The following is a 72,089-nucleotide window of genomic DNA, read 5'->3' as shown; positions in this document are numbered from 1 at the left end:
GCTCCTCTTCGCAAAGAAGCAGAATGGTCTTTTCATTAGAAAGCATAGATGATCACTCAAGTCCCTTCCAACTCCAACAGAAGGGATTCTAGGGAGGTTTTACTTTTCAGCAGATTGCTGGAGTTTTGGGTAAATACCACCAGATATATGATTTTAAATCCAGAAAACTTCTTAGAAATTTCATAACTAAGAGGTAACTTTTCTTTGAATAAGGTATCTGACGTGAAGAGATTGAAAACCTTATATTAGGAATGTGAATATGTGCACCCATCATATTATACACAAACTCAAAGAATTACATTGCTACTTACAACTAAAAATAAAAATCTTACATTTGAAAGGCCAGAGTTAAGGAGCATAACCTTTCGCATTTTACTACAATAGCAGTCTTTTTTTTTTTCAAAAAAATATCCAAAATCACAGCTTGTTTGAACACATATCGTTGATTTCATTTTTCACAATGTTTGCTTAAAGGTAAAGAAATTCAGGTTGAGCCGAGTCCAAAAGGATAATCCAAATTTGTTTTTCACTCAAAAATACAAGAATGATTTTCCATATTAGTCAAGAAGTTTTCCATATTAGTCAATGATCCCTCTCCAACTCTTTTCTTAGAATTAAATGACAAGGAAGCATTGAATTTGTGAATTTTAAATAAATAATTTCACCATTAAATATGTGTATGTATATACGTGTGTGTGAGTGTGTAAGCACATGCATATGAACACACACACAGAGGTTTTTGTTGTTTTGTTTATTTGTTTTGCTTTTTGGTTTGGACAATGTTAGGCCATAGGATGTTTTTCCAAGAAATGTGTTTTTAACCACAAATGCATATCTGTCTCAAGGAACTATCAGATCTGCCTTAGTAGTACCCCAGTGCTGTCATATTGTAATCTGAGGCACACTCAGACTGAAATACGTTTATGGAAGTAATTTTATATGTAACTTGAGGGAAAGGGTGTAGTCCTGTGTAATAAATGTAACATTTTAAAAATTAGTACGGTTTCTACTCTGTCTTTCTAAGTACGTTGCCTAAAGCATTTGGTTTTTTGTTGTGGGGTGGGAGAGAAGGTACGGATAGTGATTAGAAATGCAAAGAGAACAGGCAAATTCTGACATTCAGACTAGGATTAGGCAGCAAGATCTAGCTATTGTGTTGAGAGATGGTTTTCTAAATAATTTAATTCCAACCTTCTTCGACAAACCAGTCACCAATTCAAGAAGAGTGAATCCCCACAGATTTTCTAAAGGTTAGAGAGAATAACCCTGTCCTCCACTAAGTCTTGGCTAGAATGAAGAGGGAAAATAAGATGTAAGGAAACTAAAAGTAAGATACTCCCCTTCCAGGCCCAGTAATGGTAGAAAGAAGAAAGTGAGGGGAAAGTGGGAGAATAAAATGGCATAATGTGGATCCTGATATTCCCCTTTGGTGATTTGTCCCAGCTTCATATCATTGACGGTAAACAGAGGTTAGAAACAGGCTATTGTCCCTACTCCCTATAAGAATTCAGGTAAGAACAGACCTGTTCCAACATCTATCTGGTGTGTGGCCACTTCAGTTTGTTGGGAAAATGTAGACAAGTGGAGATGGAATGAATTGAGAATTAGCCCTTCCTGAATCACCCTTGGTGCACAGATGGCTCATGGAGAATTTGTTGAGAGTCTGGGTTGAAGGGATTGGGAGGTGCTTGTCAGCAGACTTATCACAAAGGACTCTACAGAAAGAGCTACGAAGCAGACCCCCAAAGTCAAGACTAAATGCGATATCCCATCAGACCTGAGAGAGTACTCTTGCTCCAGAAGTGCCTAGGTAACACCAAGCCAGCTTCACCGCTGAAGTGGTAGGATCTCAACTTAAATTGAGAGTTACACTAGCCACAAACTTTAGCTGTGTATGACAACAGCCAAGCAACATTAGGTCAACAAGGAACATCTCATTTGAGGACCCAGATCCTCCCCACCTCCACAAGGCCACATAAGTTACATCCCTTCTCCATATACCTTAAGAAACAAAACAGGGAAAGAGGGAAGCTACTGAACAGCTGGGCATTTTTATCCAAGAAAGAAAAACTATTTTCTAAATGGATTATTTAAATTACCAGATCCAATTAAGCTTTAAACCACATAAGGCATTTACATTTTTTTCTTGCTAATTAGTAAATAGGGATTTTGGAGGAAGGCCAATTAGTTATGGACGTAATAAAGAAATTGCATTTTTTTTATACATTCTAATTGTGAGATGAATTGTATTTGTGAATCTGTTACTCCTGGTTCTGCCCACTCACAAAAATCTTAATTCAAATCGTCTGCTAGTTCCATCCTTACAATCGTTTTTTTGTTTTTGTTTTTGTTTTTTGTCCTGGGATTTTGAGGTTACAACATAAAAGGATTACTGAGGCAGCAAAATGACGTCTGCCAGCAGGGTCGTTCAGGTAGTCAAGCCACATACTCCATTAATAAGGTTCCCTGACAGAAGAGACAATCCGAAGCCCAATGTATCAGAAGTTTTGAGATCAACAGGACTACCATCTCACTCTTCTTCAATTTCACAGCATTCTAAGGGAAGTAAATCACCAGATTGGCTGATGCATCAGGGTCCACCAGACACTGCAGAAATAATAAAAACATTACCTCAGAAATACAGAAGGAAACTTATATCTCAAGAAGAAATTGAATTTATCCAACGTGGAGGTCCAGCATAATGACTGACAATGTAGCTGCTGTTTGTCATCAGACAAAAGAATAGTCTTTACAATAAAGGACTTCCAAAATGACAAATGAGAAATTGTACATTAAACAACTTTAATAAATATTCTGTAAAAGAAAAAAAAAGAAATATAGAAAATTTAAAAATAAATAAATAAATACATAAAATAAAAGGATTACTGAAAAACAGTGAATCCATACACTGCAAAAAGAACCAGAGTAACCTTAGGTATAAATCTATAGAAACATCTAGAAAGATACAAATTCAGGTTTTCATGCTTCATTTTCTCCTCCAAAAGAAGTGGGGAGAACCCTTAGTTGTAGATCGTAGGCTTGTCTCCATTCTGATCTAGTCTTCATATGTTGTCTAAGCTTCTCCTCTGCATATCCCAGGTTTTCTTGTCTCATGTCTTAGATGCTGCTTTCTTTTATCAGGGCCTTTCGTTATTATCTAGGCTAACATACTTGCTCTAAGTCCCCATAGGTGCACTGGATTTAATGACTGCACAGAAACTGGCTTCCTTAAATATGCATTACTACACTGTGCCTTCCTGCTTTATAATCCTAGGCTTGCCTTGTGTCACCCTGAAGTTCTCTATCTAGCAATAATACTCTCTGTCCTACCGTGGACATGAGGTCCACATCTTCAAGACTTACTGAAAAGTGCTCTCCCGGAGTTCAGCACAAGGATGCTATGAGAGGTCCTATGTAACCTCATTAAATATACCACACTGCACACCCAGTAGTGTGTAGGCTTTACCATTAAAAAGGGATCTTAGACATTGTAAACTTCCTGCACATTTTCCTCTAGATTGATGCCTACAATTACATTTTTGACAGTAGTAGTTTTGCATTTATTGCTTGCTCCTTTGGATGAATTGCTTGGGTTTTTAATATTTTTTATTACTCTTCTTCTGAATGTCTTAAACTTTTGTAGTTACATGAGTACATTGCCTTTACTTTGTTACATTAGAGTTTAGAACTTAAAGAAGTTATATTTAATGAGATTGTAGGAAAATTTTGCTTGGGAACATTTCACGGTCTAATAATTAAGATTTTTATTCCTCTGTGAAATCAAATGATAACATCTCTCTGATGCAGTGAAATTTTCATAAAAACTAAAAGGAGAAGAGTCTTTTCTGTTCTTATATAAACACATTTTTTAAATACCAAGAATTAAATGCAGAATAGGGAGATAAATGTTTCATTTCCATGAGATGGACACTTAAACCAATAAACAACACATTATGGAGACCAAAAGTAACTCCTATCTTGGTGGCTTCCTTTTATCAGGGCCCCTGTTGGGAAGCCTCTGGCCAGCTGAACCCAGACACAGGAGAAAAAGAGCCGAGAACTTCCATCTCTGTACAGTGTCTGTCACCTCTGGCATCTGAGGTGAAAGAAAGACATGCAGGCTGAGAGGATGCACTTTGCCGATGGACTGCATACTCCCTAAGATACTATAAACATGCACTCAAGAAATAATCTCCTATTTTTCACCAGGGACTGACTCCTACACTCTAGAGTAAATACACAGACTCCTACACTCTAGAGAAAAGTTTCCACCATCCAGGTGCTCACAGACTGGTAGGGGAGATAAGATGGCCACAGATTATCCTAGTAATAAGGAAAGGAGAATGGGGGTAACAAATACAGTACCAACAATAACACCAGAGAGGATCAAAGAAGAAAAAGAAGACTTCCAGCTCAGTGTTTGGGAAAGAGTTCAACTAGAAGATGGTTTTCCTTGAAGGATGCGTGTGATTTCCCAAAGTAGACATGAGGATTGTGGCTTTTACAAGTGTAAAATAAAAATACATGGAAAGAAAACCAATAAGTCTGGTCACAGCATAGAGGTGACAAAAATTCAGAAATAGGGACAGGAGAGCAGTGGAAAGTGCAGCAACAGAGAAGGAAGAGAAGGTGCTGCATACGAGGGGGAAAGGCAAGAGATTCTTGGTCTTCTGCTGCAGTTCTGCTCTAGACTCCCAAGGCACTGTCAGGAAATCAGAACCATTTTCAAACGCTGGACAACTAAGGCAGATAGGCTTGTTCAACAAACAATAATGGAGGCTATTTAAGAACATGTTCCCCTGAAACAGGAAGAGCTGACTGTGTTAAGGTACACTGCACTTCTGCTGTATTAGTTTGAGTTGGTGGATTTAAGAATCTGTGCTTTGTTAGAACTAAAAATGTAAACAAGATCAAGCAAAATTTACATAAAATGTTTTATTCAGCTGAGTTTTCCCTGAAATTCAAACAGGCTGGATAAAAACAAAAACAGTGGAAGACTTTTAACAAAGTCAGGTTTCTGTAAAAATGACTATATATTGCAGCCATGATTTTGCAGAAAGGCTGTCAGCTAGAATAAGGGGCCATTTGCTTATATTTCATCAAAACTATTCCATTGTCTAGAACAAAGATCTTCTGTGACCAATAAGACTTCTAAAAGAAATATTCCAAGAAATTTGAAGAATTCTTTAAATTATCATTTAGAAAAAGTTTGTGATTAATGTGAAAGCAAAAGAAAATTTTCGGCAAAAGTAAAGGAATGATATAGATATTTTTTGTCTTTCAAGAGTGCACACAACACTACTATTCTCTTTTATGTCTCTGAAAGCATAACTGCCATAGAGACAACTAAGGGCCACAGGCACACGATTTCAAACTGTCCAATGAACACTGTGTGCCACAGTGATTTATGTCCTTTACTCACTAACAAGTGATTTGTTGATGTGCCCTTTTAATTTGGGGGAAAATTCAAGCACCCTCACAACTCTGGCATCGTTACCATGTAACGTCTACACATGGTTTTCAATAGAAGACTATCTACGGAGACCACTTACTCCAAACAAGTTAATCATGTATTGCCCTAGTTCAACAATAACGTGGTATCCAAACAGAAAGGTCAGAATCAAAGACACCAAAGGGGAGTAAAGGGCACCATAACGCAGCTAGGCTTTGTAAATTTTCCTCATTGTTCTGTGCTATATGGCTTAATATGAGGCTGAAACATCCACTTGCATCAATAAATCTAGTTCAAATGGCTATTTAAAAAGAAAAACAAGTCCAATGCACATTAAAGAGATGACTTAATTTTTTTTCCTAATGATTCAACAAATGTTTGACTAGAAACATGGGGGAAAAAAGACTTTAAGGGACAAAATGAAGTAGATTATCATCCTTCAGCAAATTTGCACTCTGAGGGAAAATATCCATCTTATTTTCTATAACATGCTTAGTCAAATACAAACTTACTATAAAGTTAACCTAAGTATAGATTAGGAAAATGAATATTTTTACATTATTATGCCAATTAAAAAGAAACTCCACATCTCTGCCAGCCTTTAGAAAATTTAAGAAAAGAAAAAACTTATTTTAAATGTGTTCTCACCATTAAGCACAGGTCAGCATGGAATGACAGATCTAGAAGAATAATGAATCTCTTATATGTGACTTTAAGCAAGGATAGTACCATAAAATGTGAAGTTCTCTAATTACTCTACTGCCAAACAATTGCAAATTTGGGGCCTGGAGAATCTGCTTTTTTAAAGAACAATATACATAATCAGTCAAGTCAGCCACCAATTCTTGAGGTGTTTACTGAAAAGTTATTACTTCCCAGCCATTGTTTGGAACATGTGGAGTCTGGTGACACAAAATTAAGACACAGTCTCAATCCTTAAGAAGCTCACCAACTGGAAGTGAGGGGAAGGAGTCAGGACAGCTAAACTAAAAAATAAAAATACAAAATGGTAAGTGTTATAAAAAAAAGAAAGAAAGAAAGAAAGATTGTGGAGTAAGTGCTGATAAAGTCTGGATTTCGGGAAACCTAGTTCTGCTTCTTTTTTTTTCCCTCCTTAAATCAAAATCTTAAAAAGAAAAAATTTCTCTCATCCATCATACTGCAAGGTAGACATAAATGTTATCGTGGATACACTGAAGAATATCAACCAACATGAGAAGCAAATATTTCTATTTAAAAGAAGGAAGCTACCGACACAGGAAAGATGGTGTTTGCCCACTGTCTGCACATGAGAAGAGCTCAACACAGGGACAATGGTGGCAGTCCTTCCAGCCCTCACCTGGAAGCCACACAACCCAGTCTCTCCCTGTACGTTTCTCTACCAGAACATAGAGTTTAGAAAATATGATTCGTAGAACATAGAAACATAGAAAAAATGATTCGTGGTAAGCGGTGGTGCCTTTGGGTGTTCTTTGAGATGCTGTTGCTCTATGTGCCCTAAGAAACAAACTTTCTGTGTTTGGAGGATATGATGGACATACTTATTTGAACACTGTTGAGTCATATCATGAAAGATGAATGGAAATAGGAAGTTCCTGTTAACATTGGAAGAGATGGTGTATGTGTTGTGGTGGTGAAGCTCCCATAAAGCTATCTTTATCAAAGGAAAGAAAGCTGGATAACTTTAAGAAATGGAGTAGGAAGAAGAAACATGTTCTTTCCTTCAATAACTAACCAAACATGAAAATTATTCTGTCATTTTAATATGTAGTTATAATTCCTCTGATTTGTGAAGCCAAAACAAGTTTTTAAACATGAATTACATACGGGTGTTAAGTATATATGTTGTTACAGCTGGTACTATAAATGGAAATCCACTAGCCTAGGTTTAGCCTCATTGCTTTAAAACATTTAAAGGAAATTGATAGTGGCCAAGGTATAAGAGATTATAAAAGCATTGTTAATTTTTAAGTTAAGAGTCTGAGAAGTTAAAAACATTTCTATTTAAAAAAAACTATTTACGGGCCAGCCCAGTGGCTCAGGCGGTTAGAGCTCCATGCTCCTAACTCCAAAGGCTGCCGGTTCGATTCCCACATGGGCCAGTGGGCTCTCAACCACAAGGTTGCTGATTCCAACTCCTTGAGTCCCATAAGGGATGATGGGCTCCACGCCCTGACACTAAGATTGAACCCGGCACCTTGAGCTGAGCTGCCGCTGAGCTCCTGAATGGCTCAGTTGGTTGGAGCGTGTCCCCTCAACCACAAGATTGCCAGTTCGATTCCTCAACTCCCGCAAGCGCCCCCTGCAACTAGTGATGGCAACTGGACCTGGAGCTGAGCTGCACCCTCCACAACTAAGATTGAAAGGACAACAACTTGACTTGGAAAAAGTCCTGGAAGTACACACTGTTCCCCAATAAAAAGTCCTGTTCGCCTCCCCCAATAAAATCTTTAAATATATATATTTACTCTATTATCTGTAACATTAATATAAAACAGAACTTCTAAAGCTTAAAATAAAAAATCTGATTTTTTCAGTAAAACAGCATTCTCTTATTCAAACTATGTCCCAAATAGCTAAATAATACCTCACATTTACCAAGAGGAAAGCTTCTACTGTGTTGGGAAAAAAAAATAAAAAATCATTGACATAATTTGTTATGATGATCACAGAATGTTGAAATTTTCACAAACTTACTCTGTTCAGTACCATCTTCCACAGCACACATATCAATTTGGTATTTCTTAGCATGTTGTCTTTTTAGATTAGTCACCAGTAAAATATTATTATAATTTCATCTACACAATCTATACAACAAAATAGTGAATACTTATCATATTGATAAAAACTGTGACCTCAGCTTTAAACTCCCTATACAAGGGCCTCACTTATATAGAAAGTAATATTCTCCCCAAACATTTCTGGGAACTCTATCAACATTAAGTTTAGCAAGTTTTTTTCAAAAACAATTTTTAAAGTACAGTAAAACTAAGAAGATGCTCTACAATATTAACACTTGCTAATGTATAGTGATGGGACAGGCGGGGTAATGAATGCCATTAGATTTTGAGCATATATCTTGCTTCAAGCATAGTAACTTGAATGCTACATTTTCAAAATTAGGTTTTATTTTTAAATGTACCAATTTCTCAAGCAATTGCTTTATTTCACCATAGTTATTATTCTTTTAAATTAATGAATAATTTTCTTTTTAAGCAGTTATTGTAAAGTTTAACAATGAAAAGATAGACCATAGCTGCAAGATAACACAGTAATGACATTGATAACACACCATATCCAGGAAGAATAGAAGGAGATGAATTTGAGGGGAAGGTTTTCAAATGAGGAGGGTTTGTTGCAACACAGACTTCAAGATTTTGGTCGGGGTCAGATAAGCACAAGTGCCTTGGAAGATGGGTTTCAGACTGATGAAGTCTTTCAATTAGACGAGCATCTTCACGTGAAAAACTTAAGTATACATTAGAAAAACATTATGAAGAAAATCTAGCCCTTCCAAAACAGTGCCATAACCTTGCTGATCTACTGGCCCACATTTTGGAACTGAGAAAAGGGTGACAGAATTTTGTTGTTCAGGTTTCTATGGTTTGAACACATCTGGCTCTTAACAGCTTTTAGCAATTCCTTTTCAAAAATCTGCTTGTGATTACAATATGATGTACATTTAACCTACAGTTTCCAAACACTTTTTGGCAGCCTGCTATCTCTACTGCTTTCTTCTTACTCCTTCTAATTGTGGGAATGCCCTTCCCATCTGCCCTCTCTGCCTATTTCAATTATACACATCCATTAAGACTTATTCAAATGCCATATTCTCCATGGAACTTCCTCAGTGCCTTCAGTTGTGATTTCTTTTCCTTAGAGATACTGCGGGTTTGGTTCCAGACCACTGCAATAAAGCGGATATCGCAATAAAACATGTCACACAAATTTTTTGGTTTCCTAGCACATATAAAAGTTGTATTTACACTATACTGTAGTCTACAAAGTATGCAATAGCATTATGTCTAAAAAATGAGTATATCAGGGGTGGCTCAGTTGGTTAGAGGATGTATTAATAACACCAAGGTTGCCAGTTCGATCCTTGCATAGGCAACTATTAGCTGTGCCCTCTTTAAAAAAAAAATGAGTATACCTTAATTAGTAAAACATTTTATTGATAAAAAATGGTAACCATCTTCTGAGCCTGTTGGAGAAATGTTGCCAATAGATTTGCTCAACACAGGGTTGCCACAAACCTTCAATTTGTAAAAAAAAAAAAAAAAAAGGAAAGAAAGAAATATCTGAGAAACACAAAAAAATGAACTGCAATAAAACTAGGAAACTAGGTATGCCTGGATTTTTATGACATTTGATTTCTATCTTGGTTGCACCTACCTACACTCTAGGAAGAAATGCAACCCATATCTACCTTTTCTGGACATAAGCTCTTTAAGTTTCAGGATTCTGACTTCCACATCTTTGTACACAGTGCACTGCGCTTTACGAGTATTGAAAAACTCCTCTGAAATGAGAGAGAATAAATGAAGGCTGCATAGCTTAAAGTTACGATGTGTGCTATTTATGACTGCATAGCAAGAGTGATAGCACATACTGTGCTGGCCAAATAGCCATGTCTTTTTGGAAATCCGCCTTCATTCACTTTCAGTAACACCACAGAAGCCTCAAGAAACTATTGAACCGTAATCCAACTCCTGCACGTCCAGATGACCTACATTTTAAACTTAAGATCAGTGAACCAATTCACAAATTGGATTGGCAAAGCTATTTTAAAAACATGCTCCTGGATGCAGACTCCCTTAAAAGAAAATTTGTTGGGTGCACTCTGGATTGTGGGACTTATCACTGCATTTGCAGCTCCTTTTACCAGAAGTTAGCATTTGAGAGGAAAGTAAGAATGCACGTGACCTTTTCCTCCCTGCTTCACCTCTGCACCTCATGTCACTTTGTCATTGATGTTTCCCTCACTACACTGGCTACTACGGTACACAGCATACTCCACTTTTCCTGTCTTACCTTTTTCCTTTGTCTTAAAGAAACTTTCTAAAGTAGTATATCCTTTATTTATCGATGATGTGTATTCTTTATTGTATGTGTTCCTTGCTAGAACGTAAGCTAGAAGTATTTTTTGTTTACTAATTTACTGATGTATCCAAAGAATCAACAACAATGTCTTGTGCACAGTAGGTCCTCAATAAATTTGTTGAAGAAATGAATAAATCAGTGATTCAAGGAGTGCTCTTTTAGAAAATATATCTCTGCTGATGAGATAGGCGAAGGGCCAGAAGTAGAACTGCTGAAGATATAACATAGGAAGATTAAAGAAATTTAACATGCAAAGAAAAAAAAAGTATATATAATTATGTTTACATATGGCATTTCAGTTAGGTACAAAATAGGAAGGAGGACCTAATGTTAAACCTCAGCTATGCTTACAATGTCTGGGAGGGCTTATAGGTATTACCAGAAAGAAAACAATCTACCGTTAGCTAATAGTGCATATATGCAGAGGGTGCTGCAAAACATAACTTTTCCCATCAAGTTTCTTTTCAGTTGGTTTAGAGAAGGTTTCTCAGCCACAGCACCACTGACATTTTGGGCTTGATGAAACTCTGTTGTGGGGCCTGTCCTATAGACCATGGGATGGTTAGCAGCATTCCTCGCTTTACTCACTAGACACCAGGATCACCTAACCCCAAGTTGTAGCAGCCAAATATGAGTCGAGAAATGAAAATCACTTGTTTAGAGACTGTCCAGGTTTGAGCACCTAACAGTCCTTCCCTCACTGGCCTCCCTTCCTCTTCTTTCCTCCCTTCTTATTCCACATCTCTATTTTCAACCCTCCGCCCTCCCCACAAAGTCCATGCTCCAGCCTGAAGGCTTCCCAAGTTTACAATGACCACCATTCCTGACTTTGTCCTGAAAACCTGGTGTGTGATATTTACTGGCCATTGCGTGAGTAAGTTTAGTTCAGTCAGGTTCTTCAAAACAGAGCACCTACAAAAAAAGAGGAAGAAAAAGAAAAAGAAGAAGAAGGAGAAGGAGAAGAGAAAAAGAAAAGAAAATGGAAATAGAGGAAACACGTTATTTTGTTAATATTGATCACTTTTCATAGCATAATTTCTAAGCAGTATGAGACAAAGTTTATGCCTTTATACCTTCACCTGAAGCAATAGAAGGAAAGACAAGGAGAAACAGAGAACCTCCTTTGCTGCATAACTTTTGTACCCTGTTTATCTCAGAAGTGGGAAAATCAGGCTCCTCAATAAAGAGCACCCAAAAATGGTACAATCCTTTCAATAATAGATTTAAATCAGACCGCTTTCACATCTGATACATTTGAGAAAGAAACTAAAATCTATACCCTCAGCTAGTGATAGGGGAGTGAGATGCTGTATTTTATTTGTTCTGATGGTTTTTTCTACTAATTGTTAAGCATCAAAATCCTTGTCAGAGTCTAGCAGAGGCAAAGGATTGGTAGACAGAGTTATTAAGGAATAGAGCAGCCTTCAATCTTGATTCTTACCTAAAACAATTTTTTTTAAAAGTCTGCTTTAGCCTTTAAATATCTTTGCAAGTCACATTTTATGACAACACCGTCTAGAAAAATGCACTGTGAGCCCAAGGCACCAGTACAGAATCAAAGCGCCCACTATAAATATCATGGTGAATCAGATTGCACCAAGGAGCAAGTTTGAGATTTTCCAGGAAGCCTGGGTTCTTTCAGGGTATTATAGGGATCATTTCACGGGCAAACATTTAGGAGATCTCTGAACACACAGCTACACAGGCTCTCACCCACAGCAAATTTAGATTGGGAACTCATTTTCCTGAATTCACAGCAAAGATCTAAACAGCAGAGACAAGAGGTTGATCTACATTGAATACTGTTCCCTCCTGCCTTTAAAAATTTGTACTTTTTTCTCCCTTTACAACCAGCGTATTTACTCACAGATTTTTTTTTGCCTTGAATGTACTATAAGTAAAAAGATACGAGCCTTCCTTATGCTGCACCTGACGACCAGATGAAGTTGCTTTCAATTGCAATCAGCCCTGAAAATGCTGGGCTTAAACTCCACTACAACTTCTGCTTTCAGACTCTGGTGGCCCAAAAGAAAGAAGGTAGAGGAACCAGAATGAGAACTGGAGAAAAATCAAAAACATTTTTGACATCAGCATTTCAGAGCATTCACTGGGTGCTATGAAGTGAAAAGGGAAAATGCTTATCTATGGAGAAAATAAAACAAGCAAATTAGACACAGTAACTTTCTTTTTAAATGAGTGTATGCTAAACATAAACATACTAAAAATATTTATCAAAAGACTGATGAGATGTCAAGTAGAATAAGTTTATAATAAGGGAGTCAGACATTTTCTTACAGGAAAGTGAATTTGAGTTTGATTTAAAAGGTAATTAAAGATGCAGCCTATGAAAAAGAATGAGAGAGAATAGTGTTAAAATAATTGTCTTTATAATAGAGCATAGAAAATGTATCATATCAATTATACTAAAATTGTGCTCTGGTTCCCATCCTGCCAATAACCAATCTCTGTGACCTTATAAAAATTTCTCTTCCCTATATCTCTGTTTCCTGGCTTTTTAAGGCAATTAGACTGGATTATATTTTAAAGTTGACTAAAATAAATAGACAAAATCTGAGTAGCCTCTAGGAGTCTTCCAGTCCTAAAGATTTATATGGAATATATGTGAAGGTAATATTTTTCCTTTATTGTTTATTTTGAAAACTCTCAAATTGCTTAAATTATAGTTGCTTTAAAATGTATTAAAGAAAAACATATCCATAAAATGAATTCTAGGTATTTGTGAAGTAGGCAATTATTGAAAAAATGTGTAATAAATGGTTTGTAAAGGCCCTCCCTAGTTGTCTGTTGAAATGTTTTAATTTTCAACTTTTTTAACTAAACTAAGATATTGTATTACCCAAGAGAGATAAAAATATAAGCAATCTAATGTATTAACAAGAATTACAGACTATCTGATTTGTAGTGGCTACCCATTCTTTCCTAAAAATAAGAGCACTTAGGGACTGGAACTAAGCCAGTAGATTTTGAAAGTGGGATGAAGGAAATGGGAAAGGCCTAGACCCTGAGGCACTGCAGGAGAGGGCTAATGCATCTTATAATAAGGAAGCCAGGGCTTTTAGGTTAAGTATCTCCAAACGCAAAGAGTAGCTGTGTAGTCAGGGTAAGAACGAGTAAACTGTGTTCAGGATGAGTAGAGAAAAAGGCTACAGGGTCACTAAAGATAAAATTCACCGACTTTATGGTTTTACCAAGGACTCGCCTTGTTCAGATACAAAATATTTGTTTAAGAATGTTGTCATATACAAAGAATGACTGGCCAGATCTCTTTATCCCAAAATGAACATGTGCCAACCAATAGTATTGGCAAACTCTTCCACATCTTATGGACTTCAAGGTACATGTGAGACCAGTTGTGCTATGTCAGACCAAAGCTCCCCTGCTGGGGTAGGAGACAAAGTCCAAGGAAACTGACCTACTTTTACCAATTCAACTTGTAATTATCAAATGCTGGATTTCTCCCAGAAATAAGGCAATTTGGTGACTTAGTGGCTGAGTCAACTAGTCCTGTTAAACAGTCAATCATTGATTTTCTTTTCTTTTAACTTTTAATGTTTTTAAATGACAATTCTAGTGTATAAGAGAATGAATGTGTCAACTTAATCAGTATCATGCTGCCTTAATTATCATAGCCCATTCATAAGCTCTGGAACTGAATAAAATGTAATGTATGAAAGGAGACACCCTTCTTTTTCTCTTTGTCCTCCATATTTCACTTTATAGAATCCCATTAAAATACAATTTCTCCCTTTTTCCAGATATAAAGGGGTTGACCATAAGATGAGACTATAGGAGATTTTCCTTAACCCTGAATCAGCAAAACAAAAATTAGAATGTGTTGCATTCCTAGTACAAAGGTCAGGACTTCTGAACAGGAACTCAAGCCAACCTTTCCTTCTACAGGGGCTGACTGCAATAATTCTTTGAAGAATGTAATCTAAAGAAGCTTCTATCCCATGAAAAATCTCCATCTGAGGAAGTTTATTTTTTAGAGGGTAGATATACAAAGGCTAATTCATCTTCTAAGATACATATTTTATAAGCAATACATAATCTAAAATGTTTTTGAGAGGAAAAATGATCATGAGACTAATAATCACGCAGATCTGTAAAATTCCTGATGTGCTGCTGTAAAAGGAAAGAAAGAAAGAAAGAAAGAAAGGAAGGAAGGAAGGAAGGAAGGAAGGAAGGAAGGAAGGAAGGAAGGAAGGAAGGAAGGAAGGAAGGAAGGAAGGAAGGAAGAAAGGAAGAAAGAAAGGAAGGAAGAAAGATAGATTAAAGTTTAGGTGATTATCCTGGTCCATACACATCCCCAGTTCCAGAAAAATGCTGAGCTATGAGCCCTATGTTCTGAAAATATGTGGATATACAAATCAATTCAGAACAAGCTTTTCCTAATAAGGAGTTCTAATTCTTTGTCTACATGTTTTTCTGGTGTTTCCAAAAAGGTCACAATTGGCCCACCATTGAAGAGATATGTGCTTGCTCCATTTTCCCGACAGAAAACATTTGTCATATATTTGTGTTGAGCAACTTTATTTTTTTTTTCCTGGTTCCTTGATGTAAAATGGTTGGCTTGGATTAAGAACTAGCCTTCTATAGTCACTAGCCACTTGATTCATGGCCTCCAAAGACCATCACACTTCATGCCAATTGATGACCCATTTTGATATACTTGACAGATCTTATTTACATGCACAAAACACCTCCATGCACAATGGCATGCATACTAAAAATATCTCTCCTATTGGAGGAAGACCCTATACAGGGAAAACAGCAACTGTCCTGCCAGTCCTTGAGCAAAAGCCACACAACTCAGTCTTTCACCGTATGTCTCTGACATCCTTGGAGTCACTGTCCCTCCGCCAGAGCCCACAGTGAGTGCCTGCAAGTGGTGAGTCTCTGTGCAGGCCCTTTAAAAGGACATCTGGGTTACCCAGAGCTTTCCATCCCACGCCGATGATTGGAATCCCATTTTTCACAGGCAGATGTTGTGGGTACTCCTCTTTCTGGCACCAGTATTCTGTGCTGGGGAGCCTGGTGTGGGGCTGGGGTCCCTCACTCCTCTGGGAGGAGCCTCTGTGGCTGAAATATCCCTTCTGATTTTCAACTGCCACATGGCAGTTTGGGGATGGCTAGATTCGTGTTTCTGCCCCTTCCACCATTCTCCACATGGTTTCTTCTTTATATCCTTAATTATAAAACTTCTGTTCAGCTAGACTTCAGGTGGTTCTCTAGGTTGATTATTCTATATTTTCATTGTAATTTTAATGTGTTCAAGGGATGAGGTAAGAACAGTGTTGATGTGCTCCGCCGTCACGGATCTACAGTCCACCCATTTCAGTGATAATTAATCTCATGGTTAAAGTTTCAGTTTTTAACATAAATCATCTATTTTCCTAAGTCAGTAAGAATACAGGATCACACAATAATGTGCACCTGAGACAACTTAAGAAAAAAATTTGTCTTAATAAAATCACATGAGTTCCATATGAAATAGAAATTATTTGTATAATTTTTAGTCTGGCATTACAATTTGTAAAGAGAGACACTGATTGTCATTATCTTTCACCTGAGTGGAGAGTTAGAAGGCAAATATGACCAGGCACTTGTGATTGGACAAAGTAACAGCTATTTGAATGTGAATTTAGCAGATTGCTGTTACTATTTTGGGACTGGAAACAATAGAGCCAGGACTAAAGTGAGGTAAATAACACAACTGAGGCACAGAGCTGAAGTGCACTCCCATGACTCTGAAAGTATCTGCCTCCTTATGGATTTCCTCCAGTCGCAGTCCTGGAGATAAAAATTAACTATATGAGTTGTCTACTCTATATGTTGAAGATTGAATGTTAGAGATCTAAAAACTAAAACAAAGCATAGCCTTGAACATTATAATCAATTATTCTACATTATCGTTGTCCACCGTGTAAAAAAATCTCAGGTTAAATAAATCTTATATTTAAGAAAAATAAAATAATGCTGTTTGGGGAGGGTTGATGCAGAACCAATGGTAGAAAAATTACTTTATGATATGGCTATTTAAATTTTCTTCCAAATGATTATTTTTGCTAGCATTTCCCTAATGGCCGCATGTTGTAGGTAACAGCAAGTTGATTTCAAGTCACACTTCTATAGGTAGAAATCTTATTTTAATCTGCTTTGTGAATTCTTACCATAATAGTATAAGCAAGTCAGTTGCTTAAGAAATAATTTTTGAAGTGATTGAAAATATCTTTCTTAATGTCATACAATGTTACAATACAAATTCATCAAGGATCTTCTCAATGTCCTTCCAGTGGTCTAAGAAGAAAAAAGTCAGATATGGATTAGTTAATAGTGAAAAGGTGATGGAAAACCTTTGAGAATCTTCTGAAAATGAAAAAATGTTTTCCTGCAAGTGGTTAATTTTGCAGTCACCAATTACGCTCACAGTTATATATGCCAGACCTATACTGGCACAAATGACTCACTTCCATAAATTCTCTTTTATCAGCACAAGTGCCACAACTGTCCCTGAAGAATAAAAGATGCAGGCCCAAGTTTACAGATGCTCTCAACATTTTTCTTTCGCTTCCAATATTTTCTCTTTGGGCAGGTACACTGAGCATTAAACAAGGATTCTCTACTTTTCTTTGAAGCAGCAAGGATGTTTGCTATGTTTTTTCTTTTTTAAAATTTTAGCTTCTGTTCGGTTAGAATAGTTATTTCTGATGGTACTTTCTTAAAATAAATAATAAATTGGTAATTGAAAAAATTTTAAAGAAAAAAATCTCTCCTTACTCCCATTCATAAAGAATTGTAATATAATGGTTATAAACAAGAAAAATTTTGAATCTGAGTTAATTTATTTTTTAAAAAATTAAAACATTCACAAAATGTAATAGTTTATATTTTGTAACAAATATTTTTGATGTACCCTTACAACAGAATAGGATGTTCCACTGGGTCATGGCAGCATATAAATAAATAATTCTTAACAAATTATTGTGACTCAAGGACAAAAATAAAATAAATATATTTCAGTAAAGAAAACTATAGTTTGTCAAAAAGCTGTGAATTCACATAAGGAGCTTTCTCTGATTATTTTACTCTGGAGTGGAAAAACTCCCCCGAAGCAAAAGAATTTTCCACTAGAATATAGCCTTTGTCTTGTTTAAGGCATGTCAGCTGAATCAGGACTACATCCTTCTCTACACCGAGTAAGATGAAAGAGCTCAGAAATACTTCAAGGTAGGAATTTAAATTGTGGGACAAAATGGCTAACATTTAAGTGATAATCAATTTCTTCCCTTATGTGGCTGGCAAGACCCCTCAGAACCTGATCTTTACCTCCATCCTTTCCAATTTCATTCCCCAACACCATTCATTCACCCACTTTCCATCGGCAACCTCCTTCCATCAGTGTTATACACTCCAGTTATTCTGACCATCTTCCCTCGCAACTAGTCACACCTAGAGTAACACTATTCAAATCCTGGCTGTACCACTTACTACCTATGTAACTTGAGGCAAGTTTCTAAGCTATCTGTGTCCCAAAATTCTCATCCTTATTCCTAAATTGGAAACAATAGCACCCAATTCATAGGGTCATTGTAAAGATCAAATGAATTGTTCATATAGTAAGTGCCCACTAAATATTGGTTGGTGTTAATAGTATTAAACCCCTCTGCCTACAATGTTCATTCTATGCCTCACCCCCTTTTTATATATCTAGGTGCTACATATCTTTCACATATCCACTTAAACAGGAAAACTTCCCAAAATAACCCCATCCCTAACGATGTTAATACGACTTCCATTTGTATTTTTATAAGACCTTACAAAAGGTCTTAACATCACCTGATGTTATTTCATATATATTGTTTGTATTCTCCCACTAAACTGTAAGCTCCATGAAGACAAGTGCTACAACTACACTACTCTTCACTTTATCACCATCCCTCATCAAGCACTTGGTATATATTATACCCTCAAAACGTATTTGTTGAAAGAATAAAAGAATTAACAAATGAAAGTTGACTGTCAAGGAAAAGTTACTTCTGACTGAATTTAGATTTTGTTTTTGGTTGTATTTTAACATACTTATGGTTTCTTCTACAAAATGTTTAACTAGCTAACCATTGGCATCACTTCTCTTCCACTCTCCAAAACTACTGTTGCTGATAAAAGAGAGAGAATTAGAGTACTTGTTTAATTTGGAACAAGTTGAAAAATTATTTAAAATGGAAGTTACTAGAATTATAAACCCTTCCTTGAACTTTTTCCTTTGTATGCCTCAGCAAATAAGGCTGCTAATTCTGTACCTCAGAATCTGGACTGCACATTTTGTAGCTTCCTATTCTGACCAACTTGCTATTTGCTTTACCAAAGTATATTTTTCAGTTTTACTTTTTTAAAAAAAAAGGAAAATTAACTAATTAATATATACCCAAAGTATTATAAAACACATTTATTAACATTTTATTTAAAATTTACTATATTTAAAAGTTAACTAAAACCCCGTTTCTACTAAATTCTTTTTCTCATGCTAAGACTAAACATGAGCTCTAACATTTTGCAAAATTTTAGGTTACCAATTCATACTACAAAATACAGAAGCATTTTCATCAGTTAATTATGAAAATAAGACAAAGAACTAGATTAAGTTAATTTATGGAAATTCTAATGCCACATTATAAATTATGTTTGCAATTATCTCGTTTTTTAATACCCATTAAGGTTGTGTCTGAAGTGCTTTTCTGTTCATTGTAGGAAGTTTACATGAATACATAGTAAGCAATTACAGGTATAATGCTCACAATTGTAATGATGAAAAATGATATTCATTAAATCCTAGGGATTCATGTATTTATTCAGCCAGTATTTATTAAACACCTATTAGGTGTCAGACACTGTGCTAAGCAATGATCATATAACTGTAAACAGCACAAACACGGACCTGGCCTCTTCGAACAGAATGTAAACATTGAATAAACAAACTTCAAATAATTATATAATTATAAATTATGATAAAATCTATAAAGACACTAAGAGAGTTAATAACAGAGGGAATGTAATTTAGGTCGAGCTGTTAGGCATGTCTTCTCCAAGGATATGATACTTAAAATGAAACAAAAGGAATTAACACCAATTCTACACAAACTCTTACTGAAAATACAGGAGTAAGCACTACATAAATCATTTAATAAGGCAAATATTACCCTGATATCCAAACCAGACAGAGATATTACAGGAAAGAAGAAAGAAAACTCCAGGAAATATCCCTCATGAAATAAAAGCAAAAGCCCTCAGCAAAACTGGCAAAGTAAATCTAAAATATAAAAATGATAATACCGTGTCTCCCTGAAAATAAGACCTAGCCAGACAATCAACTCTGTTGCATCTTTTGGAGCAAAAATTAATATAAGACCCAGTATTATATTCTATTCTATTATATTATACCCTGTCTTATATTAATTTTTGCTCCTAAAGATGCATTACAGCTGATTGTCCGGCTAGGTCTTATTTTCAGGGAAACAACGTATATCAAAGGGAAATGTAAGATCTGTTCAACATTCTAAAATCAATAGATATAATTTACTGTATCAACAGTTTAAAGCAGAAAACCATATAACAATCTCAAAAAGTGTAGAAAACATATTTGACAAAATTTAACATCCTTTCATGATAAAACCTCTTAACAAACAGTAAATAGTAGAGAATATCCTTAGCGTGATAGAAAGCATCACTAAAACACCTACAGCTTACCTCATTGTTAATGATGAAAAACTGAATGCTCCCCTCTGAAAGTGGGAATAAGGTAAGAATGTCCTCCAACAGCACTTATTCAACATCATACTTGAGGTTCTTGTCAGTGCAATAAAGGCAGAAAAATTAAAGTAAATGCATACAGATTTGAATGAATGGAATAAAACCATCTTTGTTAGTAGACAGCATGATTTTCTGTGGAAAAATTCCAAAATAATTAGTTTAAAAGTTAGTAGAACTAATAAGTGAGTTTAGCAAGAATGAAGGAGACAGGTCATTTTTTTTTTTTTTTTGTCGTATTTCTGTATTTCTATATAGTATTTCTGCATGGCAGTACTAAGTTCTAGAAAGGATATGACACATCTGAAACACATACATTGCTGGTGGGAATTGACTTTTGGGAAACATTTTGGCAGTTTCCTACAAAGTTAAACATACATTTACCATATGACTCAGCAATTCCACTGCTGGGTATTCAAAAATAAAAAAAAGTGACAATGTATGTTCATACACAAATCTGTAAGCAAATATATCTACTGGGTTTATTAACAATCACTAAAAACTGGAAACAATCCAAATGTCCTTTAACTGGCAAATGGATAAACAAACTATGTTACATTTGTGTAATGGAAATAAAAAGGAATGAACTACTGATACAATAACTTGGATGATTACACTAAGTGAAAGAAATGAGACTCAAAAGTCTACATCCTGTGTGATCTCATTTGTATAACATTCTGGCAGAGGTCATTGTTTGCCAAAGGTGGGGACTGAGGCAAGAGATTGATTACAAATACACAAAAGGTAATATGCTGTAATGATAGAACTATTGTACATATGGATGGCAGTGGTGATGGTTACATGACTACATGCATCATTCAAAATTCTTAGAACTCTACACTAAAAAGATGGATATTAATATATTGAAAGTATATCTCAATAAGCCTATTCCATTAATAGTTACCACTTAGTACACTTTTAAAAATTTCAAATCTTCATATAAATACAAAATATCTACTATTCTTCCTTTTTTAAGACAAAGTGACAAAGATATGGAATACTGTTGCCCTATATTTCTTAAGGTGAGCCCTGACTGCAAGCCACATATAACATTTAAAATTTTCTAATAGCCATGTGTTTAAATATCATTTTAAAAAGTAGGTGAAATTAATTTTCGTAATATATTTTATTTAACCAAATATATCAAAATCTTACCCTTTCAACATGTAACCAATAAAAACAATTTACTAATAAGCTACTTTACATTCTTTATATTCAATTAAGTCTTTAAAATCTGTTGTGTATTTTATACAATATCAATTTGAACTAGTCACATTTTAAAGAGTTCTGTAGCAATGTGTGTAGTGGCTATGAAATTGGACAGAGCAGACCAAGAACTTTCCCAAAACTGCATCTGAATCCGTGATCTCACTTATAGTCAATAATAACACCCATTAACATTTGATGTACTGAATTGCATTTAATTGAATATTCTGTGAGCTATATTAAAGTTACAATTTTGTACTGGTTATAAAGAGGGAAATTTGGGAGACATCATCAAAATGGTGGCATGAGGTGAGCCTCTGTAAAGCTCCCCTGGGATTTACAACTAATCGAACAACAATAACTCCACAAAAGACTCCTGCACAGCACACAGGCAAGAAGAAGAGGCCCACTACTGAATTCACCTAAAGATGGGAGAATCACGCGAGTGGAGTAGGAGGGAAGGGAGAAATGGGAGACGGAGCCGCGTGGGCACAGGACGCAGACCTAGCTCAGTGCTCCAAGCTCGCTGCATCCCAGAACTACCGCAGCTACAGGACAGGGAAGAACTCGGACTGCTAGGGCTCCGCTTATGGCCCACATGGCTGAGGGGGCAGCATATAACACGGCTGAACCGAACGCTCATGGAAGAGACCTCGGAGAAAAGACTAAAGAAAGAAGGCTGAAAACGGTTTAAGCCCTCACTGCCGAGCAGAGAACGGAAGCCTTAGGCACTGAGACTAGCCGCCACCTCCCTGGCCTCCCAGAGCTCGCCCCGCCCCCACCTGCCCGGTGCTAGAAGCGGAACAGCAGCAGTGTCAGATCAAAGGACAGGATATTTGCTGATCTGAGAACTGTGGAACGCAGACACAGACTCACAGCCCAACTAGTTCCGGCAAAGGGGAGGGAACTGTGGAAGCAGGACCGGCTTTGGTGGTGGTCACCGCCATTGCTCTGGGCCACCTCTCACAACTCATCCTGCCCCTGGCACCACCTATCTGGGCGGATCCCTGCAGAAGTAAACAACTGCTGAAACATACGGGCTCTGAATCTGGTGCAGAAAGAGCTTTGGAAATTCAAAAGCTATCCACATACCCACACAGACACTGTGCCCTGTGACCCAGGCGAACTATTAACAGAGGAGAAACCGTCTCCCAGGGAATCCCCCCATTGTGTGAGAAGCTGGAATACTGCAGAGAAAACATAGTACTACCGTGGGAGAGAGGGAAAAAAAAAGACTGCAGTCAGAGAGAAAATAAAACATTCTACCAACAAGTACTGGAAAACAAAAGAAAGACCTCTTTCTATCAACCTGTTGCAGAAGCTACTCCTGTAGATGTCTAGGAAGAGAAACAATAAATAATTAATTGCCATGAATAACCAAGGCAACAAGACAGCTCAGAAAGAAAGTGAAAAGTCTCCAGAAAAGGAACTTAAAGATATGGAAATATGTGACTTAAATGACAGAGAACTCAAGATTGCAGTTCTGAAAAAAACAAAATGAGATGTAAGAAAACACAGACAGGCAGTTTAATGAACTCAGAGACACAATCAAAGAACAACATGAGCATTTTACAAAAGAGATTCAAATTTTTAAAAAGAACCAAATGGAATTTCTGGAGATTAAGAACTCAATTGAAGAAATTAAGAATGAAATAACCAGCTTAGGTAGTAGAGTTGATCAGATGGAGGAAAGAATCAGTGACATCGAAGATAGAAACCTGAAAATTACACAGATGGAAGAAAGAGACTTGAGACTTAAAAGAAATGAAAGAACTCTACAAGAACTTTCTGACTCCATCAGAAAGAGCAATATAAGAATAATGGGCATACCAGAAGGAGAAGAAAGAGAGAAGGGCACAGAGAATATATTCAAACAAATTGTTGATGAGAACTTCCCAAACTTGTGGACAGAACTGGATCCTCGAATACAAAAAGCAAATAGAACATCTAATTACCTCAATCCCAACAGGCCTTCTCCAAGGCACATTGTATTGAAGCCGTCTAAAATTAACGCCAAAGAAAGAATCCTCAAGGCAGCCAGGAAAAAGAAGATGGTAACCTGCAAAGGAAAGCCCATTAGATTATCATCAGATTTTTCAGCAGAAACTCTACAAGCCAGGAGGGAATGGAACCAAATATTCAAACTTTTGAAAGAGAGAAATTATGAGCCAAGAATAATATATCCAGCAAAGTTATCCTTTAGATATGAAGGAGGAATAAACACCTTTCCAGACATCCAGAAGCTGAGGGAATTTTCTAATACACGACCTGCACTACAAGAAATATTAAAGGAGGCTATTTAACCACCATCAACAGGGACAATGTATGGCAACCAAAACATAAAAAGGGGGAGCGTAAAGGCCTGAACCGGAATATGGGAATGGAGAAAGTAAGCGTGCTGAAGAAAATGGAATACTCTAAATATCAAACTTTCTTTTACATAAACTTAAGGGTAGCCACTCAAAAAAAAATTCCAGAACAGAAATATACACTGTAATAAAAGAAGAAACAGAGGGAAACATCATAGAATACCACCACACAGAAATAACAGACAACAAAACGGCAAAGAAACAATGGAGACACAGCCTTATCAGAAAACTAAAGATAGAATCACAGGAAATCCTCACATATCAATAACCACCCTAAATGTAAATGGACTGAACTCACCAATAAAAAGGCAGAGTAGCAGATTGGATCAAAAAACTAAACCCACCCCTATGCTGTCTCCAAGAGACACATCTCAGCTACAAGGACAAGCATAGACTCAAAGTGAAAGGGTGGAAATTGACACTCCAAGCAAATGGTACCCAGAGAAAATCAGGTGTAGCCATAATGATATCAGACGAAACAGTCTTCAGGGTGAAAAAGATAACAAGAGACAAAGATGGACATTTCATAATGGTAAAGGGGACTATACCACAAAAAGACATAACAGTCATCAATATGTATGCCTCCAATCAGGGAGCACCAAAATATACCAAGCAACTACTAACAGAACTAAAGGGAGAAATTGACCAAAACACAATTATACTAGGGGACTTAAATTCATCATTGACAGCTATGGATAGATCATCCAAACAGAAGATAAATAACGAAATAGCAGACCTAAATGACACATTAGATGAAATGGACATAATTGACATATACAGAGCACTTCATCCTTAAACATCAGACTATACATTCTTTTCTACTGTACATGGAACACTCTCAAGGATAGACCATATATTGGGACATAAAATCAGCCTCAGCAAATTTAAGATTGAAATCATACCAAGCATATTCTCTGATCACAAGGTTTTGAAATTGGATATCAACTGCAAAAAGAAAACAGAAAAAAACACAAATACATGGAGATTAAACAACACACTTTTAAAGAATGACTGGGTCAAAGAAGAAATTAGAAGGAGAGATCAAAAGATACGTAGAAATAAATGACAATGAAAATACATCCTACCAAAATTTTTGGGATGCAGCAAAAGCAAATTTAAGAGGGAAATTTATATCATTACAGGCCTATCTCAAGAAACAAGAAAAATCCCCAATAAATAGCCTCATGTTACACTTAACGAACTAGGAAAAAAAGAACAAGTGAAACACAAGGTCTGCAGAAGAAAGGAAATAACGAAAATCAGAGCAGAATTAAATGAAATAGAGAACAAAAGAGACAATAGAAAAAATTAATGTGACAAAGAGATGGTTTTTTGAAAAGATTAACAAAATTGACAAACCCTTGGCTAGACTCACTAAGATAAAAAAAGAAAAGACACTAATTAACAAAATCAGAAATGAAAAAGGGGAAGTTATCACGGGCACCACAGAAATACAAAGGATCATCCCAGAATACTGTGAAGGACTCTATGCCACTAAATTCAATAATCTAGAAGAAACGGACAAGTTCATAGAAACATATAGCCTTCCAAGGCTGAACCATGAAGAACTGGAAAATCTAAACAGACCGATCACCAGTAACGAAATTGAATCAGTCATCCAAAACCTTACCAAAAGCAAAAGTCCAGGACCAGATGGCTTCACTAGTGAATTCTACCAAACCTTCAAAGAGGATCTAATACCAATCCTGCTCAAACTCTTCCAAAAAATTGAAGAAGAGACAGTACTCCCTAACTCATTTTCTGAGGCCAACATTACCCTGATACCAAAATCTGGTAAGGACAACACAAAAAAAGAAAACTACAGACCAATATCTTTGATGAATACAGATGCAAAAATCCTAAACAAAATTCTAGCAAATCGAATCCAACAATGCATTAAAAAGATTATTCATGGGCCAGCCCGGTGGCTCAGGCGGTTAGAGCTCCGTTATCCTAACTCCAAAGGCTGCCGGTTCGATTCCCACATGGGCCAGTGGGCTCTCAACCACAAGGTTACCAGTTCAATTTCCTTGAGTCCCTCAAGGGATGGTGGGCTCCGTCCCCTGCAACTAAGATTGATCACAGCATCTTGAGCTGAGCTGCCGCTGAGCTCCCAGATGGCTCAGTTGGTTGGAGCGCATCCTCTCAACCACAAGGTTGCCGGTTCGATTCCTCAACTCCCTCAACGGATGGTGGGCTGCGCCCCCTGCAACTAGCAACGGCAACTGGACCTGGAGCTGATCTGCACCCTCCACAACTAAGACTGAAAGAACAACAACTAGTAGCTGAACAGCACCCTCCACAACTAAGATTGAAGGATAACAACTTGACTTGGAAAAAAGTCCTGGAAATACACACTGTTCCCCAATAAAGTCCTGTTCCCCTTCCCCAATAAAATCTTTAAAAAAAAAAATTATTCATCACAACCAAGTGGGGTTCATCCCTGGAGCACAAGGATGGTTCAACATCCGCAAATCCATCAACGTGATACATCACATAAACAAAATAAAGGACAAAAATCATATGATTATATCAATTGATGCAGAGAAAGCATTTGAAAAGATATGACATCCATTTATGATTAAAACACTTAATAAAATAGGGATAGAAGCAAAATACCTTAACATAATAAAGACCATCTATGACAAGCCCTCAGCTAATCTCATAACTAATGGTAAAAACTGAAGCCCTTTGCTCTACATTCAGGAACACGACAGGGCTGTCCCCTATCACCTCTGCTTTTCAACATAGTGTTGGAAATCCAGAGCAATCAGGCAAGACAAAGAAATAAAAGGCATCCAAATTGGGAATGAAGAAGTTAAATTATCACTCTTTGCAGATGACATGATGCTATATATAGAAAACCCTAAAGACTCCACCAAAAAGCTATTAGAAACAATCAACGAACACAGTAAAGTTGCTGGCTACAAAATCAACATATAAAAGTCCATTGCATTCCTATATACTAACAATGAAATATCAGAAAAAGAAATACAAAAAAACAATTCCTTTTGCAATTGCAGCAAAAAAGAATAAAATACCTAGGAATAAACTTAACCAAGGATGTGAAGGACCTATATGCTGAAAACTGTAAGACATTTTTGAAAGAAATTGAAGAAGACACAAAGAAATGGAAAGACATTCCACGCTCATAGATTGGAAGAATCAACATAGTTAAAATGGCCATATTACCCAAAGCAATATACAGACTTAATGCAATTCCCATCAAAATCCCAATGGCATTTTTTAAAGAAATAGAACAAAAAATTATCAGATTTGTTTGGAACCACAAAAGACCCCGAATAGCCAAAGCAATCTTAAGCAAAAAGAACAATGCTGGAGGTATCACACTCCCTGACTTTAGCTTTTACTACAGGGCTACAATACTCAAAACAGCATGGTATTGGCAGAAAAACAGACACATAGACCAATGGAATAGAATTGAGAACCCCAAATGTAGGAATCAGGAAGAATGTGACATATATCTAATTTTTCCTGAGAATTATGATTAATACTTTCCATTTATAGTTTTTCTTTTTTAAAAATTAGGATAACATCTTTCCTACCTAGAATGAGAAAAATTACAACTCCTAACAAATAGGCTTCTAGAGCATATTAAAACTACATAAAAAGGCATAGTGGATGCTTACAACATTTATGATGTGAGTGAACAAATTTTGGAGAGACTGTGAGGAAACAGGAATTCTTATACTTTATTGGTAGGTGCCCAAAACTGTACAACCCTATGAGGATAATTTATCCAAACTGTTCAGAACTATACTTTGCATATTTATTCTTTGCTCCACAATCCCCTCCTCTGAGAATTTATCTTATAGGTTTACTTTCTCAGACTTAAATGACTTATGAATAAGATTATCCATTACAGCATTGTATGTAATTGCAAAAATCTGTAAATAATGAAAATGTCCCTCTATATGGTACTGGTTAAATGAAGCTCTATAAAACAGAACACTATATAACTGGAGAGAAAGAGAGAGCGAGAGCGAGAGCGAGAGCGAGAGAGAGAGAAAGAGGCTATATATTCATATGGAAAAAGAAAAAAAAAGGAATGAAATAGGAATATATGTTAGTAGGTGCTCTTAGTTCCATAAGGAAGTTCTAGAAAAATACATAAAAACTAATAAAAGTGGTTACCTCTGGGAGTAGAAAAGTGTGCAAAGAATTGCTTGAATGAGTCAGCAGCAGGAATTTGATCTTCCTTTTCATAATTTTTTAACTGGCTATTTGTTTGTAAATTCAAAGACAATTCTACTCTATTAACTTTATCACTTTATTTCACTTTGAGTTTTTTGGGCCTGTTTCAGTAACATTTCTTCTGGATTACTCCAGATAAAAGAGTAAGAATTAAAATTAATTTTTATAGTTATACTATTAGATTTCACCTACATAACTGCCTACAAGGGTTATAGTACCCTTTTTATGTTTATATCTAAACAGCTCCCTGATTTAGAAAGTACAAAAATATTCCTGACGTATGGATTTTTTGTAGTAACTACTTAAATAGAGAACACATTAAAAACACTTTTTAAGAAGTACTTTATATATAGATTTCTTTGTAGACAACACTATTGCAATCATGGACAAATTTAAAACTGGACTACATTTGGAACTCTTAAGTTGGATATAAATGCTAAAAGTGGAGATTATAAGAAAGCTACTTTAAGATTTATCAATTGAATTTTTAAAACTAAATAGCTTTTCATGAAAATAGAGCTGCCCCTCTCAAAATCAAAGCCAAAACAGGTTGTGAAGGCAATGAAAGCAGTACTGAAAGGTGTCCACAACCACACACACACACAGACACACACACAATCCACATGTCACCCATCTTTTGAAGGCCCAAGACACTGTCGCTTGGAAGGCAGCACAAATATCCTCAGATGAGCACCCCCCAGGAGAAACAAGATTGACCACTATGCCATCGGCAAGTTCCCCTAACTACTGACAACAAGCACCAAAGCAAACAGCCTGTGAAGAAGCTCCACGACATTGACATAGCCAAGGTCAACACCCTGATTAGGTCTGATGGAGAGAAAAAGCATATGTTGTACTGGCTCCTGACTATGAAGCTTTGGATGTTGCCAACAAAATTGGAATCATCTAAACTGAGTCCAGCTTGCTAATTCTAAATATAAAAAAATTTTGAGAGAAGGTTCAAGATGGCAGGCTAGATAAACATTGTGCCTGCTTCCTTTCATGAACACTTTAAAATTACAGCTAAATTACATAACAATCAACCTGGAGAACCATCTGAAGTCTAGTTGAACAGAAGTTTTATAACTAGGGATATAAGAGACTGGTAGGAGGGGCAAAGATGAAAAATGGGCTGGCCCCAAACCTTCATGTAGTGGTTGAGAATGAGGAGGGATATCTCAGCCATGGAGGTTCACCCAGAAGAGTGAGGGGCCCCAGCCCCCCACACCAGGCTCCCCAGTCCTTCTCTTACTGGTGCCAGGAAGAGAAGCCCCCACCATCATCCAGGTGGGATGGTAGGCTTTGGGAAACCCAGATGTCCTCTTAAAGGGATCGTACACAGACTCACTTGCTGACAGGCACTCAGCTTGGGCTCCAGCAGAAGGATGGTGACTGGTGAGGTGTTAGAGCATATGGGGGACAGACAGAGGTGTGTGGCCTCGGGGAGGACAGAAAGACAGTCAGTATTTTCCCTGTGTGTGGTCCTGCTCCCATGCAGCTGGCAGTTGGGTGCCATCTTTTTGTGTTGAGCCTACCCCACCAATCTGAATCTGATTGGCTTGGTGAGCTCCGCAGCTGCACCCTGCTGACTGACCTGGGACCCGGCCCCACCCAACTCCCCCAATTCAGGAGGCACTTTCTCCATGACCAACCAACCCTCCCCACACTGCACTCGTTCTTGGAAAACTATCAGAGTCTGGCAAGAGCCTGGTGGGCTGCAACTAGCCTCAGTGTCTCTGAGACGTTTGCTAAGTAGCTCCAGGCTCAGCACTGGCAACAAACCTGAATTTACATCAACATGGTGACCACAACTCTTCCCACTCTAGTGACTCCCTAAAGCCCTGCCTCACCCAACTTGCATACCACACGAGGCTCTATCAGCTGCTGAACCTTAAGGAAGCTGGCAGGTGGCAGAAGACCTCAGGATGTCCTGGATTTTGGCAGAGCTACCCCAGCCCCAGTACTGGTGACAAGTGTCCCAAGTTTGCAGTGTGGCCTTTCCCACATGCCTCCAAGTTTAGCACAAACAGCAACAACCACGGATCACTTTATAGCTTTTACCAGTAGTCCCTGGCCAGTCACAGGCAGTGGCTGACCTGGGCCTGCACTGGTCCCCTCCCAAGAGGCCCCAGAACCACAGACTTGGAGACTGCCTGGCTGCAGACCACCTCCCAACTGGTCCCACAAGAAGCACACACAAAGGGCTGTCCCAACAGGCACTAGAGCCCACTGGAGTGAATCCCAATCAGTAGGGTAAGCACCCCCGCCACAGCATCCCATAAACTATGCATGTGACCAAACCCCCCAGCCAGTCAGCCTAAGGGTCAATCCCACTTACTAACGTGCTAATAGCAACTAAGGTTCAACTATAACAGGAGGGCACACAGAACCCACACAAGGGACACTTCTGGAATACCTGGAGCAGGTGACCATGGAGAATGTACCACTGGGCCCCATAGGGCACCTACTACATAAGGCCACCCAGCCAAGACTGGGAGACATAGCAGATCTACCTAATACATAGAAACAAACCCAGAGAGGCAGCCAAAAGGAGGAAACAAAGAAATGTATCCCACACGAAAGAACAGGAGAAAACTCCTGAAAAAGAACTAAACAAAATAGAGGTAAGCAACCTACCAGAGACAGAGTTCAAAACAATGGTTATAAGGCTGCTCAACAATGGGTGGTAGCATAGCCAAGTGGTCTAAGGTGCTAGATTAAGGATGCTCAAGGAACCTAGTGAGAATGTCAACAAAAAGATAGCAAACATAAAAAAGACATAGAAACCATAAAAAAGAACCAGTCAGAAGTGAAGAACACAGTAACTGAAATGAAGAATGCTCTAGAAGGAATCGTCAGCAGACTAGATGAAACAGATGATCAAATTAGCAATTTGGAAGACAAGGTAGCAGAAAATACCCAATCAGAACAGCAAAGAGAAAAAAGAATTTCAAAAAATGAGGCGAATTTAAGAGACCTCTGGGAAAACATCAACCATAACAACATTCACATCATAAGGATATTTGAAGAAGAGGGAAAGCAAGGGATTGAGAACACATTTGAAGAAATAATGACTGAAAATTTTTATAACCTGGCGAAGGAAATAGACATACAAGCACAGGGAGCACAGAGAGTCCCAAAAAAGATGAACCCAAACAGACCCACACTTAGACACTTTATAATTAAAATGCCAAAGGTTAAAGATAAAGAAAGAATCCTAAAAGCAGCAAGAGAAAGACAACTAGAAACTTATAAGGGACCTCTCAGAAGACTATCAGGTGATTTCTCAACAGAAACTTTGCAGGCCAGAAGGGATTGCATGAAATATTCAACATGATGAAAAGCGAAGACCTCCAACCAAGAGTAGTCTAACCAGCAAGGTTATCATTTAAAATTGAAGGAGAAATAAAGAGCTTCCTAGACAAGAAAAAGCTAAAGGAGTTCATCACCAAACCAGTATCACAAGGAATCTTAGAAGGACTTCTTTAAGATGAAAAATAAAATCAAAATTATGAATAGTAACATGGCAATAGCTACATATCTATCAACAATTACTTTAAATGTAAATGAATGAAATGCTGCAATCAAAAGACATAGGGTGACTGAATGGATAAGAAAACAAAAACCTTACATATGCTGCCTATAAAAGACTCACATCAGATTGAAAGATACACACAGACAGAAAGCAAAGGGATGGGAAAAGATATTTCATAAAAATGAAAATGAAAAAAAAAAGGCTGGAGAATCAATATTTATACCAAACTTTATAAAACAAAAAATAGACTTTAAAACAAAGGCTATAACAAGAGACAAAGAAGGACCCAGTAATCCCTGAAACTCATACAATATTTTATGTTAGCTATATTTTTGATAAAAATCTTGAAAATCTTTTTCACTGTAAAAAATTTAAATATATTTTTCAAAAGTATAATTATAGTTATGTTGGTAAATAGATTAAATAATATCAATCTTAGCTCATATACTGGTTATTCAACAAAGTAACATTCTGCATTGTTTTTTGCTGTTTAGCTTAATAGCTGATATTTTTCCTTTATTCCACTAAAGAATAGGTAATGTAAGTGTCAGTCATTCTTCCCCCTCATCATACTCATCCTTCCATTCTACACCCAAAGCTCATGTCAAGGATATTAAATCCTGTGCAATGCTGAGGCTTCAGGAGTGGGGATGAAAACAGTCTCCCTCTAATCATTCATTGCCCACAGGTTAAAACCAAGATGTCCATCTTCTGTGCCCTTAGCATCACTTTAGATCTCGCCATTTCCTGCTGCTCTGTGTGGTTCTCGGGGCACAACAGCAATCTTTTCCAACTATGAGAACCTTGCCTAGTTCCTCTCCAGCATTTACTACATCCTAGACATTGCCAAAAAGCCAGGCCTAGTCTCTACTACTCCAAAATCCACAGATAACTCTCTCATCCTTCAGCGTGGGTGAAACTCTTTTCAGTTTCTCAAAATTCCTAGGTGATTTTGGGACTCATCCTATCCAAAGTCAGAGATCAAGTCAGTATAAAAGAATTTGAAGTCTAGTCTGGTTGAGTTAGAGCCTAAAGTCAAATCATTAATGTGTGCTGCTCTGCTCCATGTAGAAAAGGGAGTGCTGTTTTCATGTTTAGGATATGGATATCTAAACCTAGTGAAAAGGGAATTATGTATTGCTCTAAATTAGTTTACTAAGGACTGCTTATTACTCAGCTTAGATATGATGCATCAATAATGCCAGACAACTGAATGTACTCCAGTGTGCTTACAGCTCTATTGACATCTCTTGAAAATCTGCTTCAACAATTTATGATTTAGAACCTCCACCACAATATATATCATCTAGAAAAATAGTTCTCAATTACCAGCACAGTATTTCAAAAAGCCAAGTCAATATGTTAAAGTATTTTATTACACACGGCTGCCAAATTTATTTCCCAAATACAACCTTCCACAGACCAATCATTTTAAATATATTTTATAATGTAATCCCTATGCTGATGGGCTTCTATTTCATGAATAATTGGCTTCTATTTCATCAACGTTGAAAACAATTTATGGTTTGATAGTTTCTCAAGTTTATTAAACAGGATTTTATTTTTTTATAATACAGTCTTCTCGAAAAACTGGACTGTTTTTACATAGCTGTGTATGGTTTTATGAGCCAGGCACAAGGGCTAAGAACTACACAGGATTGATTGGATTCATCAAGGCCAGTATGTTTTATTGGAGCTATGGAGAATCCACCAAGAGAAGGGCAAGATTGGGAACCCACCTGCGGTGAAGGCCATGCCTTGCATATGGCAGGAACTCAATACATATATTTTATTAATCGGCCCAGAGAAAGTTTTACAAATGCTTAGATGGTCTTACTGTTCTGTTTATTCTCTTTATAATCAGTGCTTCCCAAGTTTTAATTGCATAGTATATGAATCACCTAGGGATCTTTTTAAAAAGCAAATTCTGTTTCACCTGGATTGAGGATTGAGTTTCTACATTTCTTACAAGATTCTAAGTGATGTGCATGCCACTGGTCCAAGAATAGCAAAACTATAAACCTTCCTTCAAAATAGATTAGTGCTTACTTACATCATTATGTTGCCATAGCACCCTGTACTGCTCCTAACTTATCTCACTAATTGTAATCTTGTATTTATTTGTCTACATGCCTTTCTAAACTATAATCTCCCTAGGGACAAGGGACTCTTGTATTTCAGTGCCTAACGGATAATAATACTCAATAAATACTTACTGAATGTTGATCAACCAATGAACAAATATATACAAAAGATACATTTTTATACACTCCCTGGAACATATGTAAACACTCCCCTAGCTACCTTTTCATAAAAATGTCACCAGGGCATTGGGGACTTTTCAAAGTCCAGGCAAAATTCGTAATTATAATCAGGGCTGATTTCTTTTTATTGCATGGTGTATTAACTAATTTAATCCCCACAACAGCCCTTTATGATATAAGGTCATTAAAATTTCCATTTTAAAAATAGAAATGGAGGCATAGACATATTAAGTACCTTATCGAAGTAGTTCAGGTTTATACAGCTATTGTAATTTCTGGGATATGAACCTACGCAGTCAGGCTCCATAGTCCATACCCTCATTTACTACACCATGAAGATCAAACAAACAAACAAACAAAAAAAAAACAGAATCTCTTTGTGACTTTGTCAAGATTTTTAACCTTAATGTGCTTTACATTTGCAGAATGAGGATCAAACCCATTGTAAAGACTACTCTGCAGAATCCTCTATCTAGCTCATACTTGGGCATTCTTGGATTTAATTCTTTTCTTGTGCAACGCCACAGGTTTATGTCATGAAGCAATGTGTAATTTTTCTGGGACAAAAACATGGTGAAAAGTTGTGCAAAGCTTGTCCATCAGAATAAGGCACTTGGCTTGTATAGGGAGGGTGATCTATGAAGGCCCAGCACCTGCGTGAAAAAGTAGCTTGATTTTCTCTTCTTTGTTCACATAAAAATTCCAGAAAAAATGATATGTTATGGTGATATTCTCAAACTCGAGACTTGCAAAGGTTTTTAGATGCATCCCTAGAAAAGTACAAAGAACCTACACCAGGGGTGTCCAAACTGCGGCCCGCTTGGCCAACTGCAGCCAACAATCCATTTTTAATTGGCCCGCAGCAAATTCCAAAAATATGTTTAGTTTACTTAAATAAACCAGGTGAGGCAATACTACTTCACCTCCAGTGAGTGGCCCGGCTGTTTGTGTATTTTACCGCATGTGGTCCTTGGTGAAAAACATTGAAAAAAGTTTGGACACCCCTGACCTATATCATGTTCCTGACTGACATTCTCTTATGTGGGCACCTGAATTATAAATCATTGGATAATTAAGAAAAAACAGAGACTGTGTACATTTAAACATGAGCTTTCATTATTTAAAGGAAGATAATAGATAGCATTGTTTATGAAGAGAAAAAATCATACAACTATTTTAAGAGATAAGTCACTATGGTAACCATTTCTCTGCTTGAATTTAGAGAGGCAGTACCTTCTGCTACAGGAAGACTATCTCAGCTGTTAGCAGTAGCTCTTATATACTATTTTATACAGGACTTTTTTTTCTCTTGTACTAAATAAGGCTCCACCACCTTACTTAATGAAAAATCCTTTATCATTCTATAGAATTACTCATATGCATATTTAATTATTAAATAGAAATTTATTAGCTGGAGTATCCTCAAAGATAAAAATAATGATAAAATATCTCATAGAAAATGTTAATGGAGGATCATACATGTCTTGACACAATCAAGTTTTCAAAAATTTCATTTCTGTATTTTCGTTTCAATGATTTAATTTCAATGATTTCTGTAAATTTCATTTTTTTCCAGAAAACCATTTCTTAGATTAATAAAGGAAAGTTAATACGTGTAACTCTTTGTTTTGAACCATGAGAACTTTACCTGCATTATTTTCTTACACATCATTGGGAGATCTCCTTTCTGCTCTCCCATACAGTTATGCATGTGTTAAAAGCCTTTCCCAATCAGTGGCAAATATTTTCCAGATTTCCTACAAACAGGAAAGACCATAAATTTTATTCTATTTTAATAATACTTCCCCAACCCCACTTAGCCCCTTTAGTGCTTGCTGCACTGAACCAGAGAACTGCAATTTCAGAACAATAAAAATTGCAATGACGAACCGTTTTCACGAAGATAGCGCCAAAAGCGAAGAAAGAAGCCCGTGCCCCTCCCAAAGCCGAAGCCAAAGCAAAGGCAAAGAAAGCAGTGTGGAAAGGCGTCCACAGCCACACAAAAAAAGAAGATCCGGATGTCACCCACCTGCAGAAGGCCCAAGACACTGCGGAAGGCCCAAGACACTGCACTGGGAAGGCAGCCTAAATATCCTCGGAAGAGCGCCCCCAGGAGAAACAAGCTTGACCACTATGCCATCAGCAAGTTCCCCCTAACTACTGAGTCAGCGATGAAGAAGACAGAAGACAACAATACACTTGTGTTCATTGTGGATGTCAAGGCCAACAAGCACCAGATCAAACAGGCTGTGAAGAAGCTCTATGACATTGACGTGGCCAAGGTCAACACCCTGATCAGGCCTGATAGAGAGAAGGCATGTGTTCGAATGGCTCCTGACTACGATGCTTTGGATGTTGCCAACAAAATTGGGATCATCTAAACTGAGTCCAGCTGGCTAATTCTAAATACAAAAGGTTTTCACTGCAAAAAATAAATAAATAAATTGCAATGATAGTAACTTCTATCACTCATTAAGCACTTGCTATGTACCAGGCCCTGTTCTAAAACTTCATGTGGACACTAGATTTACAAATTTAACACAACCAAAGAAAGCCAGAGACAATGTACATTTAAAGAGCTCAGATTTGTTTATAAAAAGGGAGATAATATTTGGCATTGATTATAATCCCTTTTAATCCTCACAATAACCCTAGAGCTTGCTAAGGAACCTTGGATATTGTACAGATCAACCTCTATGTCCTGTAAATCCTCCCTGAATCCATTATACAGTTTAAGAAACTCAGTTGTTTTTTTCCTTTGGTGTAATAGTTTATGAAATGAAATAAGCAATTCATTGAATGTGAATGTATTAATAAAAGCTCAGGAACAATAGCTCATACTGAATAAGAGAGAAAATTGGCTGGTGAAACATGTAATAAATATTCAACACTCTAAATCACTAATACACAAGACACATAGTATTTCCTATAATAATACATTAAAACACCACATTTGTTTTTTGTTTTGGTTTTTGCAATATCCCTGCTATTCTGAATTTATATTTCCTGTAAGCAATGATATTATAATACTATTTTATACATAAGGGGGCCTGGAAATTAAATACTTGCATGTATATCAGATGAACATATTGTTGTCATTCATTACTGCTATTTCTTTTTTGCAAGAAGGTGGATGAGTAAATTACAGTAAGAAAAAAGCAAGGATGCTTATGATTTTGGTAGTTTGTTATATTGGTGTATGAAAGACAATCAAATTATTTAATCAATTATATTTTCTCTTTATATACAACTATTATTTCCAAGTAAGCACCTTCATAAACTATTTTTAAAGTGTTAACAATAGAGGATATAATAAAATAGCAATGAAATGTGCTTCATCACTGCACCTGATGAATACCTGAAGTACACCAATATGATGAACTTTCAGTTATAAATAATCAACTGTATCCACAACATTAAAAAATCTTATAGACTAAGTGTGTCATCTCATGACAATACTATGATGGCACTTAGTTTTCCCTAATGCTGTTCTGTTCCTTTTTTGAAAATCAGCTGTTTGTTTAAACTTCAAAGATGCAAGCCAATTGTAATAGAATGGATTTTTTACCCTTTTTAAGTAGATAAAAAACAGACAATCTCAGGGTGGCCAGATGGCTCAGTTAGAGCACGAGATCTGAACAGGGTTGCCGGTTCAATTCCCACATGGGCCAGTGAGCTGTGCCCTCCACAACTAGATTGAAGGACAACTCCCTGGAGAAACACACTGTTCCCCAATATTCCCCAATAAAAATAAAAATAAAATAAAAAACAGATAATCTCCACTAATTATTCCAGGTATGTGTTCTACATCAGTCGTTTTTTATGGCTTATAATTCCTCCTGAAAGCAAGGCGCATTCAGCCAAAAAAAAGAAAAAAAAAGACACTATTTGAAGTCTTTTGTAACATAGGGAAATTATTTTTTGCAGCAAAATCCCAAAGGGCTTTGAAAATTTTCAGTTAGGTGACCTGAGAGTAACTGCTGCTTTCTAAAGGTCTAAGAATCTTTCTGGCTCTTTGGGAGTACTTAATTTAAGAGTTACGCCTAAAAACCCTAAGGAAATAGAAATGGGCAATTTCTTTATTTCACTAGTGTAGGTTCAGCCCACTCATTAATCCTAAATTATTAACCCTAATAAATCTCCTTGGAGGCAGGTAAGAGGCTCCTCATTAATACTGCCCCTCAGATAAGGAAAGGAGGCTCTGTGGCCTGCACCCAGCCACCCTCCTTCCCACTGCCAGGCAGCTGGCTTCTGAGACCTGACAAGAGGCACAAATCCATTGGTCCTGAACACACTGGCCCCTAGAACTGCTTTTTAATCGGCTTAAATGGGCTTGTTTATTTTCCACTTTTCAAGTATTGAAATAGAAGTGGAAATCTGCTTTCAAAGATCAAGCTATCAGCATCTCCTTCCTTGGCTCCCCTGACCTTCAGGCAGTACAGCTGTCTGAGTCCAGTTAAAAATGGACTGTCAACTTGGCTTTAATTTCTGCTGCTCTGCCTCGGAATGTCCTCCCACTGATCTGTTTCTCACACCCTCCTTACCCCTTCTGTTGTTTTTCTCATTGAGTTTTTAGCCCGGACAGCTGAACTTGCCTTTCAGGGCCCTAACCTGCAGATCCTCGTATGAGTAACAAAGTAATCCTAGAGGACCGGGAGCCAACACTCCAACCTCCCACCGTTCTGAGCCTTCTCCCTCCAGGCATCCCGCCCCTTCCTTCCCCAGACCCACCACTGTCATTGGGAAGGACCACTCTGAACCGATCATCTATTGGCACACCCAAAGAGGGAAAGAAGTGGCTTAGAAACTTTGTAAGAAAACAGAAGTTTAGCTTCTTGTTTATGGGTTGGGCAAGCATATTGACTCTTTCCTCGGCTAGTTTGTCCCTCTGTGCACTCTTGTTGAGGACTGCAAGCATCAAGCCCCACAAGGATTATCCCTAACCGATTTTAAAACTGTATTTTCATTGCCCCAAGCCCCTTCTAGACCGCTCAAGCCCAAGTTCCTCCTTCTGACAGGGCTCGCCGGGAACTTCTGCCTCCGGGAATGACAATTGCTCCCAGTGATCCGGCGGGTGAGGCGGCAGCTGAGATCCCACTAATGGTTTTGTTTAGTTTCTTGGCAAACTCCCCTTCATTCAAGCGCCAGGCGCTCCGGAGCCAGGTCTAATTAGAAGAGTACCAGGCTCATCCTTCTCGCGGAGAAAGCGCTTTAGTCACAAATGAAACACCAAGTAGGGTGCCAGGAGCCCTGGAGTGCAGTGGACGTTGAAGACCCTTCCCAAAATGCTGGAGAGTCTTCGGTGCCGGAAAGGAAAGCTAGATCTCACCGCGTTCAGGAGAGGACATAGATCCCCTGGGACACAGAGTAGAGTTGACTCGGTTAGAAGCCAGAACTAGGTGCATAAATAATGCTCATTGCACATCGAAACAGAGTTAAGCAAAGTGTTCGGTATGACACAGCAACGTCTTAAGTCAGGGTAAGAGACAAAGGGCGGACAGCTTCCCGCTGCCCGGGACAGAATCTTTGCAAAAAAAAGCAGCAGCAGAGCGGGCGCGCTGGGGGAGGGGTCGCATCAAAGCGTCCAGGTTGGTGGTGAAGGGGAGTGGTCAGTTTCGGGCCAGTCGCGCACCCGGAACGGTGGTCACGGTGGCCCACCCTGGAAAGAGCAGGTACCAACAGTACCGCAAGCTTATCCTCAACACCCAGCAGCTGGCTTTCGGAGGCTGGAAGTGTTGGGGTTGCAATGCGACCCGACCCGGGGAGGGGCGGCGCGCCCGGCCAGGGCGGGCGGTGCAGGTGGGCGGGCCGGGTGAGCAGGCTGGGCCTATAAAGTGCTGGCTGCCCGGGAGGCGATGCAGCTCCGTGGGGCCCGTGCTGGCTGCGCTGGGTGAAGAAGGGTGCGGATTACTGCTGGGGTCTGCAGGTCCCTGAGCCCCAGAGGGAAGGGGCTTCAGAGGACAGGTCCTTGCTCGGTTTACGCCGCAGCCTTGCCGGAGAGCGCGTCCGCCCCAGCCAACTCCTCCCGGCAGGTGAGCGAGGAGGCGGCCTGGAGGAAGGCAGCGGGGGCGGGGGCGGGGGCGGGGGGGGGGCCCTGGCCAGGGCTGCCGGGATGAGCTCCGCGTGGCAAGTGGGCTCCAAGTTGTGCGAACTTTGAATGAGTTTCAGGTTGAGCCTTTAGTTGGCCCCACCGCTCCCGAGGCTTTGGTAAAGTTGAGCTGCAGGGGCGGGTTCCTTCCCTTTAGAAAATGAGTGCCTCAGCTAGTTCGCTCCGGGGACTCGGGGCAGTTTAGGAGCCTCCACACGTCTTGCCTGCTCTTGCAAATCTGTTCTTGTTTCTTGCTTTTTCCAGCGCCCCGGAAAGACCGTTCCGCTCCGCGAGGGAAACCGAGCCGTTGACCATGGTTGCCACTGGCAGTTTGAGCGGTAAGAACCCTGGCAGCACGTCCGAGTTGCTGGACCACGGCTTCCAGCCGGGGAACCTGCTAACTGGTGAGTTTCCCAGCTGCCGGCCTCTCTCCTTTCCAAAGGTTGAGCCCTTCGATGGATGGGATCGGATTGGCGGCCGTATGGTGTCGCCCTTTTCTTCAATGGAGGTGCGACAAAATCCACCTGAGGAAACTCCTTTCCAAACTTTCTAGTAACTTCTGTCCATGATAGTGAGAAACAAAAGTAGCAAAAAATAAAATACCGAGGGCTGAATCCGTCTAGTCTGCTACTAATAGACTCTTTGGGATGAAAAGTTATATAGGTTCCTTACTCTACATGGTTGTGAAGTTTTGGTAAATTTTAAGTGTACAGTTATGTGTGTTTTAACAAATGTAATCACTCCGGTAACCACTACTATGACCCCTCCCCCTAAATTTCCATGTACCCATTTGCCGTCAATTCCCCACTTTCCCTCTCTCTGTTTACTTTCCCCTCTAGGTTCATGTAAATGGAATCATAACATGTACTCTTGTATCTGGATTTTTCCTGCCACCCAATTATTTCGAGACCCTTCCATGATGTTGCTTATATCAGTATGTGTTCTTTTTAATTGCTGAGTAGTATTCTATTTGTGGATATACCCAATATTCCATTTTTAATGTCAGAAGAAAACTTTAAAGCAGCAGTGATGCTGGGAATACTGTCATTTGCAATTTTCAACAGCACTTTCTAAGTTAACACACAGCTCTGCCACCGAGGAGCTGTGGGGGCACAGACAAATCGCTTAAGATCTTTGGGCCTTCTTCATTTAGAAGGCGGAGTGGTTGATGATCTAATTTTATAGGCCATAGCTCTAAACTACTTCATCTTCAACATAGATAAACTATGGAACCTTATAATTTGGAGTGCATTTGTTTCATTTAGTTATTTTTAAAAAATGATCTCACTGAGTACATGCTGTGGAGAGAGGAAACCACAGCAGCCTCTGAGGGTGAAGTAGGCTTAAGGAAGGGAGCCCTCAGGGCGTCTGGCTGTGCCTGCTTAGTTGACTGTGTGTGTGGCATCTTGCCAAGTGGTGGGATTAATTTGGAAGGTAGGTGACCAAATGCAGAGCTATCTCTTTTCCTTTGCGCAAATCTAATTTTGTTTTCCTAGGATTATTTTGTTTTGCTTGGCTATGGAAAACTACCCAGCCAGTTAAAAATATCCTCCTGGACCTCAAAGGTCTTCTTTGAGCAATTTTTAATCAAAGAGGTTGAAGCTAAAATTGGCATCTACAGGCCATTCCAGTAAAGACTTTTAAAGAAAGAAACAAATTTGATATTTAATATAGCTCCTCAGATTAATATTAAATTCTTCACATAAGAACAAGAGCAAAAATGTGTTATTTTATAATAATAAATTCATATGATTTTATGGTTAGAAGATAACAGTACCTTAGTCAAAAAAAGTATAAATGTTGTTATTCCAGAAGTAATGCATATTCTCTGTAAGACAAATAGAAAACCCTCATAAGCAAATAAGGGAGCAAGAAAAAAAAATCAGTAGTAATGTAGGATAACTATAAATAGATTTTTGATGCATAGTCTTCAAGCTTGTGTGTATGCATACATAAAGAAAAATGGTTATATCCTATCTGAAACCTTTATTTCATCAACTTTCAGTCTCAGAGGTTAAATGACTTGCCCTATTACTCCACTAGTTAACAGCAAAGTGAGATCAGCTGACTCCTAGAAATAACCAATGTTGCTATCTTGGTGTGCTTTTCCTGCTCCTGGATTTCTTTTAATTTTAAACTTCTATTTTCTACAGATTTTGACTACTGGGATTATGTTGTTCCTGAACCCAACCTCAATGAGGTCATATTTGAGGAGACAACTTGCCAGAGTTTGGTTAAAATGCTAGAGAACTGTCTGTCCAAATCGAAGCAAACCAAACTAGGTTGCTCAAAAGTCCTTGTTCCTGAGAAACTGACCCAGAGAATTGCTCAGGACGTCCTTCGGCTCTCATCCACGGAGCCCTGTGGCTTACGAGGTTGTGTCATGCACGTGAACATAGAAGTTGAAAATGTATGTATAAAGCTGGATAAGATTGTGTGTGACTCTAGTGTGGTGCCCACTTTTGAGCTTACTCTCGTGTTTAAGAAGGAAAACTGTTCGTGGACCAGTTTGAGGGACTTTTTCTTTAGTCGAGGTCGCTTCTCATCCAGCCTCAGACGAACTCTGATCCTAAGCTCAGGATTTCGACTTGTTAAGAAAAAGCTTTACTCCTTGATTGGAACAACAGTCATTGAAGAGTGCTAAAAGGGAAACATTTAAAAAGGGATTTTTTTTATGATTGGGTGATAAAACTCTGCAGCTGCTCAGTTACGGTCATTGTAGTTTTGCCCTGCCTGCTCTCAAACAAACCCCAAATCAGGTTCATCTCCCCTGGGTGTTTCATGTAGACAGCAACCCCAACAAAAGGTCTCATTTTGTGGCTTTTGAGAAGTGATCCAAGAGAGTGTACATTGTCTGCATATGTCACATTTTTTATGGAATGGAATGGAATAAAGAAGAGAAGAAGCAGTCCACTTTAGTTTTATATTTGATTCCCACAAACTTTTCCAGGTAGTCTTGCAAATAGACTATTAAGCAAACTTAGTTTGATTTTCATATGGCTTTTTTTTCTGTAAGTTTTCAGAGTGATTCTTTCAATAACATAATCTCACAGAATGTTGCTTAGTCCGTCCAAACATCCAGAAGCCCACATCACCAATTTGCTGCTGCTACTCAAATTTGAAGAATTCTTATACAGAAGGATAGAATTAAGTGGGTGAGCATAATTAAAACTTAACCTCATGCAAAGTGATTAAGAATATCACACGGAGAAAAAAACTATTTCACTGTTTCTTTGCATCCTCTCCAACCTTCTGTTTTGAAGAGGTGGCAGGAGCTCAAGCTGACATTTTAGTAACAATATTGTTTTAAATAACTTTATGATACAATATAAGCTCAGATTTTGTAGTTCTCAAGTATTTAATGTTATCTTTAAACTAGAAACATGGAAAATATTGAACTGTTTTTTTGCATGTAGTTGATTACTCTTCCCATTGAGTGAATGGTGAATGCTTATGGAGATGGGTAACGAATTCTCAGATCCTGCTTCTTTCTCATTCATTTGGTAATCTAGCTTCTTTTCACTTACATGTGCTTAATCCCAAATGTACCCTTTCACCAGTCCTTGTTCTCCCTAGCCTTTCCTGGGAACTCGAGTTTATCTCTCCTTTACCCAAATCTTCAAAGGAGATAACTGCACAACATCAGTTTTCATTATTAAGATGGACCTATCACAAAGTTTGCTTTGGCCCCAGAGGGAACAATAAAGGCCTTATTTTTTTGTTGTTGTTGTTCCTACTACCTAGATCATTATCCTTTCTTATGTTAATGAGATAATGTAACCTCCAGGACTACAATGTTTATTTCCACAAGGCTTTCACATCTTTGCTGTAGGTCATGGATAAAGAGCTTATTCAGATCTTTTGACCAAGCTATTAGCACCACTTTACATACCTGAGGCCAGGATGGGGGGGACCTATGGCTTCATCCTGGTGTAGCTCTAAAGTGGGTGTGGGATCATGTTACTGATCCCATAAAGGACCTAAAACTTCACTGTTCAAATCACAAAGCCATCTATCTCTAGGACTGCGCCAGGATAAGTCAACCTTGTTTTGCATGTCTATTATTAGTCAGGTCTCTAAAGGTCACTGATTCTGTGGGCCAGGCTTCCCTGGCATGGGTGTACAAATGTCCTTATTCCTCTAACAGTTGTCTTTGACTCTCTTGTCTTTTATGCTCACAAAACGGTAATGCCTTATGGAGACTCTTAAATTAATATTCCTGTTAAAGGAAATTAAAGTTTGTCTATTTTTGACAATAAAGCATCATATATTTTTAATTTTCTTGTCCTCTGTCTTTTCTGAGTTTATGCAATGATCACCCTGAAATATATTTGACAATATTTGAGGGAAGATGACAAAGCAGTTATCCCCTTTTTGACAAAGGCTGTTTGTACCCTTCATATAATATCCCAATTATATGTATTGCATGTGCTTATGTATCTATAAAAGGTGACTTGCTCCATAATTTTTCAAATACAGTAATACGTTTTATAGGAAGATAATAATTTAAGCTCCTTTGGCAATCGCCTTTAAAAAACAAAAACCCATTATGTAAAGGTTTTTTCTGTTTTTGTTTTTTTTCCTAATGACCAAATGCAGATATATCAAATGGTGAGATCAGTGTACATTTTTGTTTTTATCAGAATATCCTATTTGAACAACATATCTTTCTAACATCACTATTATTCATCAAGTTGAATTTTTAATCTTTCTTTACCTGTTTTTTCCAGTTCCTCAAATTTATGGTCATTAGCTCAGATTTCTCTCACTATATAACCCACATTTAGTAAGACTTGCTAAGTGCTAGGCACTGTTCCAGGTGCTTTACACAAATTATCTCATTTAGTCCTCACCAGGCCCTATGAAATGAGACTACTGTCATCTCCATTTTATAAATGACCAGACACTGAGTTTAAGTAACTTGCCCAAAGTCACCAAGTTATGCAGCAGATCCAACGTATAAAACCAAGCCACGTGCAAGGACTGTGCTCACCCTGCTGCCTCCAAAAGCACAAGGCAACGCAGAGATCATATCCACATCACCAAAAGTGTGCAAAATCGATGTCAGAAACATTTGCCCCTAAATCTAAAGAAAGATTTTTAATGTGGTTTCTTTTCAGGTGGGAAAAAAATGAGGACACTTCAGTACTGACAGTATTCCCCATTCACTGGAGCAGAGCTGTGCTTAGAATAATAAAAAGTCCAAATATTTAAAAGACATGCATGTCAATCCTGGAACTTTCATGCCTATCTTCTGCAATTGCCCTGGTTACTTTTTCATGTACCTTCATAAAAAGATGTGGTCTTTGTCCCAGCTATCACACTAGGGAATAACGTTAGCTGTGTTAGCTAGAGTGTGTGATGGCCTCCTGAAGAAACAAGATATCTTTTTTTCCTCTTATTAATAGATAGTACTTTATAGTAATGGGTTCAATCTCTTGAATCTTTTTCTCCAATGACATAATCTATATCCTCATGGAGTCAGCTTCACGGTGCACTATTGACAGTTTTCCCATTTGCATATTGGAAGGATGTACAAGTATAAAAATCTTAGGTCTAGTATTACACTCAGTTCTCAACGATCTGTATTGGTTTAACAAATGATAATAGCAAAAGTCCAAGGTATGTTGGTGGCAGATGAGGAGGGAGCAGTACAGTGAGTGCTAAGCTGGAGAACCATCATGCAGATATTCAGAACACTGTCTGCTGTCTAAACTCGGCCATTGATTCTGTACTCATAATACTCCACTGGATCCTCTGTGGCTGCCACAGACGAGAAGAGAGACTGAAGGATCATATGGGGAACTTAGGGGGTCCAGTGTAGAAGTGATGCATGTGACTTCTGTCTACACTCCATGTAGAATTCAGTCACATGGCCCCATTCAACTGCAAGAGGAGCTCAGAAATGTGGTCGAAAGGTGTGCCTAGGAAGAAATGGGTTTGATGAACTGTTTCTACCACACGGGAAGGGACGAGTTAGTCTATGAAACAATAAAGAGCCCAGACACAGACCTATACATATATGGAAATTGATTTATAGCAGAGGTGGCACTTTAGATAATGGGTAAAGAATGGTGTTTCCAATAATTGGTGCTATAATAATCATTGATCTACATGGAAAAAATGAAATTTGATGCATATACATCAAACATAAAAATCAATTACAGGTTGATAAAATTCTTAAATGTGCAAGGGAAACTTTTACAAGAGAAACAGTTTTTATGATTTTGATGTAGGGAAAGATTTTTTAAGTATGATACAAAGAATGACTGAACCTTCTGTTTATCACATAACACTATAAAGAGAATAAAAATGCAAGTCATGAACCAAAAGAAATCATCTTCTACATATAACTGAAAAAGAGTTAGTAACCAAAATATGTTAAGAATTCCTTCAAAGGAATTAGAGAAACACAAACAACCCCAAAGAAAAAATATTGGCAAAAGCTTGAAAGGACCTTTACAGAAAAGGAAATTCATGTGGCTGATAAACATATGAAAAGATGTTCAATCTAACTAGTAATTGGGGAAATGCAAATTAAAAGCGCAAGATAAAGGTATACACATCCATACTAGTAAAAAAAAGTTTAAAATCTGATCATTCAAATGTTGGTAAGGACATGGAAAAAACTGCAACATGCATATATGTGTATCTATTCAGTCTGGCATTAATTCCATTTTTTGTTATCAAACCTAGACCACTGTCCTTCAAAGTTTCTTGCTTGTTAAGTATCTAAAAGAATTTTTTAAAAGTACACCCTCTGCCATATTTTTAAATTGCTGTTCAAAATTTTCACCCTAATTTTAAAAAGCTGTAAATGATATAAGTTCTAGTGTGTGGTAAATGCTGATCTTTTTTAATAAAATGATTACATCACTTTGTTAAATGTTTCCAATGGAATGTAAATAGCATAGTAATTTAACACCAATATTTATTTAGGAAACACTAAAATAAGGTCTCCAACAATAAAGTTTTCAGTGTTACTTTTTTTTTCCTGTATCTGCTTAAAGTCTAGGTTTACACTGAATTTTACCTTCATGTTATGTTTAAGCTTGCAAGTCTTTTGTTAATATTTGTTTTCTATAACAAAGACAAGATTATAAATTAAAATTACATTTTAAAAAATTTTCCTGTGATCATATGGCTATTTTAATTTTTTGACTGAATTAACTTTAAAAATAAAAATACACGATGAAAACAACATTAAATGTTTTGAACTTTTTAAAATTATTCAGCACAAAATATCATCCCTTAGTAAGATGACTTAGTTAATCTGTAGATAAATATTGTTTTTCACTAGCGTTAGAGGATTAAGCATCATTCCTATTTTTTGTTTCCATAGAGGTAAACTCTGAGAAAATATATTCTTCATATCAGTAAGTAGATGGGAATCAAGGCAATTTGGTTATTATATCAAATTATCAATATTTGAGCTACTTTCAAGATTTATGCCAAAATCACATAAATATCACCAAAATACTATTTTAAATAATCAATATACTAATCATTCCATTAGATTTTCTTTCAATATTGTTGAAATCAAAGGACTGAAAACAACCTAATTGGCAAAAGGACTTGTTACCTAGGTATATTAGTCTTAGCAAGCTGCCTTAGCAAGGTATCACAGATTGGGTGGCTTAAAGAACAGAAATTAATTTCCTCACAGTTCTGGTGGCTGGAAATTTGAAATCAAGGTCTCGGTAGGATTGGTTTCTTCTGAGACCTCTCTCCTTGGCTGTGGATGGTTGTCTTCTCCCTTGGTCTTCACATTGTCTTCCCTCTGTACTGTTTGTGTCCAAACCTCCTCTTCTTATCAGGATACCAGTCATATTGAATTGGGGCCCACCCAATCAGCTCATTTTAACTTAATTATCTCTTCAAAGACCCTATCTCTAAACACAGTCACTTGCTGAGGTACTGAGGGTTAGGACTTCAACACATGAAATTTGGGGGGACACAAACCAATTGAAATAGCCTAGGTGGGAGCGGAGAAGAGTCTGAACTAGAGAAAATACAATTTGTAATAAATATAATAATGATGATAATAATTTGTTCAAGAGTCATTACAAAGAAAAATAACCTGGCACTGGTGCCTGGATACAAGGAAGAGAAAAAGGACAGTATCAGTGAACTTCTGGTGTTTTGGTTTTTCTGCTGCTTGTTTAATGTAGACAGTAACATCATCACCCAAAATAAGTAAGGAGAGAATGTATAGAAACTTCCATAAGATTAGCAGCCACAGATTTTGTATCTGGCATCATTTCTGTTTTAATAACTGCTTTAAATGGAGGTCCCTGGAAATAGTCTTAAGATGGAGATTTGCAAGCAGCAAGTAAGTTAATGCCCTTTTGATCAACTCTTGTGGAAATGAGAAAGAAGTAGAACTGTGTAAATAGTTGAATAGTTGATACTGTCACACAGGAAGGCCTCACATAGACTCTCAGGGAGCTCTGGAGTTAGAACACCCTTCAGAATTATTTCCCCTGAGGCAAGAAGGTTTGACCTTTATTCCTTCCCTCACTGACCACTCGTTAGAAACTAGCTGCCTGGGATAGGTGTGTGTGTGAACAAGGCAGCTCCCTTGAGCTGAAGGCAATTCCTTACTCAGCAGTGCGCTGTCAGCCATCACTTCTAAGAGTTTGGGTGATGCCAGCCTCAGATGTGAAGAAGGGATCTGAGTGACATATTGCAGCAATCACCCCTGTTTATCACTTGTGCCATTCAGATCTACTTGTGTCATGTAATCAATTCTGGGTCCAGCTCTTACAGAATTCTGTCTGGTCTCTTTTCCTGGAGAAACTGATAGAGGAAGGTTAGTGGGACAAACTACAGCCCTGCCACTGCAAGTGATCCCAATGCCATAACTGAGCATCATTCCCTTCTCTACAAACATTCTTGATTCTTCTGTTATCCCCTGGCCATCTGAATTACTAGTGGGGTGACCCAGACCATCATTGCTGAGAGTTCTAAGAGCCTGGTCACTGTGTCCTTAGCTCCTGGTCACCATGGTTTCTTCACTTGTCCTTTTACTCCTGCCTGTTCACTCTATAGTAGTTCTTAACCTATAAGCCAAAGCACCAATATGTTCTGCCAACTACCAAATGTCTCCATTAGAATTATACATTTGGGGACCAAGAAAATGACCACTAATTGCATCCATGAGTCCAATATATACACTTTAAGCTGGACTTGGACCAGGACTCTGGTTCAGGAACCTAAGTGGAAGACTGTGACTGTTTATTAGAATGTCCGCCTCCAAAAAATGGGGCGTGGCTTTAGATAAGGACAACTACTGGAGAGGGTCTCGACTGAAAGTTGTCACCATCAACATTCCCAGCAGCTGAAAGAATGAGTGCCCCTAACCTGGATGGTGAACGGTGGTGTATCCATTATAACAACTGATTATTTTAAGGCTAATGTAGAAAGGTGAAAATGAGAAGTTAAAGTTTGGTTGAAATGTGGAAAAGGAAGAAATCTAAAACTGTTTTAAATTCTAAATTATCAGAGTTTCTGTCTTAACTCTGCCTCAATCTCAAAGGGCAGCTTACATTACTGTGTTCTCAGGCTCATGTAGAATAATTCTGATATACTAAACCCAAATCTAACTAACATGTCATGTGTCTATAATTAAATGAAGGGAGTGTTTACCAGTGAAAGGGCTTTGGTAGGGTCTAATGTATTTGTAGTAGGTGGAGAGAACAGCCGAAAAATTCTGACCTGATTCACTGAAAATGACGTAAGAATAACTCCCTAAATGACAGTACTAGCTCTAGAAACTGTTGCATGCCCTAGACTTCTCCACTTAGGATCTTAGGTGTGACGAAAAATAGCCAGATCACAAGAAAACCACTTTTTTTATAATCAGTTCTCCAAATATGAGGGGGCCCAGTTGAAATAAAGACCCAAAATAACATTACTGTGTACAGCACCATACCAGATGGCTTCTTCCAGTTCCTGTGGGGGCGAAGAGTACTTTATTGCTGGAGTTACACCAATACTGGTGTGCACTATGACAGCCTAAGTTCAAAGCTGCCTCTTCATTCAAAGCCCTGAGGAGTATTGCTTTAGTTCATGACAGTCAACTCAAACTACTATGCATTCAAATCCTTTCATCAACATATAAATCATGAGAAAGAGTGGAATGTTATTAATTTAAAACAACTAATTCTTATTGCTTTTTTCTTTACTAAGCAAAAAATACATCTAATTGAATGTAATATAAACTATGAGGTTTCCAGCCTCAGAGATGTAACTAGAAGAGCAATGAACAAGGCTGTTATGGAAGAAAAATATTTCTCGAATTCAAGCATTGTTATTACGAGTTGGTTTATCTTTATTACTCTGAGTTTACAGAGTATTGCAACAACTTACACCATTTACAAATAAAATATTTTATGACAGTTTTATATTGTATTTATTCTATACTTTAGCTCAACTAGGAAAAATACACAAAATAAAGTTCCCTCTTTTAAAAATTTAGGACTAAACCTCTTTTAAAAAATTATCTCAACTAGGAAAAATACACAAAATAAACTTTGCTCTTTTAAAAATTAAGAAAACAAATAATGCTAAAACAAACAAACAGAAACTACCTCTAAATATAAGGTAGCCTTCTGTTTAATTTCATTTATAGCTTCCACTGACAAGTACCCTTCCCCCATCACCTGTATTTATTCTATCCTACATCTTAGCCTCATATTCACAAGATTTGCACTTAGTATTTACAAAGCAGTTTAAAAATTCACTTAGCCTGTCTGTATAATTTAAAGAGAAAGCTTTTGTTATTGTTTCATATTTGATAATATACCATACAATAGAAATATGAGCAGACACTTCACACAGCCTGCTTGCGTTCATTATGGGGACAGAGTCCCAGAGAGCAGTTTCCAGGCTCTCAGCCTCACGTGGAAAGGTGCTGGCTCGGGTAGTAAATGGCCGTCAGCTGTGGCTAGTTGGACATCAGCTGTAACCAGTTAGCCAATTAGCCACTGATATAACTGCTGCGGCTGTGTTGTTTGGTCAGTTGGTTGGTTGGCAGGCAGAGAAGCAGACAGTGGGTTGCAGGTTGTATGGATCGAGCTTCCAGTGAGACTATAGTGGTATGAATCCTCTACCTATGGTTCCATGGGTGTTCCTTTCTGGCCTAGCCATATCCTACATTCTTATGTGGGGAGCAGGACTAGAGGCCCCACATGCCACCTCGCATGACACATGGCGCGCAGTGACCAGGGTCTCCTGCACGACATTCATCATTGGTGTGATGGACATCATTAGTGTGATCAGTAGATGAAATGATGTCTGAGAAGATTTGCTGTCATGCAGGATGTCAGGTGGGGTCTCTGGTCCCGCTCCCCACATAAGAACGCAGGACATGGTGAGGACAAAAAGGAACACCCACGGAACCATAGATAGGGAAGTCTATATATGACTATAGTCTTGCTGGCAGTTGGTTTGGAGACACAGGAAGCAGGAGCCACACGATCCGCAACCTGCTGTCCACTTGTCTCTGCCAACCAACCTCACTTGCTAACTGCAATCTGCCTCTCTGCAATCCACAATCCACACTCTGCCACTTGCTAGCTCAGCCACCATCTTCTTGCTAGCCCCCATTTGCTGCTAACATAGCCATGGCAGTTATATTAGTGGCCAATATCTCACTGGTTACAGATGACAGCCAACTAGCCACAGCTGATGGCCATCCAATCACAGTTGATGGCCATATACTACCCAAGTGAGCACCTTTCGACGTGAGGGCAAGAGCCTAGAAACTGCACTCCTGTCTGTCACCACATTTGCCTTAAAAGGACTGTTGCAAATAAAACCAGACAGTGTGGAGGATCCTACAGAACAGGACAATTTAAATCACAACAGTGGTATAGTTGTTATTATTTTTTAAAGGTGCCTTTAATTGAAGGTAATACTGTGTTAATGTGGGGGGAGTGGCGGGCAGAAGGACTACCCGCAGCCACGGTAGGGTAGATGCAATGCAGGGTGTCATGCAGGGGACCCTGCTCGCTGCGCCATTTGTCGTGAGAGGCAGCCTGCGCGGTCTCAGCTCACGCTCCCCACATAAGAATGCAGGACATGGTGAGGCCAAAAAGGAACACCCACGGAGACATAGGTAGGGGAGTCATACCACTATATTTTCGCTGGCGGCTGGGTTGGAGGAACAGGAAGCAGGAGCCACACTATCTGCAACCTGCTGTCCACTTCTCTGCAATCTGTGACCTGCACTCCGCCATGCTAGCTGCAATCCACTCTTGCTAGCTCAGCCACCATCTTCTTGCTAGCCCCCATTCTTTTCTGCTAGTGTAGCCACAGCAGTTATATTAGTGGCCAATGGCTTACGGGTTACAGCTGATGGCCAACTAGCCTCAACTGATGGCCATCTGATCACAGTTGATGGCCATTTACTACCCGAGCCAGCACCTTTCTATGTGAGGCTGAGAGCCTGGGAACTGCTTTCTGGGGCTCTGTCCCCACACAGGGACTCAGATCTTGCTCTCTGCTCAAGAATGTAGGATATGATGAGGCCAAAAAGGAATACGAACAGAGCCATAGATAGGAGAGTCATACCACTATATTCTTGATGGCAGCTGGTCGAGACACAAAAGCAAACATCCTCCAGTACACCAAAGAGGGGTCTTCCTGCACCCCAGTCTCTCTGGTGGCCAGGCTAGACACAGGAAGTAGGATCAACACAATCCGCAACTACAATCCACTTGCTAATCGCATTTGCTAGCCGCAATCCGTGCTTGCTAGCATAGCCACGGCAGGCATAGCCACGGCAGTTATACTACTGGCTAATGGCTAATGGTTACAGCTGACGGCCAACTAGTTACAGCTGATGGCCAACTAGTTACAGCTGCCGGCCATCTACTACCCGAGCCAGCACCTTTCCACATGAAGTTGAGAGCCTGGAAACTGCTCTCTGGGGCTCCGTCCCTACAGCAGAGTTGCCCTCACTTGTATAATGTAGGATTCACCTGAATTTCCTGTGAACAGATAATCAGAGCCATCCTTGGAGATTTGGAATTTGCAGGGTATTATGAAATCTGTATGTGCAACAAGTTGCTTTTGGATTTTATGACTGGACAAGTGAGGGAAGTCCCCATGCTTCTTCTCTAGCCCAATGTAGCATTCCTAAGAAACCTCCTTTTTTGCTGAACTGCATTCTAAAAATACCACTGTTCACAGGAAAAATAGGATTAGGGAAGGCCATTCAAACCTGTGTGTTGCTGTAACCAGAATACTACTGTGTTTCCCCGAAAATAAGACGCAGCCAGACAATCAGCTCTAATGCGTCTTTTGAAGCAAAAATTAATATAAGACCCAGTCTTATTTTACTTATATTAATTTTTATGGTAAATTACATTAATTATAGTAAATTATAGTAAGTATATTAATTCTTATAGTAAAATAAGACCCTGTTTTATATAAGACCAGGTCTTATCTTATATAAGACCCGGTCTTACATTAATTTTTGCTCCAAAATATACATTAGAGCTGATTGTCCGGCTAAGTCTTATTTTCAGGGAAACACTGTAACAAAAACAATAACAATCTTAATTAAACAAACAAACAAAAAGCTACAACAATAAAAAAAATGTGAATGGGCCCCATCACAGCACTGTATTCTTCTGTCACTTGAAGCCTCTCACTGTGTTAATATAACCCACACTCAGTTTTTGTTACTTGTTGGCAACTGTGGTGAAATTGCTTATGTCCAACCAAATTCCACATTATATCCACATCTCTCCCGAACTATTTAACAATAGCTTTTGAGGTAATATATGTAATGGGAACACATGTTCTAAAAGCAAAGAACTTAGACTGGGTATGCTCATGGCTGCAGGAATGTGAGTTAAATTATTCTTTCTAAGGGAATATTTAAATAAGGATACTTCCTAACTCAGTGACTTCGTTGTAAGTATCCCTAAGGATGCTGCTGGCACCACTGTCAATGTCCACATGGGAAACTGGCTGCCACCCTTCTGCACATATGAATTCTGCACAGCCCCACTTTTTCAGCACTCTATCCTTCTATTCAAGGTAAAGGGAGTCCACATACTAGCTGCAAGGATGGCTGGAAAATCAATTATTGGATGTACCTTTCACCTTGTATAGTGGGGGGAGACTTCTAATAATAGAAAGGGGGTTCAGGTACTAAAAGGAAAAAGAAAAAGCTATATCCTTTAAAGATATCAATTTTATAGAAGTAACAATTGGAATTTTATCAGGTAACTTGTTAAATTATGATATAGCCATATGCCCATAAGATGGGATTTATGTACTAGGATTTGAAATTTGTTTTTTACAGACAATTCAACAATTTAGGAAATTCTTAACTCTATTTCCTATTACAACATCCTTATTTACTTTACTGTATATTTACAAAGAAAAAAAAAACTAGAAGGATATATACCAAAATGTTATGTGCTTTTATCTCTGGTTTGTGCAATTATAGGTAATCTTTACTTCTCTTTTTATACCTTTCCATATTTTCTAAATATTCCTTGATGATAAAAAAGTAATAAATAGGTTTCTTTTTAAGTCAGGTTTGAACTTTTGACAAAAGATCGGTTGTAGCACAAAGCTGGAAAAAAAATCAGATGAACAAATGTAATCATGTCAGAATTTTTTAAATAAAATGACAGTTTGAATAAATTAATGCATAATAAAATTATTATGTTTCTTTCATTGCATATATGTTGTAAACAATCATTCTAATTGATTATTTTTGATAAATTTACATTTCGTCAATTGTTCCCATAGGTAAGGACAACATAGGGCCCAGTTGTTTAAACTTGGAATTGCCAGCTATTCAAAGATTGTAACAAGTGTTTTTATCTTTTCCTGGGCAACTATCTGAAGCTTAGGATAAAGGCTCAGCTGAGATTTTAAAAGTCTAGTTGGAAATTACCCAGTTCCTACTTCCCGATAACAATTATAATAAATAGCATTTGAACACTTTTGTGTTAGACACTACTAGACATTTTATGTATGTTGCTGGTTAATCCTCATAATACAATAAGTAAGGTAAAATTTTTCCACTTTGCTAAGGGGTAAACTTGAAGAGATATTTAACTTGTTCAAAGTCTCACCCCTGTTAAATTGCAGAATCCAACTGCAAACCCAAGCAAGGCCAGCCAGGCATTAAATGTTAGAAAGTCAAGTCAAGTCAGGTCAAGGATTGAACGTAGAGCGGACCAAGTGAAAACACCAAGCTCTACAGTCCAGGAGGCAGTGAGTGCAGAGCCTCAAGTTCAACATTGGATGAAGACAGGAGGAGAGCAAGGAGCTCAACACCAAGCAATGCGACTTCCTCGGCCATTGCAAGGATACCCAAGAGCGCTTGTCACTGTCTCCGTGGGCTGGTGTAGAAGTGGCATGAAGCATGTGGGGAGGTCAAGCCAGCTGAGGGCCAGACAGAAGGCAGAGCGCTGATCCTGGCCTCTGCCAAAATAGGTATTTTTTGCAGTCCAGCTGCAGTCTGTGAAGGAATTTAAACTGGTAGTGAAGACCCAGGCACCTAAACTGAGCTGTAGGAAGAAAGATGAACACATCCTGGAAACAAACTCCCGGGCTTGAAGCCCTGCTTTAATACCGATTAACTGTGTGGTCTTGAGTAGGTATCTTGTGCTCAGTTTCCTTGTCAGTAAAAGCAAGGCTAATGCCTCATAGACGTATTGTGAAGATTTAATGAATATGTATATATAGCACTTGGATGGAACTGAGGCCAGCACAAACTTAGTAGTCTGTACTACTTGTTTTTAACCATGGCCTTTTCAGTCTAATGAAGACCAGCCACACACACAGAGAGGGAATTTGTGAGAGAGGATATAGTCTAAAGCTCATCAAGCCACCAAGGGGCTAAATTCCCTCCAAATTCTCTCAACACCAGGTGTGGTCAGAACAGACTATTTTAGGATCCCACTCACCCATACACTGCCAGCCAGGCTCCCACAGGTTCAGGGACTTGGCAGGAAGGAGCCCACAGGTGGCAGACCTTCAGAACTCTTCCCTGGGTAATCCATAGATTGACAGACTCTTCAAACAACAAACCAGTCATCTTGACTTTGACTTAAGACAGGATTCTAGAATGCATTATTAAAGTAATTATCAGCAATCAGATGAAAAGAAGTGAACACTAGGGGCCAGCCTGCATTCCTTACCATTCATTCACAACAGACTAACAATTAGAAAGAAACAATTAGTTTCTAACAATTAGTTTCTTTGATTGACTCCCTACACCCTAAATTTAGTAAAGAAAGACGATAACTGACTTCGAATATTTGAAACACTGTTGTGTGAATGTGTGAATATTATATTAGTTCAGCACAACCGTAACATCCACGCTATTGAAAAACAGATCTCAGTTCAATAATAAGAGGGAACTTTCTAACTGTCTACACCAGAGGCTGCAAACTCCCTACCAATGGGTCAGATTTCACGCTTGGGCAGTCTTTTGTTGGGTTCCCAAATAGCCACACGACAAGCAGCCATGCATGCGGTACTTCCACAATTTGTGCAGTTGTACAAAGTGGCCCAGAAACCTGCACTTCACAATCCAGATTTCTGCCTTCTCGTGAGAAATCTGTTGACGTGCAGCTTGGCCTACATTCCCTTACAGTAACAAGATGCTGGCACAAATGGAAGCCTCTTCCTGTGGATGTGCATTCCAGTCAGCCACTGTCCCCACCCGACCCATGTTACGTTTATAGCCCCTGCCTGGGAGGCATGTGAGTTAGTATCTCAGATAGTCTTGATAGACACAAAGAAAAGCCCCTTCCATCATTAAGGTTCTCTGATTCTCTAATTTCCCGAGTCTAAAAGTCACTCAACAATCTCCATTTGTTGTTGTTGTTGTTGTTATTAGTTATTTATTAAACTAACGGACCCTGTGTCCTTTTCAATAAGAACCTAGCGCCGTTTTCTGCACACATGCGCTACTTGGTGGCTCCTCCGCCAGCTGCTGCAATGCTTCTCTCTCTCAAATTTCAAAGCAGCTTTGAGAATAAGGACAGGAAATTCAAGTGCTTCAACACTTGATGCTCTCCTGTGACTGATAAATGCATGTTGAAGCATAAATTACTACAACAACTATCTATTTTTAAGTGATCTCTGTCACATTACTTTAATACATGCTCTAATTAAATATATTGAATTTCTTCATATTCGACTACATCAAGACTTCCTCCTTGAACTTTCCAGACTTTATCGATTTATATTCTTGAGAAATTAAAAATCATGAAAGCAACAGTTTAATTAATGTGTTAAGGCAGATCATGCTATTATCATAAATGAGAAAAAATAGAATTATTTTTCTTTCAATTGTAGCATTGTTAAAAATAAAATGGTAACCAAAAAAAAAAAAAAAAAGAGAGAGAGAGAGAGAGAACAACAAAAAACCTAGGCAGGGTTTGTGGGTACTATGTAAATAAAATAAAGCTGTTTTTGCAAAAGCTAAAACTGTTGCCTAGCCCTTGGATGTAGTAACATGTGGGAGGTTGTGTTTCTAAATATAATGTAAATGAATCCTCTTGGTCATTAGGTATCAGGCTGTCATACTCTCCTCAAAACTCAGAAACAAGAAAATCCTTAGGAAAATTCTCAGTAGAAATGTGATATTAGTTAGTTAGCTTTTGTAAATGTGTCTACTAAATATTATAAGTAAAATATTCATTTTTGTGATTAACATACAATATGAAAATAAACAATAAAATATGACTTCATGGAAGCAAGCTACCTGATGTTTGAAAAAGTGAAAAATCCACCTCTAAAATATTTTCTTGCTTAAAAATATCCAGAATCACCTAACACTAAAGGTAACCATTTTTTTTGTTTCTGTTATTTTAAAAAATAAATTTGAATTTATTCTACTGAAAAGTTTTAGAACACAAATATATTTTGAGCAATTTCTAGGATTTTCTGATTAAGAAATAGAATATACTACTTAAAGACCTCTAAACATCTGTTTGAAATATACCCAGCTCCATTTTAAATAAATAAATTCTACAAAAATATTCAGTTTATTTTCTGCAAAAGTTAAAATGTTTCTGGTTCAAAGTCTTACTGACATGGTTATTCCTCTGTAAGTTTAAATTACTTTAAGTAAAATCAAGCAAACTTAAACATGACAACAACTTACATCCTTGCCTCCACTTTCTTCTCAATAAAAGTACATGAGGTCTGTTGTATGAAATCATTGAAAAAAAACTGTCTGTCTAGAGTGGCGGGGGAAGGCCTGAGGGGAACAAGGTAGAGTCCTGAGTATGGACATTTGCATTAAAATTTACAAGAACAGAAATGAATAATTTCAGGCAGAAGTGATAGTTTGTAGAGAATTACGGTGATGGAAAAAACACGGTGTGTTTGGAGAAAATCAGAGTTTCCTGTGCCTAGAATATAGGTTATAGTGAAATAACATGGTGTTAGGAAAAATATTTTTTAAATTATATGGGTCTCAGTTTAAATCCTAATGCAAGTTAATAAAAAGTTTTTATTAACAAAATCTTTTAGGTGAAAAAAAAAATACACATGGTAGTAAGGGATAGGAGTGGCTTGATACAGTTTGTATGAAAAAAATACTTAATGATGTCTGTTCTGTGCTCTACGTTCTAAGGGAAACACTGGTAACCTGTAGAGAACAATTAAGAGAGAAAATGTAGTTTAATTTGAAAAAAGGACTAACTTTAAATATTTGAAGGACTTTCATATAAATGATAAGAGCAATTATGTGGTCTTTTGAAGAATAGTAGACTTGTGAAAGGACATCTCCATCAGACTAACAGAGCACTTTGTAGTTATTAGAACTGCCTTATGATGCTTTACCTAGACATAAACCCCTTCTCTCTAGAAAGAAAGGCTGATGACCATCCAGCAGAGATGCTGTGGGTCAGATTCCTGTGGCAGGCACTGGGCTCCCTTTGGCTTTTTAAGGCCCCTCAATATTCTAAGATTCAATTGTTTTATTATTGTTTTGATTCTTCTCTTCATATCAATTTTGAAATCTGTTTCTTATTCTTACCCTGCCCCTTTTTATTGTGTTAAAATTCTACTTGGGTCACATTTTTCCCTTGTCATCCTATCTAACCTACTATATTGGTACTCATAATAAGGATTTATTCCCTCTAAAATATTTATTCACCTTAAGCTGCATGACATCACTCCATTTCTCACTACTGAAAAACTGGAAGAAAAAAAAAACACACCAAGATTCTCATACATAAACAAATTTTAGAAAAGTAATGAACAACAATTTATTACTTCAAACCAAAAAAGACAAAATTACACTTTCTTAAAATTATTAGAATACGGCCGGCCCGGTGGCTCAGGTGGTTAGAGCTCCCTGCTCCTAACTCCAAAGGCTGCCAGTTCGATTCCCACATGGGCCAGTGGGCTCTCAACCACAAGGTTGCCAGTTAAATTCCTCGAGTCCCGCAAAAGATGGTGGGCTCCACCCCGTGCAACTAGCAAGGGCAACTTGACCTGGAGCTGAGCTGCGCCCTCCACAACTAAGACGGAAAGGACAACAACTTGAAGCTGAACTAAGATTGAAAGGACAACTTGACTTGGGGAAAAAAAATAAGTCCTGGAAGTACACACTGTTCCCCAATAAAGTCCTGTTCTCCTTCCCAAATAAAATCTTTAAAAAAAACAAACAAAACAACAATGATTTCCTACTCTAGCTGTATTTAAAAAAATATTAGAATAGTAATAACAGTGCAATAGAAAGATATAGCTGGAACGGAGTGCCTTAGAGAAGCAGGCGCTATTTTGGAGGTTTTGCCTTCACTACACAATCACCGGACAACCCTGCAGGGTAGAAATTACCATCCCCATTGTTAAGCGAAGAAACTGATGTTCAATGCAGTTAAATAACTTGCTGGGGGTCAAAGAGCTAAAAGAATTGTCTTTGAATTTATGTTTTGATTCTGAAATGAGTGCTTTTGGGGATTCACAGACTCTTTCCCCTTAGCAGAAGTAAAATGGCATTTACAACAGAAGCTGTTTTTAAAATAGGTAAGGAAATAACAGTAAGCAGGACATTAACTGAAAAGCTATAAGGTTTTGACACACAGCTTCCAGGTTAAGAGAGAGAAGATCTCAAAGTTATGCATGTAAAAATGTTACAAGGCAGGTGCAAAAACAGCCTGAAGCAGCTAAATGGTACAGTACTACCAGGCATCTCCCAAGCCCAGAAGAAGTCCCTTTCAAACAATTGCAATTATCTAGTTGGAGAAGCTCAACTGCTACCATAGAATTGTCAAAAGTTGGTTAGTGCTTTTTTAACTTCAGTACAACAAATTCATGAGCCTTTTTTCAAGGAGGTATCTACATCACATATCAGAGCACTTGGCACAGTGTTAGCACATTAAAAGTCAGGCAAGATTGACTGATTAAATCTATTAGTGAATTAATGAATGAAATTTCATAAAATCAAATGATGTGGACACTTACGAGAATAACACATAGGTATAACAAAGCTTTACTTACACAGAGCACCCCATGCTTAAAGGATCTCTGTCACATTTGCCAATTGATAAGATTTCCTGCTTAATAATAATCCATTCACTTTTCTTGAGCATTTCTCGGTACCAGGTGCTGTGCTAAGTATTTTGCATGGATTTTCTCAGTTATTGCTCATAAATATCTTTCAGACAGTATAGCATTGAGGTTGAGAGCGCAAACTCTGGAGCTAGACGGCATGGAACCAGATGCACATTTACTAGCAGTGCCAACTTGAGCAAGATACTTAACTTCTCCATGCTCAGTTCTCTAACTTGTAAAATGGGATGTTATCACTCAGATCTAGAGCCACACTGCCTGGTTCTAATCCCCTTTCACCTCAAACTAACTAGATGATCACAAACAGGTAACTTAATCTCTCAGAGATGCAGTTTTGTCATCTGCAAACAGATAGCCATAATATTTCCTGGGGTTATTTATCGATTACTTAACTCTTAATTAGAAGAATGCCCAACTTACAAAAACACTCAACAAATGCTGACTGTTATAATCCTCGTTTTATAGATGAAAAAACTGAAGATTTGAAACCTCAACAGCCAGGTTCCATGTCAAATTCAATTTAGATGGTCTCAAAACAAATGTTGAAATTTTAAAGAGATTCTACCTAGCAATATTTTAGATTATACCCCAATTATTCTGGATATACTATTGGATGAGACCTATAAGTGTTGGACTGCAAGCAGCCTTTTCATTAATAACCCTTAAATATGGAGATATCTGTCTTGAAGGCAACATCATAAAAAGTTCAGGAAAACTTCTATTTTCTAGCAGTAATGCTTAGCACGAGATTTCTCAAGGAATCTTAAATATGTCTGTCTCTCCTCTTCCTCACTGCTTGTGTCCAAATTCTAACTTATTCAAATCTCTATATCCTCTGATTTCTGATTTTCTTCTATTTTGCCCTGAAAGACTACAGGCTTACCCAGTACCAAGCCAGTATCCTGTATGGGGGGAGGGAGGGAAGCATGGATTTTGTTATTAGACAAATATTAGTAAATTAACATAACAGAGAATGTTATTTTTGTGAATATTAAAACAATGTTCTTAATTTCCCCCTCTAAATCCTGTTCGCTTTTCTTCACCAATTTGAGCCTTGAGGTTTATTGCTCTAGGGAAGGAAAGAGCCTCGAACAAAAAACACTATTGATCAGCTTTTATTCTCAGAGCTGACTTTCCTAACCTCTTTAAGAAAGAGAGGGGACTTGAAAGCCAGGTGGTCAGGAGAAAGAAAGATGTCTAAATCACAAAGCACCACTTTCAGTCCTTGAAGAGGCAGGGCTTGTGCACCAGATCCCAGAACCCAAGGTGTGACATAAAGGAGATGGAAAGCCCACCCTTCCAGCCTGGGTGCAGAGAAGCAAGTCAAAGTAGTTGAAACGTGTGTGTCCTGCTCTGTTGCAGAGGCAACAAGGAAAGTGTATTTGATTTAGGAGAATGTCTAAGACACAAAAATTTTTGTCCTGCATTACATGGGGAAATGGGTGGTAGCAACAGAGTAAAAGTAGCACAATGTGATTAGACAGAAGACGGGTCTTAGTTGAGTTCTTCTAAGAGAGATGTTCCCACCTGACCCCACGGTGGCACACAGAAGTCAGCTCATAGTATGACTTGACTCCTAGTCAGAGAGTTAGCATGTTAAGAACAACGTGTTCAAGGACTGAATGGATGTCACAAAGACCTTAACACCAATAAGCAAGGAGAAGTAGTTGGCCCTGACCTTGAATTAATAGAGAACAGACAACCACTTTGCCTCTGAGGCTAACAGAACAAGCAATAGTCATAGATAAACAAAAGTCATTTCCACAGGGACCAGAGGACAGTATATAGACTTGAAAATAAATCTTAGGGACTGTCTCTTTCCCATAACCACAGGATCTTCCTCCCCAATAGATCCGAACACCATGTTGGAGAGGAGCTGACTGAGATGAAGGAAACCAAAATACTAGGATTTAGACCAAAATCCACTAGGATGACTAGAGACTTAAACTATTAGATTACACTAAACTATTAGATTAGAATAAATTGTTCCATCTCCTTACTTAGTAGATTAAGTACTTAAAAGAAAGATCAAATAAGTGACAAAGAACATAAATTACATTTTCTTTTTACATCTGTGTATGGTGTATGTAAATTTATGACCTCCTTATGCTAACAGATTTTCTTTTTGAACAGCAGTCAGTAGTTTCCAAAAATTTTATTAGCACAAAAATCAGTCATACAGAAAGGAATTAGCATTTATTGTTGGAACCCTTATGTGTCATCTAACACAAATGTTGAGGACACTGAGACTCAGAAATAATAATAACAAACATACATTGAATGTTAACTATAGTAGTCCCCCTTAGCCACAGGCAATGTGTTCCAAGATCCCCAGTGGATACCTAAACCAGTGGAGGGTATGGAACCGTAATTCACTTCTTCAGCTCTGCCGAAAATATGGCAGCAGCTGCTTCATTGGCAGATGAAGCCTCTTCAGTAATTTTTATATTTTTCAATCAAACCTACTTCTGAATCTGCGTAACCATCCCTCACTTGCTGTACCTAGCTTCCCATCACTTTGATCAGGGGTTCCCTTGCTGAAGTCTTCATATAAGCTCAGTGCTTTCTGGCACAACATGTTGCCCCCTGTAGGAACACGTTTTCTGTTCACCCACAAATTTAATGCCTTTTCCATATTAACTAAGTACTTATCACCCACTGTGGCCCTAACTTTTTAAGTATGAGGTGCAACAGCAAAACCAGCATAAATTTCTTTTTCCTTCTTCACAATTTGACAGATAGAAAATATGTTCTTACAGTAGGTCTCAGCAACCTCAGCATACAACTTCTTTTTTTCCTTATTAAATTGAGAGCTTTCACCTTTTCACTTAAAGGAAGCACTTACAGCCTCTCTTTGGCATATCTAAAGTTCAACTACTCTTGAGCTTTGGGGCCATTATTAAATAAAATAAGGGTTGCTTGAACACAAGCACTGTGATACCACGACAGTTGATCTGAGAACCAAAATGGGTACTAAGTGACAGGCAGGAAGCTATACAGTGGAGACACTGGGCAAAGGGATGATTCATGTCCCAGGTCGGAGAGAGGTGAACGGTTCTATTTTTCATTACACTACTCAGAATGGTGGGCAATTTAAAACTTATGAACGGTTTTTTTCTGGAATTTTCCATTTAATATTTTTAGACTGCAATAACTGAAACTGAGGAAAGCAAAACTGAAAAAAGGGAGGACTACTGTAGTGTACTTGCAATAAAATACTAATGATGACTATTAATAGCAGTTTCACTTAATGATGTTCCTCATAAAGCAGTAAAAATGTTAATTTTATTAAAACTCAAATCTTAAATGCATGTATTTTTAATATTCTGGGTGAAGACATGGGACATTTACTGCATACCCAAGTACCATGTTGGTCTGAAGGAAAAGCACCAGAGCCATTGTTATGATCTGAACTAGCTGCTCTTTTTATGGAACATCATTTTTACTTAAGAGACAACTGATAATCCTTATTGTAGTTACTCAGACTTGGGTATTTGGCAGATATTTCTTGAAAATGAACAGTGTAAGTCTGTCATATTAAGAAAAACAACTGATAGTATTTGTTGCCAATTATTGAACCTGAGCTTTCAAAAAAATTTCAAAGTTTGAAAACATTGTACCAAGATTGACAGTGTCACAATACTAAAAGGCTTTGCCCATCATCAGAAAGTTAATATATTTGGTGATATTACTGAATGTGATTTCATTATATTGTATAATAAAATGTGTTGACATTTGGAAAATAGGCATAACACAGTGAACAAATATTTTCCAAATAACCAATGCATGATGTTCTAAAACCAAACCTGGTTACAAGATTCAATCATATAGCAAGTCAGACAAAAGGATTCAAATGTAACAGTGCACAAAAAGTTCACTGATATGGCTTCAGATTCCATGTTACAACTAACTTTTAAGAAATTACCATTTGCTGAAGCTTGGAGGACTCCAAGATAGTAGAATAGATAAACACTGTGCCTGCTTTACCTGCTTCCTTCCAAGAATAAAACTACAACTAGATTATAAAACAATCAAGCTGGAGAACCATCTGAAGTCTAGCTGAACAGAAGTTTTATAACTAAGGATATAAAGAAAAGGCTATGTCGAGACTGGTAGGAGGGGCGGAGACACGGAACTGGCTAACCCCAAACCTCCAAGTGGCAGATGAGAAGTAGGAGGGATATCTTGGCTGCAGAGGTTCCTCCCAGAGGAGCAAGGAACCCCAGCCTTGCACTGGCCTCCCCAGCCCAGAATACTGCTGCGGAAAGAGAGGCCCCCACAACATCTGGCTGTGAAAAACAGTGGGGAACCCAACCATCTGAGTGGGATGGAAGGTGGCAGAAAACTTAGGCATCCTGTTAAAGGGCCTGCACACAGACTCTCTCGCTCCCAGGTACTCATCTTGGGCTCCAGTAACTCAGGGGTGCAGGGAGGGGCGGGTGTCAGAGACATACGGGGAGCAGACTGAGTTGTCTGCTTTGGGTTGAGGGCTGGAGGACAGTTGTCATTTTCCTGTGAGGAAGTCCTCCTCCTGTGCAGCCGGGAGGCGGCTGCCATCTTTCCAGTGTTGAGCCACTTCACATACACACGGCCAAATCTAAATCTGAATTGGTCTGGTGAGCTCTGCAGCTCCACCCTGCTGACCAATGGGACCCCACCCCACCCAAATTCCCAATGATGGAGGCATTCCATCTGTATTGCACTCTTTTTTGAAAAACTGTCAGAGTCCGACAGACCCCAGGAGGACAGCAACCAGCCCCGGTATGCTCTGAGACTTTTGCTGAGTAGCTTCAGGCTCAGCACTGGCACCAAACCAGAATTTACACTAACCTGGTAACCACCACACTTCCTACTCTAGCAACTCCCTTAGACCTTGCCTCACCCAACTTGTGTACTGCATGAGGATTTATCAGTGGCTGAATCTTAAGGGAGGCAGCACGTGACAGCAGGCCTCAGTGTCCTGACATTTTGCGGAGCTACCCCATGCCTGGCGCTGGTGGCAGACATCCTCGATTCACAGTGTGAACTCTCCCATGTGTCTCCAAGGTTAGCACAGGCAGCAAACAACCACGGGTCACTTTGTAGTTCTTACTAGGTAATTCCCAGCTGGTCACGGGCAGTGAATGATCTAGGCTTGCACCAGAGCCCGTGGAAAGAGGCCCCAGAACCAACATACTTGGAGGTTGGCTTCAGACCACAGCGGAGTACTGCTCAGTTAGCCCACAAGCAGCACACACAAAGGGTGGTCTCAACAGGCACCAGAGCCCACTGGGGTGAATACCACTCAGTGGCTTAAGTCCCCCAACACATCAGTCTATAAACTGTGAATGTGGCAAACCCCACAGCCAATCAGCCTGAGGGTCAGTCTCATACCCTGACATGCCAGTAGCAATCAAGGCTCAACTATAATAGGAGGGCACACAGAACCCACACAAGGGACACTCCTGGAGTACCTGGAGCAGGCGACCAGGGAGACTGTGCCACTGGGCCTCACAGGGCATCCACTATATAAGACCACAAAGCCAAGACTGGGGGATATAGCAGATCGACCTAATATATAAAAACAGAGCGGCAGTCAAAATGAGGAAACAAAGAAATGTGTCCCAAATGAAAGAACAGGTGAAAACTCCAGAAAAAGAACTAAACAAAATGGAGGCAAGCAACCGACCACAGACAGAGTTAAAACAATGGTTATAAGAATGCTCAAGGAATTTAGTGAGAAGTTCAACAAAGAGAAAGCAAGCATAAAAAAAGGATGCAAAATTCATTAAAAAAAAGAACAAGTCAGAACTGAAAAATACAATAACTGAAAGGAAGAATGTACTAGAAGGAATCACCAGCAGATTAGATGAAGCAGAAGGTCAAATTAGCAATTTGGAAGATAAGGCAGCAGAAAATATCCAATCAGAAAAAAACTGAAGAGAATTTAAGAGAATTCTGGGAAAACATCAAGCATAACAACATTTGCATCATAGGGGTACCAGAAGGAGAATAGAGAAAGCAAGGGATTGAGAACCTCTTTGAAGAAATAATAAATGAAAACTTTCCTAACCTGGTGAAGGAAATAGACATACAATTCCAGGAAGCACACAGAGTCCCAAACAAGATGAACCCAAACACGCCCACACCAAGACACATTATGATTAAAATGGTAAGATACATTACAATTAAACTGGCAAAGGTGAAAGACAAAGAGAGAATCCTCAAAGCAGCAAGTAAAAGGCAACTAGTAACTTATAAGGGAGCTCCCATTGTCAGCTGATTACTCAACAGAAACTTTGCAGGCCAGAAGGGAAGCACAAAATATTCAACGTGATGAAAAACAAGGACCCATAACCAAGATTACTCTACCCAGCAAAGCTATCATTTAGCATCTAAGGACAGATAAGGAGTTTCCCAGACAAGAAAAAGCTAAAGGAGTTCATCAAACCAGTACTACAAGGAATCTTAGAGGGACTGCTATAAGATGAAAAAAAATAAAATAAAATTATGAATAATAAAATGGCAATAGCTACATATCTATCAATAATTACTTTCAAAGTAAATGGATTAAATCCTCCCTTCAGCAGACATAGGAGGGCTGAATGGATAAGAAAACAAGACCCTTACATATATGTTTCCTACAAGAGACTCACTTCAGATGGAAAGGCACATACAGTCTGAAAGTAAAGGGATGGAAAAAGATTTTTCAGAAAATAGAAGGAGAAAAAAAACTGAGGTAGGAAAAATAGACTTTAAAACAAAAGGTATAACAAGAGACAGAGAAGGACGCAGTAATCCCACTTCAGGATATTTATCTGAAGTAACCCAAATGCTATTTCATCGGGAGATGCGCATCCATATGTTTATTACAGCACTGTTTACAATGGCCAGGATGTGGAGGCAGCCTGGGTGTCTGTTGATGGATGAATGGACAAAGAGTAAATACATACACACACACACACACACACACACACACACACACACACACGAGTGCCAAAAAAATGTATACACGTATTAAGAAAGGAAAAAACTCTATTAAAATTGTAATAATATATACATATTACATATTACATATATACGATAACAAAAGATGAATACAAGTCACGTTTGACTTCTGCAATTACAAGAGGTGCTCAAAGTGGTTACCATCAGCATAATTTTACACAGTTTTTTCCTCTCTTAAAATGTGTATACGTTTTTTGGCACCCTCTGTATATATAATGGAATATTGCTTAGCCATTGAAGGGAATGGGTTCTTGTCATCGGCATGGATGGACCTGGGTGGTATTGTGCTGAGTGGAGTGTCAAACAGAGAAAGATAGAAGCAATGTGATTTCACTTATATGTGTAATCTAAAGAACAAAATAAACAAACAAAACAGAAACAGAGTCATAGATACAGAGAACATTTTGATGGTTGCCAGATGGGAAGGGTGTTGGAGTGGTATGTGAAAAAGGGGATGGGATTAAGAAGTATAAATTGGTTGTTACACAGTAATGATGGGGTTATAGGGTATACATAAGGAATATAGTCAATATTATAATAACTATGTATGTTGTCAGATGGTCACTAGATTTATTGGGGTGATAGATGAGAGGGTGTTGGAGGGCAGGGTGAAAAAGGTGAAGGGACTAAGAAGTACAAACTTATAGTGAGAAAATAGTCATATGGATGTAAAGTAAAGCACAGGAAATATAGTCAATAATATGGTAATAACTATGTAGGGGGATCACTTCTTAAATTATACAAGTGTCTAACCAGAATGCTGTACACCTGAAATTAATATAAAATAATATTGAATGTCAACTGTAAATGAAAAATTAAAAGGGGAGTGAAAAAGCGAAGGGGATTAAGAAGTCCAAATTTCCAGGTATAAAACAAATAAGTTATGGGAATATGATATACAACATAGGGAATATAGACAATAATATTGTGATAGCATAGTACGGTGTCAGATGGCTGCTGGACGTATAGTGATCACTTCTTTAGTTATATAAATATTGAATAACTATGATGTACAACTGAAATTAATATAATATTGTATGTTAGCTATATTTTAATAAAAATCTTTAAAAAAATTCTATCATTTGCCTAATTGTGGTATAATTCCAAAAATAATTACTCATAATGACCTTTTTAAGGTTATTAAAATATCCTTTTTAAACTACATATCTGTATATACTTCAACCAAAATAACATATTGCAACAGATTGAATTCAGAAGCAGATATGAAAATCCAATTTTCTTGTACTAAGTATAGGAAATTTCAAAAATGTAAAGCAACATCACTTGTCTTACAAAATTCTGTTTTTCGTTTGTCTGTTTTAGAAAGATGACTACTTTTAGGAAAAATGTTATTTACATTAACATGTAACTGGTTTAATGTATATGTATATATATATATATATATACATGTAACTGGTTTAATGTATATATATATATGTATATATATGTATGTATATACTTACAAGAAGTGGAGTACAGCATTAGGAATAGAAACAGTGGAAATGTAATGGCTGTATGTGATGTCAGAGGGGTAGTGGATGGGGGAGGGAGGTCCACACAGTGTGAGGGATATAAATGATAAACGTCTAAGTATTACTTTGTCTTGTGCACCTAAAACTAATAAAATAAAATTAAAAATTAAAAAAAAGAGAGAAACTAACTCCCATCGGGCCCCCGCCTATATATGGCAACTTAACAGTAAAATAGCTACAGCAATATTATTCATAGCAAGATCTTCTCCCCTCAGGGACACTTCTTGGAGGAATTCCAGCTCAGGACACCTCTTATCCTCTAACAGAGCTCTGTCCTCTCTTCTTCCCAGACACCTCCAACGATGTCCTCAAGACTTCTCAGCCAATGGCCCACAAACTTCTAAATAAGCTTTTCCCTGACAAATGGGCCCTGCCAGGGCAAATTTATTCCATGTCCACATCTGCAAATGGCAGTGCTTAAAGTAAAACCTAGGAATATGTAAACCACATTGTGGTGTACCTGTTTGCTGTTAAATAAAAGCCCATAAATGTAATGTTATATCAGAACCAAAGAACCACTTTCAAAAAGTGTTTCAGCAGCTCACCCTAAAATATAAGCAAACAAACAAAACAGAAACAGAGTCATAGATACAGAGAACGTTTTGATGGTTGCCAGATGGGAAGGGTGTTGGAGTGGTATGTGAAAAAGGGGATGGGATTAAGAAGTATAAATTGGTTGTTACACAGTAATGATGGGGTTATAGGGTATACATAAGGAATATAGTCAATATTATAATAACTATGTATGTTATTAAAATATACATATAGTAAGCATATATTCACAAAGTAAATTAAAATAAAGTTAAGAGATATCAGGAACTATAGAAAATAAAGGAAATCTTGAGTTTTTTCTAAAAACAAATATAATAATTTCAAAATATAAAAAGCAGAAATTCAGGAACAATACAAAGAAGAATATCATTATATCAATTAAATGAATTTACTCTTTAATTTCTAGTTAGGAGACCTGGAAAACATGGACTGTTGGAATTAAATTGTTCTATCAGAAAACATTTTTACTTTGAAGCTATAGGAAACTATGCTCATGATTGGTTGTTATTAAAGTTATGTGTTAAAGAAAAAAAACATGTAACTGGTTTATTATTTTAGAATTTTAAACAAATTAATATTTTTAATTTCTCAGTTTTAATTTCTAAAATGGTAAATATTGATAGATATAAACCATATAAACAAAAACTCTTTGGGAAACTCAGTAATTTTGTAAAAGTATAAAGTAGCCCAGAGACCGAAAATTTTAAATGGCTGACCTAGATGCCACCAAATATTCAGATATTTAAACATAACAAAATAAAATATTCACTCCAGATACAAGTGACCACATTTTGAAATCTGAACTCTCCTCCCATCACCATTTCCTGATGGTGTTCCTCTGATGCCAAGCTCTTTCAATTCTTTTATTGTGATGCTCCTCTCAAGGCTCACTTACATCTGTGAGGACTAAAAAGACCCTTCAAAACACATAATGTCGACTCAACCTCCTCTACCAGCCAAAATTAGAATTAGAAATAAATTTGGGAAGCAGAATGAAGATGAAAAAGAGAGAATTCGGACCCACAAGTCAAAATGGTTGGTCTCTCAAATTACGTGCTTCATACAAATTCTCCTTAAAAACAACCGAAATGCCCATCGGTCGATGACTGGATTAAGAAGCTGTGGTACATTTATACAATGGAGTACTACGCAGCCATAAAGAAAAAAGAAATCTTATCATTTGCAACAACATGGATGGATCTAGAGAACATTATGTTAAGTGCAATAAGTCAGAAAGAGAAAGACAAGTACCATATGATCTCACTTATATGCGGAATCTAAAGAAAAGACTATGTGAATGAACTAATCAGAAACAGTTTTGGGGACACAAAAAACCGAGAGTTGTTAGATGGGCAGCGGGGAGGGGGTTGGGAATGGGGGGAAGGGTGAAGGGATTGGGGGGCGGCTGGTGACCACAGGATGGCCTCAGGGTTTTTTGAGAATTACTTTGGGGAACTTATTCAATAGTGTTTGGGGATTTTGTTGGGTGTCCGATGGACATGTGTCCTGTTTGGGAGATCACCTCAGGGATGCTGTGGATGCCTGGTCATGGCATTGTACACCAGAGGCTGGACATTAATGAATGCCAACTATAATTTTATGTGTATAATGTGATGGCTCGGTGTGAGGTCGGGGTGGTGGTGGATGGGGGGAGGGGGGTTCACGGTGTGAGGGATGTAAAAATAAAATAAAATAAAATAAAACTATAAAATATATATATATATATATATATATATGGATACAAATAAAATATAATACAACTTGCAATCTAATATACTGGAAGTTTTACCACATTGGGGGGAAAAAAAAAGAAAAAGAAGCAAAGAGGTTCTCTCCTTCACAGCCTGTCCTTTGCTCTCCCTGGACGCTGGCAGCACAGAGATGATTCAGCCCATAGGACTCTGGCAAATTCCTGAGGTTCACTCTCAGGTCCTCCCCCATTTCAGAAGATGGCCTTGTGTGCTGCAGCGCTAATGAATGTCACACCTAAAGATTTAGCAGGCAGGCTCTGGAATTAAGCTATAGTAATTATTCAAGGGTGTTTTCTGGCATTCTTTCAAAACAGACAACTTGGAAAACCTCTTAGATAAATAGATGTACACCCCACAAGTGTGATTTCAATCCAGGCCAAAATAAGCCAAATTCATCTGAAATAGATAACTGAGGCAGTAGGGAATTGTTCTGGGGTTTTGTCTGAGGTAATAGAACTGGGAGAGAACTTGAAATATCTGGAAAGTGGCTTAATTTTCTAATTAATTTATTTAAGCTGAAATTGTAAGATGTTGTCATTTCTACCCAGATTATGAACGAAAAGAAATTTACCTAAAATTTTTAAGTTTGTAGGAGGAAACATAAAACAATAGAGAGATGAGAAAAAGCCCCACAAC

The 72,089-nt window shown here is 38.0% G+C and overlaps 2 protein-coding genes and 1 pseudogene across 4 annotated transcripts; all 3 read left to right on the top strand.

Annotated features, from left to right (window-relative positions):
- Positions 1-1,404: 1,404 nt before the first annotated feature.
- Positions 1,405-2,702, top strand: LOC308499402 (alpha-ketoglutarate dehydrogenase component 4-like; the record flags this gene model as incomplete). The annotated part of the gene is made up of 2 exons (XM_081052807.1): positions 1,405-1,469; positions 2,402-2,702. 2 exons carry the CDS (start codon positions 1,405-1,407, stop codon positions 2,700-2,702), a joined length of 366 nt encoding a protein of 121 aa, XP_080908933.1.
- Positions 2,703-29,293: 26,591 nt separating this feature from the next.
- Positions 29,294-36,353, top strand: LOC308499398 (large ribosomal subunit protein uL23-like; annotated as a pseudogene). Its single transcript has 2 exons — positions 29,294-29,377; positions 35,876-36,353. The product of its transcript is annotated as a large ribosomal subunit protein uL23-like (transcript).
- A 2,976-nt stretch (positions 36,354-39,329) lies between these two features.
- DDIT4L (DNA damage inducible transcript 4 like) lies at positions 39,330-44,335 on the top strand. Of its 2 annotated transcripts, none has more exons than XM_081047579.1 (3): positions 39,330-39,451; positions 40,325-40,464; positions 42,214-44,335. In XM_081047579.1, exons 1-3 carry the CDS (start codon positions 39,426-39,428, stop codon positions 42,702-42,704), a joined length of 657 nt encoding a protein of 218 aa, XP_080903705.1. In that variant the 5' UTR covers positions 39,330-39,425; the 3' UTR covers positions 42,705-44,335. The 2 variants fall into 2 exon arrangements, with proteins under 2 accessions (XP_080903705.1, XP_080903706.1); XM_081047580.1 differs by lacking the exon at positions 39,330-39,451 and adding an exon at positions 39,812-40,004.
- Positions 44,336-72,089: the final 27,754 nt, after the last annotated feature.

This window comes from Rhinolophus hipposideros (genome assembly GCF_964194185.1).
Source record: "Rhinolophus hipposideros genome assembly, chromosome: 1".
Classification (NCBI taxonomy): Eukaryota; Metazoa; Chordata; class Mammalia; order Chiroptera; family Rhinolophidae; genus Rhinolophus; species Rhinolophus hipposideros.
Note: the sequence above shows the minus strand (reverse complement) of the source record. Positions and strands in the feature narration are given on the sequence as shown.

Bases quoted from the DNA above. Each gene is read 5' to 3' on its own strand.
- DDIT4L (XM_081047579.1), top strand. From the start codon at position 39,426: ATGACACAGCAACGTCTTAAGTCAGG. The intron at 39,452-40,324 runs GTAAGAGACAAA...TGCTTTTTCCAG, and splicing joins CAGCAACGTCTTAAGTCAGG to CGCCCCGGAAAGACCGTTCC. The intron at 40,465-42,213 runs GTGAGTTTCCCA...TATTTTCTACAG, and splicing joins GCCGGGGAACCTGCTAACTG to ATTTTGACTACTGGGATTAT.